General features: G+C 39.1%; 1 protein-coding gene across 1 annotated transcript; it reads right to left on the bottom strand.

The window, feature by feature from the left end:
* Positions 1–18,842: 18,842 nt before the first annotated feature.
* Positions 18,843–54,910, bottom strand: antxr1c (ANTXR cell adhesion molecule 1c). The gene is made up of 18 exons (XM_062442848.1): positions 54,727–54,910; positions 43,173–43,244; positions 41,078–41,149; positions 40,486–40,567; positions 40,312–40,342; positions 40,155–40,228; positions 39,973–40,041; positions 39,127–39,207; positions 37,776–37,836; positions 36,398–36,496; positions 35,939–36,008; positions 29,832–29,910; positions 28,047–28,142; positions 27,784–27,822; positions 27,313–27,411; positions 27,018–27,185; positions 25,724–25,804; positions 18,843–19,229 (listed from the first exon to the last, which is right to left on the bottom strand). The coding sequence occupies exons 1-18, from the start codon at positions 54,882–54,884 to the stop codon at positions 18,963–18,965; spliced, it is 1,698 nt and encodes a 565-aa protein (XP_062298832.1). The 5' UTR covers positions 54,885–54,910; the 3' UTR covers positions 18,843–18,962.
* Positions 54,911–56,875: the final 1,965 nt, after the last annotated feature.

Below are 56,875 nucleotides of genomic sequence, written 5' to 3'. Positions count from 1 at the left end.
AAATGTGTTTTCCCATTTACCTTTCCCCTTCCAGCTTCTGGAATAGTAACGTGATGGCCTGCTATGGAACACAACTCAGCATTATTTCTGATGCTGATCCCTTTCAGTGTAACTTGTACTTGATGTTAGTGAACCTACAGTAATCTGCTGCGCTGATTTACAGAAACTGGAGGTCATACATGAGTCATCGGGGATGTTTATGAGAGGAGTGTGTGTGTGCTCTCTGTGGGATAAATGCAGGGGATTGTTATGCAAAGCAGACTTTTGTCCAGAATAACAGAGGAGTCTAACCAGAATAGATGAAGAAGTAAAATCCTCTCAGCCTAGAGCTGGGTGGCTGGTGTGTGTGTGTGTGTGTGTGTGTGTGTGTGTGTGTGTGTGTGTGTGTGTGTGTGTGTGTGTGTGTGTGTGTGTGTGTGTGTGTGTGTGTGTGTGTACACAGGTCTAGTTATTAGTGGCTTTAAAGCTTATCCCTGGACTCCTGCTCTCACCGGACTCTCATCCACTTACCTAACGCTCACCTGGCACACACTTAAAGCTCACCTAATACTATGGTGTGTGTGTGTGAGTCACCTAATACCGTCTACTGTAAACTACGATTGTGAACCTGGTCACACCATGGCCTGACTGGCAACGTCACAGTGCCCAGTGGGAGCAGAGCCAATGGTGTTATAAGACAAGGCAGGTCTCTAAGGCTTAGCACTGTGGACAGGTGTTTGTTGAGGCTGTATGAAAGGTTAAAGGTCTGAGGGTTTACAAGTTGTTGACAAGGAACAAGCTTGGAACAAAAACAACAAATGGTTAATTAAATCAGTTATGGATCCTGAAAAGAGACTCCACCTCTCAGGAAGCTGTAGAATCAATTTACAATACAAAATAAAGTCCCCTTAAACAAAGGCTGAATCACATACTAGCACAGCGACAGCTATTTTTTCCAGTTTTGACACATAAATTCAATCCTGTTTTAGTCTGATTTCAGGATTGACACACCGCAACCTTTTAAAACCTGAGTATGTTGTGCCAGTTCAACAAGGTCAATCTCATCTCATAAACTAATCTAAAAGCCCTTTTGCAGGTTTAGTCTCCTATTCTTCCAGCAGCAGCTGGTTGCACTAGCTCTTAGTTAACACTTATGTCATAACCAGGCTTGAATTTACAAAGGCCAGAGACATATTTGCTTTTAACTATGAGTTCACATGCGTATGATGGCTGCCTTGTATATCCTGCGTCTGTTTGGAGCGTTGGTTGTGCATTTCCTTAGAAGTTAAACGCAACATGACTGCAAGATGCAGTGTGCACATGAACATTATGGGCAGTGTAGGGGCAGGAGGGGGATGTGACAGGGTCAGAGGTCAGTAGCAGCGACAACAATTGCAGAAAGTTTTGAGGACAAGTTAGTAGACCAAATCCACAATTACCCACATCTGTACGATGTGTCATTGCTGCTACACAATGACAAATATGCTTAAATTAACATAGAAGTAACCTCTTTGAGTGTGGCCATGTTTTTTTTTTTTTACATCATGCTTCTTCCTGATCTTCTTATCCTACTTCTTTGTGTTTTTTTGGTGGATTTTACTCCAATCCATATGTTCTATTTACATCCTTAGTTCTCTAGTGTGCCCTCTAGCGGAATCCTCCAGTAACACGTAGAGTAGGCAAGCACTGGAACAATTATGTTAACTCAGCCAGCTGTCTATGCGAACGCCAAGTATATCTCCAGCCTAAGTGCAGATGAATGCATCACTTAACTATAACTGACCACTCACCACACAAATGAGTTTTCACTAAGAGAGGTTGTTTTACGATTCTTACGCCATCAAACTTTTCTGTAGCTAATTTAACTATTATAGTTAAAGTCAGATTATAGTCAGATTACTAATGGTTATGCTGGTGAGGTAAAACTGGACCAAATAAATTTGGTTAGGTTGAGTAGTCCCATATTTACCAATCACTATAAACTGCACCCACTACTAAATTTAAAACTTTCATTTCTCTATTTAAATGAAACAAAGTCATATCTACATTTAGGCTGCCCTCTGAAAACTGTTATTTTGTCACAGACTGAGACGCTACATCGACTTCCAGTTTACATAATTGGTCGCTTTTGATTGAATGGCACTAAAGATGTGTCCTGGTAACTAATTTACATATTAAACTCTTAATTAAAAATACAAACTTAATGAAAATAGCTGATGTAACCCAGTCCAGTTCTCCACAGGACCACAGCCTTCAAAAGTGGTGGTCTCTGCAATGGAGATCATTCCTGTTTCACCTTTACAGTTCAGAGTTTATCTCCAAGAAACAGAAGCTCATGAGAAAGTAAATAAAAGTTCAGTGACACAAATCAAGTGCTGCCAAACAGGTTGTGTGTTACAGAACAGTGGGACAGTGGCAGATGGAGCTGGTGCTGGATGTACTTCTTACAGTTACACGAGCGCACATTACATGGACAACTAGGTTAGGCATGTTTATTGACATTAAGACAAAAACCCAATTAACAGTGGGATCAACACACTGGCCAGACAGAGTCTTCACCTGCCAGAAGCAAGACATCAGCTCGACATCCGAGATTTACGTTGTCCCCTGAACCCCCTGCAAAGCTGGCCAAGTGTGCCAGCCAAACAAAAAACACACACACACAGACACACACAGATTCAATCCCCCACAGCCAAAGTAACATCTCCTCATTTCCAATCCAGCCAATCAGGAGGCTTCCTGGCAGCTCCATTCTAATCAGTAGGGCTTTTACTGTACCAGACTGTAGCTTAGGTGAATCTCCTGGTGGCCTACAGGGTATTAGATGCTGATATGAGCTCTATCAAAGGCAGATTTTCCCACAGCGGAGGGAAAAGGTGCATGCGGTCGCTTGGAGGTCAGAGAAATAAGCATCTGACCTGAAGGGGTGCAGGTTTAAAAGAAGGAAAGGACCACAGTGGCATGTTTGCATGTTTTGGATGATTTATGACAAACCAGATATACTTAACATTACTACCTACCATTTTCTAAAGTATGCCTTTAAGTTTTATATATTTCAATGCCCTTTTTCATCATTTCCAGGAAGCTTTCGGTGTGGTTTTAAACACAATTTGCAGAGAATTGAAACACACTCAAGAGGAGCCATCCATCATAGTAAACATGTCATGTCTGGTTTTCTCTTTGAAAAGGTTACACCATTATTGGTGGTATACAAAGCAAGCATAGAAAGAATTCCAGTATGGTGCACTTAGCGTGCAGCTGGAAAACAACAACTGTCAATGTACAAAGTTACGAAATTCAAATGATCACTCTCACAGCATCCATGATTGCTTAGTGTTTGTCTTTCTGGTTTGATTTTTTCCAAGTGTAGCTCTTGTCTAAGATGCTAGAGCTTTGAGTCACCTTTTGAACTCATTGTGTTGTTTATTTCAAATTAGTATGTACTTCCAGCTGCATAATCATGAAAAAGTAACAAAAGTTTGACTAAATAACACCACAGAGTTGCACTAAAAGGTTGTCGTTTTAACTCTGTACTTTTCTGAATTTTTAGACACGAAAAGGGCGTAAACATCAAGTCTAATATACTGATTAGTGGGAATTACAATAAGCAATGTAAAATGTGACTCCCAGTCAAATAAGTCATAAACAGGCCACCAAGAAGTTAAGAGTTAAGAAGTTTAATTTATCGCTTAACTTTTTCTTAATTTTTTTCCTGTTGCATGCTCTCTTATTACATTATGTAGCACAATTTATGTTGTTATTTCCTAATTGCTTATGCTTTTGTGACCTGGACAATGATATTTTGAAAATTTACCTGTTTTCAATGGAAAGACTGGTGAATTTGCACATTTTCATTCATATAAAATCAAAAAAGCAACATCAAAATTCACATGTATTTATACTAAAGTTAAACAAAAGTGACCAAAAATGATTTAGAAATCAAATTTTTTTAGATTGAAATTTATATTGTAAATCACTTTCACAAATCATTCCCTATATATAGTCTCCCATCATTGTATCTGGTGATTCATATGTTGTTTTTTCTTATTTTGTGTGAATGAAAATGTACATTTCTAAATATCACTGTATCACAAAAGCAACATTTAAAGGGAATAATCTCCATTATTGTTATTATACTTTTTAGGCACAGGCAATTAGGAAATAACACTTATCCAGATACAAAAAACAAGCAATTTGTTACCATTGTTAGGCAGTTTGTAACTCTGTTTTATATAAGTGCTATGAAGTTTATTATTGTGGTCTCATAACAAGTGTTAATCAAATCATCCTGACATCCCCTTCAATGAACCAGTGATGACAGCAGTTATTCTCTTCATGACACTCCATATAAATCACTCGGTTGTGGCAAAAAAGGGGGTAGTTACATTCTTGATTGAAAAATACACCCACACACACGCACACACACACACACACACACACACACACACTCATATTAATGTAATATAATTACAGCTGGCCTACATATTGCTCTGTCCAAACCGCATGACATGGCAGGATAGTGGAAAATAACAATTTAAGGTACTAGAGTACTAGATTTTGTCCTATCAGGTTGCACTGCTGTTTATTTTTTTCTTTTTGTGGTTGGTGATGGCATGTGACATGTAGAATCCATGCAGTTTGTGTTTGCTTGCATTTCTTGGCCACACACAGCGGTGACATCTTAGTAAAATCTGTAAAATGAAAGAAGTTGTCATGAAAAGTCTTGAATCACTTCCTGAATCATTTGCACTTGTGTCCCCTACAAGAAACCTCAAAATCTTGAGTGCTTTCCACAGTCATTTTACTGCATTTGTCCATACATCAGATTTCTGTACATTTGTACTGGTGTGTTTTAACAGAGCCAGTCCTGGTTCCTGTTCTGATATGACCCTGACACAGCAAATTTAGGAATGTGGCAAAAGTTAAAATCGAATAGAGCATCTTTTCACTAGTTGACAGAGAGGCCAGAACATAAATTAAGTATAGCAAGGAAAACAGAAGCGGTATTTATTTCTTATAAACAGTATTTTAGATAATTAGCCTTGTATATGCATGGATGTATTTTCCATGCCGTCATACTACACCTACACATTTCCTCCCCCTTTTGTGGTCATTTTCTTAAATTTAAATTGTTTCTGTCTTTCTCTCTGGACATTAAGGCCACAGTCACTAATAGATTATACACTATAGATATATAAAGAGTACTAATTACTCTTGTTTCAGCAATATTTGAATGATGACTTTCCGCTCAGCCATACAATAGACAGTTATTTAAACACAGTTGAAACAGTCATATAACCCAGAGACTCCTCATTACATCCACAAATCCACGACTGTTAAATGCCAGATGAAATTTCATGAGGCAAAGAGTTCTCCTCAATTTATTGCCTATGAGAGATGAATAAGAATGGTAACAGGATAGGGGGATTAATTCAAACCAGACCTGCAAAACACCTACAAAACTTGGAAAAGTGTGCTTGCACGTGAGCACAAAACTGGAGACTGTGGGTGTCCTGGCTGCTCGGATGGGTGAGGTACCCACCATGTAAATGTGAGATTTGCATCCGGTCCCAGAGTCTGGTCACGTCATGCCCTGCCTGTCTCTGCTTGTGTCTCCTGTGTCCTCAGGCGCCACAAGCTGCTTCCAAAACTCAAAAAAGCTGGAGACTGTTGGTCTTCTTTGGGTATTTCTACTGTAGAAGTCTGAAAACTGTTTAGGGACTGTATAAAAAGTATTAGGTGGGTGAATTGTGGTCAGAAAAGGGGGGGAAGAGTTATACTTTTTTTTCTTCTTTTGGCTTATTTATTATTTGGAGTTCATGAAAAGATGACAAAGATTGTTTGGCATAAGCTTATCAGCCTCTTCAGAGTTGGAATGTTTGCCATAATTATTCATGCCCACTGCTAATGTGCGATTTGGTGGCTGTGTTAAAAAAATATTGATCCATTAAAATATTAAAATGTAAACATTATTAATGCTAATATGAACTGTATAAACCCAGGTAGGGCCTTGTAAGACCTTTGTAAGGTAAAACATATGGTTCACCCCCCTCCTTACCCCTATAATTTCCATACAACCCCTAAAAGACTGCAGTTACATCAGATTGTTGGATTAGCAGTCCTGAATCACATATAATAGCCTCAGTGAAGCAACATTTTAGATGATACTCTCGATATAATGACATATTTATGATTTCAGACTGCGTGTGACTCAAACAAACAAATGGAAAACCTCAAATCCAAAGCAGGCCATCGCACACAAAGAGACATCTTCTAATGGAACAGCATTTATTTTTCTATGTTTTAATGCACTTTGGCTTTATCTTCTGTGTACTTTCTTCTGTCTTTCTGAAACCTCCTCTCTCTTTAAACCAGACCACCCTTATTTCTCTTGTTTTTCTGCTCTGTGTGTGTATGTGTTAGTGTGGGAGTCTTTGGAACACGCTGTGATCTTCTGTTTATCTTTTATGTTCTTCCCACTTCCTGGTTAGGGGGTTGCACAGTACTAAAAGTTTTAAGGTACATCCATGTTTACTAGAGACAGTCTGGGTTGAACTGAACTCAACCTGGAAAACTGTCAGTGTAACTCATCATTTGGCAGTACAGCAGAGAACAATGTTGTCTTCCAAGTGTGGAGAGACCGAATTTCGAAAGTTCAAATAGTTCTCAACAGATTTGTTATGGTACTATGAAGAAGTCATGACATGAGCTGGACCGGCATTGAAGATAGTAAACATTTGTCACTGTATGGACATTATGGAGCTGAATATGTAATACAGAGTGGATGTCAGTGAAGGAAAGGATGAAGAGGAGGTAGAGGTTGGGGAGGGGATTCTGTGCCACACAAGTTGCCCCTGGGGCCTGCATGGTCATGTTGGCTTTGGCAGGAAAAGGGAGGAAGCAGGGAGAAGGGGTGTGTGTATCTGTGTGTGTGTGTGTGTGTGTGTGTGTGTGTGTGTGTGTGTGTGTGTGTGTGTGTGTGTGTGTGTGTGTGTGTGTGTTCATGTGTGTTTGGAGAGGGGGGTAGAGGGGCTGTTGAGCTCCTGGTGCCACGTTTGCATCACAGAACTGTAATTCCTTTCACCGCTGAGCAAAGCAGAGCTGGCACCGTGGCTGCTCTACTTGATTTTTTTTAACCCTTTTTGAACGGTTTCTGTTAGACTGACGCCAACAGAGTGACACGAGTTAATAGTATTTGCTTGTTTTGCTTTGCTTGTCCGACTTTCTTGCACAACACATATAGTTTCCAGAGAACTGAGCTAAACAACGGAAATTCTTTCTCATTTTGGGAAGAATCTGATTTTCAACAGAAATTAACCAACACAGGCTTCTCGTTCTCGTTGATAATTATTACTAACACGTTGAATCATCTGCGTATGTGGTGAGTTTGGGTGGGGTTGTTGAAGTTTAAACTATTCAAAAAATCCAAAAGAACAAGACAGAGTTGCTAATGTTACTCTAAACTCTTCTATAGGTAGCTGCTATGTAGTTAATGAGTCTGTCCAGACAGAAGTGTTTTCTAATGTAACCTGTTACCCCATATAATATTACATAAAGATAAGCTGCATGGTTTATGATGTAACGCTTGGTCACTCATGTAGGTAGTGAGCTAGTTAGCCAAACATGCTATCGTTTGTAGCTTATGCTAGAGCAGACCACCATAGTGTTTCATCTGTTCCTTCAACTTCTGCTGTTGTGTTTTTGGTTTTGAAAAGGTGATTAAAACAAAAAACAAAAAACCCACAACCATTCAGAGTCAGAGCCACACCATGTACACCACTTCAACATGTGGAAAAATGAATGGCGAACAAGGTGGGAAATTAGCAGCAGTCACCAGCCAAATGCTAGTAAAATATGAAAGTGGTTGATAGATTTCAGACACAAAATAATGACATTAATTTACTACTGAGCGGCTGATGAATATGAACACTCTATTAGTGGCTGGTAGATGTAATAATAATAATAGTAATTTTTTTTAATAAAGCACTTTACATTTGAAAAACAAAACTTGAAAGTGCTAAACAAAACTCAAAGTGAAATGTACCTATTTCCAGTGTGACTGGAAACTGGAACTGGCAAATGTGTACATTTTTATTCACATGAAATCAGAAAAAACAACATATGAATCACCATATCGAGACTATATATAGGGGCTGATTTGATGTTTACATCTTAACAAGTTAATTTCCCACCCTGATCATGCCACATGAAAAATGTTCTTCACCTTCTGTCCGAACACACCATTATGGTTTGGTTAGTTTAGTTTAGTTAGCTATTAAATGGTAAAAAATCTATTCTTCCTGGGGTCCATACAATATACACAGAACATATACAACAATATAGGTTACTAGCTCTAAGTGGTGGATGAATCGACATCTGATATATATCATTTAAAAAGTTGTGGCTGTGCCAAAAGAGTGTTGGAAATAGTATTGAGTTACGAGGCTTAACAAATCCTTTCAATGCCTTGTCACACCACCAATTTTCCTTTCAATAAAACACAAAAACCACAGATTTTAGCACACATAGAGAAAGAAACACACAAACAACATGCTTACACCAACTGGCACGAGGACACACACACACGCACATACACACTAAAAATAAACTAAAAAAAGCCCCAACTGTTGTCTACATCTCTGCCTGGTCATGTCCTCCTGACACTGTTCGTGCATCCTAAGATTCACGAGTTGAGGAAATTGCCTGAGATCTAGATTAATTGAACCCATTCAGACACGTCGCACAACATGTATCACATAATTGTCACATCTGTTGCTAGTAGGAATGTTTCTCTCTTTTTTTATCCTTGTTTTCGACTGCCTAATTCGTATATTGTGTTGTAAGATACCAAAGGATCATCTGTGGGATCTTTGCATGCAAGTAGAGTATGATTACAATGGAAATAAAACTAAAATTAAGCATGAAATACCTTTTAAATAAACAGGAATTAAGAAAAAATATTTAAGAAATAGAATTGTTCTAGTCTTTTGCTAATGTGAGTCATTGGGCTCATCTATCCACATATTATCATTATTATATATCAATACAGTGACGCCTACTGCACGGTGAAATAATTGCTACTACATACAGAAAACACCCTCTCCAATAAACCATCCATAAATTAAAATGTGATATAAAAAAAAGAAATTAAAACAAAAACTGAAAAAGTTGATGGGGACTGTAAAATCGTGATAATCCTGGCATACACCCACCACACACACACACACACACACACACACACACACACACACACACACACACACACACACACACACACACACACACACACACACACACACAGTTTACAGCACTGTGAGTCAGCATTATGGACGATTTGGTTGGCTTCTGTGCCACACGGGGGTTTCCAAAGTCCACAACATCATCTGTGTTGGAAAATTACTGAAGAGCAGCAGCAAATATTTAGTTCAGGGTTGACAGCCAGGTGAAATAACTTCTATAACTTCAGTGGAAAGGCCTGTTTTCAAGATTCTACTGAGAAGTGTTGCAACCCGTCCTCTCACACCAGAAACACACAGCATGTGAAATAAATGGGGTGCATTTTCAATAACTCAGAGATTTAGTAGTGTTTCCAGCGTGATTCATGTTTATTTTTTTCTCTCCCTGTTTCTGACACAAACTTAGTCCACATTTGCAATGCTAAAAAGGGAAGGGAGCAATGTTGGAAAGAACAGAAATCAACCAAAAAAACTGCAAAAGAATCATCCTGTGTGAATCTTTTAGGTGAATTGATTTGCCATCAGTAGGGTCACAAGCCTAAAATGGATTTAAAAAAGAATCCAGAGCCAGATGAATGTGCAAGGTTTTCCCATGTAGCAGTATATAGAGGGTTCAGAAACAGTGAGTATGGTCGTATAAACTCAGCTTTAACTATGAAACAAACCACCACCGTGCTTACAGGACAGCTTTCCATCTTTCCAGCCGGCTGTTTGCACTCCAGCTAGTTACTGTGGATACCAGGGGCATCAAAATACAGGCACAATGACAAATACCAGCATCTGTGTGTGCGTGTGTGTGTGTGTTGGGTCAGTGAGGTTCAGTCTGGGCGGTAATGTGAGACCAAGATGAAACACTCAGCCATCAGCACATTCCTATGGGCCTCGGTTTTCTTCAGTCCGGGAGAGAGAGAGAGGCAGAGATAGAAAAGAAAGAAAGAAAGACAAAGTAAAGAACCAAAAGTGATGGAAGAGGAAAAGATAGAAACAAAGAAGAAAAATAGGGAATATTACAGAAAGAGAAAACCAAGCAGCAGTAAACATGTCACCCACTCTAAATGACACAGATGCTTCATGGGCCATTCAGTAACAATTATAATCACACAGCAATAACTTCTCTACCTCTCATTAGAGCAGCATGTGTAAGTGTGTATATTGTTGTAGACTTTATATAATGATATGTTCTGTGGAGGTTTTGCACAAATCTCCCTGCAGCCTCGCCTGCTTCATGATGGCGGTTGAAGCTGGAATTCACTACCCACAAATATTGTCTGAATATCTGTGAACCAGACTAAAAGACAGAGAGCTGAAAATGGCCGCTATGATGTGGCTGCAGAACCATTTAATAACCACTTATAATCACGCGTTGCCAGACCTTTGTTTGTTAAAATAAATTAAGATCCATACAACTTTAAAAAACCACAGCCTGACATTCAAGCCAGCTGTACGATGCTGGAAACAACAAATGTGATTCTTGAGTTGAGTGCTTTTTTTGGACAGTAAAATGGTGAGACACACTAACGAACATTGTGAGAAGACATCTCCACCCACTGCAAATCTTCTGCTCACCACGACCCCCAGATTCTATCAAAATGAATGTGGTTAGTTAGTTAAATTATTTATCATGCATATACAAGTGCCCATATGGACTTGACACCAAAAGTACCGTCGCATTGGGGAAACATTTGTCTGACAAGAATAGCTTAAGTTTTACAAGCAATCGAAAGGAACTCATTAGTATAAAAATACCAAAAAACCATAGTCCTTAAATTATATAACAGACAACAAAACATGACATGGAATTCATATTCAGTTTGACCTGATTCACACAACTAATTAAGTCTTTTCTTTTCAGGGACCCCAGTAAACCTGCGTGTTTCTACAGCTAATGGTAATATAATTATACTTGACATAAGGTTTGTATTCAGACAACATGTTTGTAATTTAACTTTGTACCAAACACATCAATTTTCCTTATAAATATGTACAATTTGCACTGAGCATCAAAACATCATAACAAATATCATGCAAAAGGCCCCAGCTAAAGATCTTTCTACTCGCTGTTCTGGCAAATGCTCAAGTGTGTTCCAAAGTTGTATGATTACATTTATTTTTTAAATTAAAGGCTCAAATGAATGTGATGAATTACTGTAAATGTAGAAATTTTGCACAGAGAACTGAATGACACTCATTTCTATTCTCCCACTGACTCAGATTCTTTGGAAAACCTGTAATGTCAACTGATGGAAATGCTGACTATGGCAAGAGCACTGGATCAAAGAGAAAGAGTACGCCTTCTTACAAAAAAAATTCTAGACTGCCTTGTTTCTACATCGCTAAAGATTCATAAAAGTCTATCAAATCTGCTTGGCAAACCTATCATCAGTGGAAATGTTTCAATTCTTAACCAATTTCAAAATTCATTGACCATTATATCAACGTTTTTGTTCCAAACTGACAGTTTTACTTATGAGAGAAGAGCCAGTACTCCCAACAGATTTTATCGTTGAACTTACAAGATGGACATTGGACAATAATGTACTCCAAGGATGGGCACAGCGATTGGCGTGACCTATGTACTCTATAACGCCAATAAGAGCCTAAAATTATCTTTGGAATACAGCAAAAAGGACATCAATTTCTTGGATGTGATACTACTTTCCATTGAAAAGCCACTGATCGAAAAACAATCTTAAGAGCTGATACACCCAACGACACTTATTGACCACATTTTATTCGGACAGTTACAATGACCAAGATGATTTGTAATACAGAGGAAAAGTTTGATGACAAGGCTAGACTTATGACGAAGTGCTGCACTGAACAAGGATACATAACAAAATACAGTGGATAAATCACTTCAAAGAGCCAAGTCCCTGAATAGAAAACAGTTATTCAAAACCAAAAAGAAACCACACCAGTCTTCAAAAACATATTTTGTGATGTAATATAGTAAACAAGTATCTCAAATAGGAAACATCATAAAACGCAACAAGGGCATTCTTCAGAAAGACACATCTGTCCAACCATTGTGTTCTCGTGCAGATGTGCAACGACCCTAAGAGACAAAGTTGTACAGAGCTCCCTCTCCAAACAACCTGGCTACAAAAGCCCCATTGGAATTGCAATCATGCCATCAATGTTGTGAAAAGCAATCATTTTCAGTATGTGAGTACATCTTGCATATATTAAATGAGACACTTTGCCAGTTGCAACACCACAAATGTTGTGGTGCCCCTGTGGTTGTTTCTATGTAGGACAAACGAAAAGAAGACTAAAATACTGAGTTGTAGAACATATAAATGCAATTTGCCCAAGGAATACTGATAATGCTATGGCATCAAGTTCTGTGTAAACGTGAAAACCCTAATACACTAAAAGTCATTGTGTTAGACGTTATTGAAAAGAACATTAGAGAAGGCGACCATATAAAAAGATGATTCCAAGGTCAGACCTTTTGGATTGTACAAGTAAAAGCAACAAAATATCCCAGTCTCAAAGATGAGATAGAGATGAGACTCTACTTTTCTGTAAAAGTTTACTTATATTTACTTTTACTCTCATTTTACATTTTACTACTTGTAGTCATGAACAGAAAATGTGACATTTCATTCCACTCTGGGTCAGGCAGTCATTGTTCCCTGATCCAATGACCCCGACTTGGCCTAGCACACAGGTGAATATCCCCTGCTCATTACAGACTGTGATATATTATTAATGAATACTTTAGCATCTTATTACTGACCAATATCACAATTACTAAAGCCAGGTACACACTGTGTAATTTTGGACTGTCTCAGACGAAAGATGACCAACATGGTCATGGCTCCAAAACATCAGCCCTACATCACATTGTGAGAGAAAGTCAAAGATAGCTGTCTGACAATGTCAGAAACTTAGGATAACCATCTCACAATGTGACTACTGCTACTAACCAACAGAAATACAGCATGAAATGATGCACTAATCAGTGCAACGCTGAAACACTGACACTGCAAAACCCAATGATGGAGGTATAACAAGCAAAACAAAATGTCTTGGATTCCAACAAAGAAGAAAACCTTGTTGAGTTTTGACAGCAGAAGCCTTGTTTGTATGATGTATCCTCCAGCTGTTATTATGACTGCGCCAAGAGGGACGAAGCATTGAGCAACGATTCTTGCTTAGCTTCATTGATTATCACAGATGGATGATGCATGCCGATGACGCTTTCTTGTATATTTTATTGCCCTGTAGTGTATGATTCAGTGGATGTGATCATTGTACAGTCTACATACTTTAAACTTGATGTCTTACCCAGGTTTATTAGATCCATGTTGCACCTTGTAGCTTGCAATAAACTTAAAATCTCACATATGTCTCCAAATAGATCTTTTTATGCAATGTTACCTGTATTGCTAAAGGCCTTGATAACTTGTGAACATATTTATCACTAACAAAGTAAAGATATAACCTTCATACAAAAAGGTTAATAAAATAAACCAAAATTCTGGCAAAACTGAAGCAGAATGAAAACAGAGGAGGAGCTGGGTTTGGTAAAGGTGATGGAACCGCGACGGAGAGTCACAGCTGCTGTTATTCTTGCTTTTTGCTTTGTTCAGCTCTCTCCCTCGTCCAGCGTGTCTGTTTGAAGGACTGACTTCTCGTCTGTCTCATTTTCTCCATTCTCTTCTCCATTTTTATTCATTCAGCCCACCCCTTTCAACATCCCACATCCTTCTCTCCTCTGCATGCGGAGGGGAAAAACGCAGACTCCACAGTAATTATCCAGCTGGAACTGCTCAGGAGGGGCGATTCTGGCTGTATTAAATTCATTACCAACCAGAGAAACAGATTTTGAATAATCCCTGAGCACATACACATGTTTTTATATGCATTAGGTTGGACACATTGCAGCAAATGGACCTAAATTTAAAGCCCAAGAGTTACATCATTTCCTACCTACTTGCTGCCTCTTGGCAATTTGGGAGGTAGAGGTCGAAAGGTTAGCTTTAAGCTTGTGACCGGAAGATAGCCTGTGGTGAACCCAGCCCAGCCGTGGCGAGAAGTATTTGGGGAAATTCACTGGACAGAGCTCTTCCCTCCATCAGCAAAGAAGAGGAGGAGGATAAAAGGATTTAGAAAATCCCCCAAAGCGACACTGCTTTTCTGGTTCTGTCCTCTGTAAGTGGAAGCTAGTGAATGGAACTCATTACAGCGCAGTGCAGGATACTGTCTTTGTGTCCCTGGCTAACTTCAGATGCTTTCACAGTTTATGTAGTTTTGGGCTGCTGCTCATACAAGGAATCACTCAGATGCAGTAACCTAGTTAACTAGAATGTGTCATATTGAGAACTTTGTAAGTATGTGAACTTGACCATGACATCTAAGAGCAAACTTCTTACTGCATTCAGATTGTTTTCTACCCTCTGTAAACTCAAATTCAGACACAGTTTTTAAAGTTTCGAATATACAGCAATAATCTTTTAGCCTCTTTCAATAAAACGTAATACTTTTTTTTAGCCATGCTAGCAACATGGTTCCCCTCAGGATGAATTGTGATCACTTAAATGATCCTCAAGGTCAACATTTGTACAAAACTTAGATTCACGGAAAAATATCTGGACTTTCCACTCAGTTGTACTTTCTGCTAATTAGCAGATGGTGAGCCAGTCCCAGTGCTCTGGTATTTTGCATGCTCACTCATAGCTTGCTGAGACAGTTCATGGAATGGATCCATTGTTAATATTATTATTTACACCTGTTATTCTCCTGCTTTGAAAAGGGTCTTTACTCCAACCATAGTCATGAGTGGTGCATACACTTTTCAATTGCTCCCTTCAAACAGCTGATTGTGAGTAGTCAGACACAGGTGTAACTAATTAAAATCAATTTGTCTATATCCCATGGAGGTCTTCTTGTTCCAGGTTATACGAGCTGGCTGAACACCAACACAGGTGTTTTCAGTTATTCTTAAGTCTACCTCTGCTTAAATTGAAGTTAGGTGGAGCTATGGTGGAAATTGCGTGAGGTCACCGAACCCAACGTACCAATAAGAATTATACACAGTCCTGAGAGGAGTTTAATCAGGCAACATAAGTAAAAACACCTGTGTGTGTGTGGACTGTGGTTGTGTAAGACCTTTTAGCTGGAGCATGGCCAGGTCATCCGCCTATGAGGATAGCTAAAATGTGTGTGTGTGGGTGGTATACAAGGGATGACCATGAATGGTACAGTTATCTGCTGTCCAAACCTGCAGGGCTGGAGCTCTAAAAAGGAAATCAGACACTCAATCCTATCTTGCACACAGCTCAAAGCAGAAATCCCACAAACAAATTTTCTGGTAGAAGCTTGGAAGTCAACCTTTATTGATATTGTTTTTAAAAAAAGTCATGTCAACTAACAAAGAAAATCAGATACGTCTTTCATATTTGCTTCAGTACTGCTGTTTACACATGTAAAAACATTGATTAACATAAAGCATGTTTGGTAGGCACTGTAAAAGTTTCCCTTCAAGCACTGATCTTGAATCTATGCAGAATTTAAACATGGATGATCAGAAATAGCTCTGACAATTCTTTGAAGCCTTAAGGGTTCAGAAGTTTTGTGCTGTACTAATGCTCCCTTTTCACCACACGGTATGGCTCAACTCAACTTGACTCCAATCGCTTGGAACCATTACTTTTGTGGATAGTATCTGGTACTAGTACTTTTTTGGTATCATCTCCAGGTTCCAAGCGAGGTTCCAAGTAAGCTGAGCCAATACTAAAAGGTAATGTGAAAACACTGCAGACCACTGATTGGTCAGAGACAATCGTCATTAGAACCATCACTTGACATAGGACACCTGCCATTTTTAAATAGCCAAGCTACTATAGCGCCACAATATTTTTGGAACTTGGAACGTTTTTTTCAACATTCTTTTGTCTTGCTGCTTTCAGCCTCTTCTGAAACAGAATTTGTCTCCTTGCTTTGACAAACAACCACATACTGAGAATCAAGAACACCATTGCCTTGATAACCTCCAATGTTCCTGTGTGTGTCACATTGAAGATGACATCACAGCAGTTTCACGTGGCAGTGCTATAACAGCAAGATACAATGACAGGGTACTATCTGCAGTGGAAAATGAAATCAAGAAAATTACAACCAAAAGCAAGTTAGAGTTGAGCTGAGCCAGTACCATGTAGTGAAAACATGGCGTAAATGGAACATCTATACCTAATTGGACTGGGTAATCCAATCCAGGGTAACAATCATTTTGCATCTCTAGCCAAGCTCTCAATTGAATAAGTGTTGATGTGTATTTTACAAATGAAATACATCCACTCCCCCTTTCTCACTTCCACGGTGTCACCAATAAATCTCAACTGAGTTGATGAGTTCTGCTTTGGTTTTGATTCTCAGAGAACTCCTCAGCAACTTCAGAAGAGCAAACTGAAAAAGTCAAACTAAGATGCAGTTTGATATTGCAACAAATTTCAACCCAACACAATAAAACTTGGTTTGGAAATCTGTCTGACTTTTCTAAGACACAAACTCATCTTAGTACTGATTGATAATTAGATATGAATATCAAGATTATAAAAATTCTGCGTAAAGGTTGTGACATGTAACTTCATGAAATTATGCCTAATACATGAGATCTATCACAGTAGTATAATTAACATGAACATAAGACAGACCACTGAAAATCAAACGACAAGCAAAGTATGTGACTGTCTTGCCCCAAATGTCTAATTTTGTTCATGCTAATTACACTAATGCATCATAATTATTTAATGACTTCTACATGTTGCTCCTTGTTGTTTCAGCTTGGATATATGACATTAAAAGGCATTTTGAGTGAAATGAAACTTTGTGATGGTTGTACTTTCCTTTAGCTAGCTCAGCAGTGAAACAGCTTTAAGGCACTGTGTCCGAATGCATGTTATAACACAACGGTACAGGACATAACTGAATGACGTACATTAAAATGAAAGGATAAAAAACAAACACAAAGAAAATACCAGAAGGCGCTGGATATAAGAAAAACCAGCATATTTCAACCCCTTTTCTGCATATGACGTCAGAAATGTTGTGTTTTTATTTTCCCCAATTTAGCATGTTGTCACTGCTAACATTGTAATTGTTAGCAGTTGTTGTTCTTGTTAGCTGTGTCTTGTTAGCTAGCAAGGAGCTTTGGAATGTAAGATGCACAATGAGATTCACACAATTCTTAGTGCTTTTTCGCAACGTAAAAATGTAACTGGATCACTTTCAATTTGAACAAAGGTTTTTTATGTACAGCTGAGGGGATGAAAAAAGCTGGTAGGCCTTATTTGACTTTTAGCTGGCTAGTTGTTGTGTTTCTAACTTCTGCGCACAGTGTCCGTCTTGGTGGTTGGACACCTTGTCGATATTCAAGTACTCTCCTATGTTTCTCTCGGGGAGTAAAATAAATTAGATGCTCTTAGAACTGCCCTGCAGTTGCAATGTGACCGGTGATGATAAAACTGAAGACATAAAACACACATAACGGTATCAAAGTACAGTATCAGGATTGTGGATAAAACATAAGGAGAGACCTTAACCTGATTTATGGTTGCTTAATTTCATGAGTTTCAATGTCCATATGTTAATAAAAACAAATACATATTGTAGTTGCCCAGCAGTCTATGTGCGCAGATACCAAAAAACAAAAAATATATATTGCTGTATTCTAAATTTAGCTACATGAAAGGGTTGTTAAGGACAAAATCCGAAGCCTCAAATATATCAACCAACGTAGCATTCAAAAACGCATCTTGAACATATATTGTAAAAACATCCTTCCATAAAACATCTGTACACTTCCCTGTCACTGAATAGTACAAAAACTGAACCACAAATTGCGTAACTTTATAATTTTGCTAATTTCTGTATCGAAGGATTGGAATTTGATGGCTTAGTATGTTGGATACAAGAAACATTGCAAAAGGTACAAAAACATAAGTAACAAGCTCAAAAATGCAATTTCCAAAATGCCAAATTTCAGCAAATCAGACGTACTTCATCTTAGTTACTCAATCCAATCCATTCTACAAAACGTTTTTCATCTCAGATTTTCCATGTATCACCTACTTTTCACCTTAACCCTCGATCACAATGGCATAACTCAGTAGTTGATAAAGACAACAAAGAAATTTCATCCATTGCAGTATTCTTCTGTGGACTTTTGTCCCTACATGCTTTGCTGTCCAGCAACAATCCTCCCCGATCTCACAAATGCCAACACTGAGTAAAATATTTCTCCAAATCACCCTGTTCACTCTGTATGAGACAGATCATCAAGTCAAACAGCTTGTCATAATCATAAAGTGGTGAGCACTGAGGTCAGCAAAAATACAGTTTTCGTAAGACGTTTCTCTGCTATTCCAACATTTTTTTCTCTCTAGAATTTACCATGTTAAGTGGCACAAGTACTGGTCAGTGGATTATATGTACTAACTCTTGAAAGGTCACAAACAGCAAAAATTGTTCTTGAAAAAAGTCTCGAATCATATCATGAGTGACCTTTCTTTCCTAATATGCAAAGGGCAGATTTCAGTTTGAAGTTTGACTTGACAGTCTCTCACATACAAGAAGAGAAATGGAGAACGACACAAGCCAGGGATTCAAAATACTGCTGATCTTTGGCTTATAGCAGGAGAATCTTTGGCAGCGAGGACCACAGCCTGGTCAACAGAGCAGTAAGTCTGTGATATATCGAAGCGGGTCCGTGGGGGAATGGGAGGGGTTTGTCTGTGTAATTCATGGTCGGAGGCTGGGTGGAGGACGCGATGGCGGTGGACAGGGAAGCCCAGGGGGTGTGCGGGCTGGTGGTGGTCCTGGGGGTAGCTGGCCGGATGGGGGTGATCTGGGTGGAGGACTGGAGGTGGTGGGAGATGGGGTGGGGGTCACAGGCTGGTAGTCTGGTGGCGGTGGTGGTGGCATGGGCGTGTGGATCGGGGTGCGAGGAGTGGCCTTGTATGCCGCTGCTGACTCCTCTTTCACTCTTGTGAAGTTGATGCATCGACCCTAAAGGAAAGAAAAGAGACATGTAAGACTAAAAACAGTTCAGGTTCCAATCTGCAATTGATGTGATGGAGGTTTTAGCCACACTAGCTGTGTGCATTGCAGTGAACCATTTATAGTGATTTCTGAGACAGTCCTTGTCTTGTTAACTTGTAGGTGAGTTTCTAAGTTTCCAAAAGGTTGAGACAGCTTGGTCTGAGAGATTTATGAAGAATATGAAAAAAAGAACATGAAACAACAAAATCTGAATGTAGGATTTTAGGTCTAGAAAAATAAGTCAAATCTAGAGCAAAAATGTACACAGGTACACACTCATTTGGGTACAACCACACACACACACACACACACACACACACACACACACACACACACACACACACACACACACACACACACACACACACACACACACACACACACACAGGTGTCTAATTCAAAGTATATCTGGGCTAAGAAAGCCTCAGTCAAACTCAGGTCATGTTAGGTACAGTCACTACTCTTTGTATGTTTGTGTGTGTGTGTGTGTGTCTGGCAGCTGGTGTTCCAGATTACATTTAAATCCCTGCTTTGACGCCCCCACTCCAAATTATCCCGGTTAGTCCAATATTCTGTACTGTTCTGTACGGACACTGTGACTCACTTTCAAAAGTTCCCCAAGTCATGCTGACAACATATGGAGAAATAAGGTATAGGGAAGGATTGGGGGGGGGGGGGGGGGGGGGGGTGGACGATGAGTCTGCTGTACAGGCATGCATGTGTGTGTCTGTGTTACTTGTGATGGGGGTAGAATGGGATAAAATGTTATCTACACCAGTGTAAGTCTGATTTATCATAATGTTAAACAACTGAATTGGTTTTGGAATAAATCACATTTCACTCATAAGCTTCTTGTAAAATATCACATTAACCAAGGTTGCTGTTGCCCACTCCTTTTGCATGCGGTTGGCTGCCACTGGAGTGAAGTAATGCTAATCTACTAATAACCAGTATCAGTGATTGGAGCCACAGACTATGGTTTTAAAGAGTGGAAAAATAAGTGAACAGAAATTGATGTCACTCGTGAAGCTGTGAGGAAAGTAGTTCATTCCATCTTAAAAATAACCTTACGCACAAAGTTAAAGAGGGGAGCTGGAGAAGAGAAAACAATACCAGAAAGAAAAGTTATTGAGGCAGTTCTCTACTATCCCACTCTAAACTTTTGCCCTCTATTTCAACTGACCGATCCTGTCCTCTTTCATTTAGCTGAACATCTCTACATCTACCGCAAACCCGTCTCCAGCACTGACGCTGAACTTCAACTCACTTCTCATCCGGTCAAATGCAGATTACAGCTACTGATGGAACAAGAAGCTGGACAATAAAAATGTAAGACCAAAGTGGATCGACTATGCAGAATGGGCTGGAGCATGCATTAATATCTTTCTTTCTTTCTCTCTCTCTCTCTCTCTCTCTCTCTCTCTCTCTCTCTCTCTCTCTCTCTCTCTCTCTCTCTCTCTCTCTCTCTCTCTCTCTCTCTCTCTCTCTCTCTCTCTCTCTCTCTCTCTCTCTCTCTCTCTCTCTCTCTCTCTCTCTCTCCCTCCCTCACATGTACACACACTCTTACACACAGTATAGCAAAAGCAACACTGGCATTTAACCATTACAAACTGTCACAAAGGACACATTCCATTCATCCCAGTTGGTAAATTAGCTGCTGAATGCTAAACAACAACAACAACAACAACAAAAATGAACAGAGGAGAAATAGGACAAGTATTTAGCAACAACCACCAGTTTCTGGTCTGTTACCACTAATCCAGTCTGGCATTCCTAGACATGTGAGCAAAAAGCATGTGTGCAAATCTCCTCAAATTCTTTAAAACTATTTTCTTGGCTCATAGATATCCATGGAGAGGAGATGGCTTTCTTTTTGCTACAGTATATATTTATATATATACATATATTTATATATATATATAGGTATTCTCTTAACTACTGCTGCACTTTGAAGAGCAAATTAAATTTTTTGGCTTTTTTTGTTTCCAGCTGTTAAAGATTACATCTGCTCTGGAAAACTAGTTGACCCAGAGTTTTGTGTCATTTAGCATCACAGAACAAGTTGCAGTGCTGTTTTCCTCCTTCGAATATTATGAAGCTCTGTTGTTTGTATTAAAGCAATCATTTCACATTTTTGTGAAATGTGATCATTCCCTTTCTTGTCTATTTGTCTGTTAAATATGAAGCTAGCTTAGCTGAGTTTAGCATAAAGACTGATAATGTGTATATGTTGTTTGTTTAATCTGTGCAAAAGCAGTGTAAGTAAGGTAAAGTGTAAAAGTAACAATTTGGTGTTTTATTGGGGGTTATGGGGAAAAGTAGAGATGCTAGTAGGAAGAAATGTGACCTCCTTACAGAGCTAGCTTTTTCCAGTCTTTCTATATTTAACTGTATCATCTAACTCTCCTCCTGAAAGCTAATAAATGGATTTCACTCGACAATAATGACAAGACAGTACATATTTTTAAGTAACTAAAGATTTAATACTGCATATCTATAAAGAATATAGAAATGTTGGAGTGTGCTTTTGTTTTTTAAACTCAGCTTCGCCTCATGTATACATCGTTCTGTTAGCGCCTGGCTGCGGTGTGAGTCTCTAAACATTTTCCAGGATTAAAGAAAGCCACACTCGCCCCGTTCTTTCTTGCTGACCTCCTCCACTGTCTACAGTCTCACCAAGGTCATAAAATTGTCTCAGCCTGGGCAAAACGTGTGTGTGTGTGTGTGTGTGTGTGTGTGTGTGTGTGTGTGTGTGTGTGTGTGTGTGTGTGTGTGTGTGTGTGTGTGTGTGTGTGTGTGTGTGTGTGTGTGTGTGTGTGTGTGTGTGTGTGTGTGTGTGTGTGTGTGTGTGTGTGTGTGTGTGTGTGTGAGAAGTGGTCAGTCGGTTGGTGGAGACAGTTCTGGCAATCATCTGCCTTAGGTATTACCTCATTTCTTTAAGCCAGCTAACTGCCTCCCGGGGGAGGCACGTGTTTATGTGAATGAGAAACAGAGAGAGAGAAAGAAAGAAAGAGAGAGACCAGTGTACATAAGAACCTCAGCAACTGTGTGTGTGTGTGTTTTTTGTGTGTGTGTGTTGTAATACGTCATTGTAATGGATGTGGTTGGGTGACACACATGCAGAGGGGGTCACTGGGTTTATTGCTGGGAGAGAGAAAATGATTGTGCGTGTGTGTATGAACACTAAAAGAAAGGAGCTCAGGAATCATTGATAAGAATTATCTACATGACTACAGCAGCAGAGATCACAGACAGACTGTTTGCTCAATGAACCATAGTTAGGTTTTGCTTGTGATTTTGTGATTTTACTTTAATGACTTTGTGTATACAAATTGTTAAAATAACACAGCAGTAAGCATGCCCACACATGAACCACCATTGTGCAGGATTGTAGCCCGGCTGGTCCCAGGGGTGACATTCAACTGATGCTGTGGCATGGCGATGAAAAGCGCGCCATGGCAACAGAACAACCAATTAAAAATCCAGGCTGAACTCTGCCAACTTGGCCTTGAGTGTGCGCTCCTATTACTGTTTTTCTCGATGGCTTACACACTAAAATTGTGCCTATTAACTAAACATCCCAAACCATGACGCCATCTACCAAAGACAGACCCATTTCCCAAAACTATAAACACCATTCCCCTTTTTTCACTCATGTGCTCATTTAGAAGGCACTGGCATTCAATATTACTAACTCAAGTCATCACAGCTGGAACCCAATTAACACACATTCCTAAGTTGGAAACAATAAGAATTAAAACTCCTTACACACCAATCAGAACCTCAGGATAGATAGATAACAGAGCCATAGGTCAGTCCATGCTGTTTTGCAGTGTATATGTGGGTTTGATGGCTTTTGTGTGATGTCAGAAGGCAACGTTCCGTTTAGATGTAAGATTGTATGGTTTTGAGTGGAGAGTTTGGTTTTTACATGGAAGTTTGTGAAGATTAGTGTGCAGTTAAACATTTGTGTTTAGAGTTTTGGGCAATGGAGCAATCAAGAAAAACTCTAAATGGAAAGCCTGCCAGGTTTGGAGTGTGAGACTTTGCTCTAAAAGGCCTGTTCGCAGTAGGACTGAGGAACTGGCAGGAAATTTAAAATGAAATATATTTCAGGTAACACTTAAAGCAAGGAAAGAGGTGCCCAACGCTTGTTTCCACTCTTTCCTCTGCGAAATAAAACATCACACTACCTGGAAATGAGCCGGCCTGCTGGCACATGGGAAAAGTTTCTGTCTTCTGCTTCATGCTTTTTAACAAACTGACAATGACTTGAGTGGAAAGAGACATGATTTCTTCAAGGAAATGAGCATTTCCTCATGTAGAGGTTACAGCAATTGCTAAAAGCTTCCCTGGGTAAGAGATTTGTTGATGAAGGATGTGAAATTTTATCTATCTGGCTGGTGGTTTGCTTTGGTAAAGATGTACTTTTTTTTGTCTCAAAGTGCTGAAAGCTTATCTTGTGGTAATTCCTGTCTCTGTACCTGTTTGTGGTGCCAAGAAGCCACTCTTAAATGTGGAATTCACGTTAAAAAAGGATTATTGGAACACTTTCTGCTAATAAGGCATAATTTTAACTAGCGCTTGGGACGAGGCCTGATTAGCAGCATTAGCGGTCTGGAAGAAAGTGAAAAATAGACGTTGATGAATGATGATTGAGATTATCATATTGTTTCATCTGACCTGCATTAAAAGCCAAGCCACCTAAAATAAATCACCACTGACAGGATCACAAGAACATATTTAAACATCAAATTGTCAGAGGGATTTATAAATCCGCTTTCTAAACCCAGTAAATTCCCATCTTCTCCCTCACATTCAAACGAAACTATCTAGGGCTTTTTGATACAAAGTCTCAGGGGCATTAAAACTAAACCATGTGGCTCATCTGAGAAGAGGAGAGAATTTTTACCAGTTTACACACACGGACGGCAGAAAACACCCCTATCGAGCTACAAGGATGTGTGTGAGCGTGAGCTGCGGTTCTGCTTTCTATCTGATTTATGGCGACTAATATAAAGCAGGTGTGAGAGCGAGACCGGCTCAACAGGATGGATCTGGGCCAGCTGAGGTGTTAGCCAGCACAGAAACACTAGGAGAGAATGAGACAGAGAGACAGATAGAGGACAGGATGACTAATCTCCACATTAGTTTTTGTCCTTCAGAAATGAATTTTCTCCCCTTAGTGTGGATTATCACCCATTTGACTATATATCTGATACTTCATTTATCATAAATGAAGCAGCCTCAGAATGTACACGGTCTAGCATGTATATTGTTATGGACATTGTTAAATTGATGAGTACAGTACGTAAGAAATTGACCGTTTGTTAAACCCCTTCCCTGAACAGTTATTTTCCAATAAGAGGACTGTCTGTCAAGATAGAGATTTTGTCACATGTTGAAGAGGTTTGGATGTAATAAGAGTGATTTTCTGCAATAAGAGAGCAAACATGTAGAGAAAGGAAACAGTGTGTTTGTCTGCTCTCATTTAAGCTAACGTTGACAGCTAACTAGCTTTCTACTGTACTGTATAAACCCAACCCAGCATTACATTTAAGACTAAGAAACATTTCATGCTAATAATTTTGTGTGTGTAATATTAAAATAAAATAAAAGTTAACAGCACCTCCACTGTGTAGAAGCTAATCCTGGATGCTACTTTATCTGAGCATAAACTAACGTTAGCTGGTCTGTCCTAATCTATTGGATTTGCGGACATTTACACTAACAATAGCTTTACTTTTACCAATCATATTGGTTAATCCTCATTCTAAAAGCCTTTTCTTTTGTAACATTAAAAGTGAAAATATGAACAATAAAACTTAAATCTTAAGTCTGTTAGCTTGTTAAAGTATGCGAGTTAAATAGCCAAACACTGAAATACTACACTGCAAGCCAAGAGCAATACTGTTTTGTTATTTCAGGCTTTGGGTTTTTTTGGGCATTAATCGCTTATTAAATGCAATTTTACAGGATTCCCGTTTCAACGAGAAACAGTTTTAAACCTTAAAAAGTCACTTCGAGATGTTTTCAACCAACTCATGGCTACAGCTGATAACATCTGTTAGCAACAGTTATCATCTTAGCCGTCAAAATCAATGGTTGACTAAAAATGTTTAGTGGAAAGCTTGACAGGCAAAGCAACAGTAACGTTCAATTGTTCAATTGAGATGTAAGATCAAATACATCATCTTCCTTATGGTTGGCCAGAAAATAAAACAACTTTTAATATTAGTTACACAGTGAACTCAACAAAATGAGAACAAAAGGCAAAAAAATGATATATGAGATAGAGGAGGTTGACAAAGAGGGTGTTACAGCTGTGGGTCACCACAGGTATAAAACACTGTAGGAGGGAGGAAACACAGGCCAGAAGTGTGGAAGTGAATGTGAGTGGGTGTGGGGGGAAGCATTTGAGGAAATGAAATATTTCCATGGTGCACTGCTGAGGTACTCACATGATCCCCGGGCTGGGGTCTCATCAGAGAGACCTGGTCATACCCACGGCGAAACAGAGCCCAGATAGCATCCAGTTTACCCTGAACAGAAGACAGAAAAGAAGGAAAGATTTAACAGCTGGACACATCTGGATACCAAACCTTTTCATATTGTTTCTACTGTATCAGCAAACTTTTGGTCTGTGGCCTCAACTGTGTACCATCAAAGACGAGACTTGGCAGGTTTTAGTACCCTCCAAACTCTGCAGCAGCAGATTTTACTGATTAGTTCCTTCCGCTTTGGTTGAAATTGTGCTGATTATTTACTACAATTATATTAAGTTATGAACCTTTAATTCTTCTTAAATAAGTTTCTCCGTTGCTACAAATGAAGTAGTTCCCCTTCCAGGGAGGAAAAAAATGATAAAAAGGTTTGGCAACTTAGTGGAAGCTTACTTTTAATACACAGGAAAGAAACATTAATCCCAACAATAACAATTAAAAGAACCCTGGATAAACATTATCGTGAGACCTCTAAAAATACTTAAATTGATATAACTTTTAACTGAGCTGCATGGTCATGTCACGTTTTGAGCCAAACTTTGGTGGTAGCTGGATTAAGAGGGGAATTCTGCTCCTTACATAAGGTGTGTACAGTAAGTAATGACTGGTCTGTGTGTATTTTTCCTGCTCTGACTGTGAACAGGGTAGCAGTGTGTACAGATAACAGTAAGTACAGCTACTATATGAAAGGCCAGCGTTGTTACACAGAGGTGAATTGTATAGTGATAAAAGCACAAATAGTACTGACGCCAAGTGTAATAATGACTCACTGTGTGGAGTAGATGTTATAGTAGTAGATGTATATTTCTTTGGTTACATGTTCACCTGGATAGTTGGTGAATTTTGTGTTTATGCAGCTAATTATTCTACATAAACATGATTAGAACAGACTTTATTCGTCCCTGCTGTCTTGTGAAACTCCAGTCTTGGTACTTTTCAGTTTTTAAAGTCAGTGGAAGGATTTCAAGATTCTCTCTCTGTGGGTTGAGAGATTTTCTGCCACCCTCAGTTATTTGAAACTTACTGGGCTCAAGCTCAAAAATGCACAGTGGTTAAACTGTAAACAAAGCAGATTTTCAAGTTCCTGAAAAGCTGACAGGACGGTAATAATGCAGTCACACACATGAACATACTCCAAGATGCGTTCATAGATTCACTAAATAAGTCAAATAAATGCAGCTATATTAAAAGAGTTGTGGCTACAGTGCCCCATTGTCTGTTGGGTCCTGAGGGAAACTGAGGTTGTGTTTACCCGGATGGGCGTGTACCACTTCCGGTTCTGAGGAGCCTTCTTGTTGGAGGACTTCTTAGGTTTGGGCTCGAAGGGTTCGTACTCCTGCTCCGGCATTTTCACCACAGCGTTCTTCGGCTTCTCCAGCTTTGCCCCCTCCTCGGTCGAGCCCTTCCCTCCCCAACGCACCTACAAAATCAACAAAGAAGCAATGAATGTAAACCAATCTGGTCTGATTTCCATCTGTTGTTTGGAATTAAAGATTTAGTGATAATTGTCTGTAAGTAATAGGCATGAGCATTTATCATCTTGTCACCTCCATCCTCTTGATCCCTCCGATTCCTCTTCCTCCATAATATGAGGCATCCACAGTGGGCCACTTCTTCTTGGGCAGCCCGTCTTCATCATCTGACTCCTAAAACACAAATAATTACACAAAACCTGACTTATCGACTTTTTCCCTCTTTTGTACACTTGTTGTCGTAAACATAAGTCAATACTGATGTCAAGCCACTTAAAAATGTTTGTTAAATGATACTTGCTGAGCACAGATCTGTGTATAAACTGGAATGATCCATTTCTAGCTTATATAAACTGTATAATGTGCTACAGATAGTTACAAAAACACAGAGATGTAGTTTCACCCGTTTATTTCAGTCCTATTCAGGCTTTTTGGTGGGTACTTAGGTGTGTGTTTGTGTGTGTGTCTGTGTGTGTGTGTGTGTGTGTGTGTGTGTGTGTCTGTGTGTGTGTGTGTGTGTGTGTGTGTGTGTGTGCCTTGACTCACAGGCTCAGGAGGAGGTGGAGGAGGTGGTTCTTTGATCACCTGTGAAAGCATATGAGACATGACACGTTCAGGAGAGGTGGAAACAACAGGTATCGTTTAGCTTTTCACAAACACATTCATCACCTCAGCTCTCAAAGGAACTCTTAAGAGTTTTCATGATTTTTTGTTTTTGTGGGGAGACCTTTGGAGGCTCTGGATAATTCTAATTTTAAGTGTTGCTGTTAAAAATCGACCACTTCCTTAATGTAGTTTGTGTTTCTTACCACAGTGCAGCAGAGAGGCCAGAACCACCACATGAAGAGTAGGGCCAACAGGAGGAACAACACCAGCAGGGTGATGAGGAGGATGGTGCCATCAAACTAGGAAACACACACACGCAGTAGTACATTACTACACCACCACATGCACTGAACCCAGACAATATGTATCCAGAGGTGGCTGATGGCTGTCACTTTTCATATTCATGTTTTTTTGTTTTTATTGATGATGAGAAAAACAAAAAAAAACATACAAGTTGTGTGATCCCCAAATGAATCCATCAGCTACATTGCTTATTTTCAACGAGGCAGGCGTCCATGAGCCAAACATGGTTCTCATTACAGACCACAGATGAGGATCACATGTGGTTAGACTTTCCCCTATCTATCTTGTGGCAAAGACACGGGTGCATTTATCTGAACTCAGCAGTGGGGTCCATTGCAGAAAACCAAACACTAGAATCAAGTTACTATTTGTTAGAAACTCCAAATCAGCAAGTTTGTGATTATCATAAACTTTAGTGGTTGACGAGTTAGCAGACTTTGTTAAACAATGGTTTAGCAAACAATGCAGGAAATTTAAACAAATGGCCTCATCTCTTGCACATATGATGTGTGTATGTGCTTTCCAATGCTATAGAGGCATATTTTGTGGACTTTGGTGAATGTTTTTGGCAGGGGTCACATGCGTTTGTTGAGTTTGTTTTCAACCTCAACTTTTTTAATAGACTAACAAGGCCTACCCATCTCAAGTTAGCAACTGCTTATGTCTGACTTCAGACTATATGATTTAGTTTAGTGGCGAGAGGCAGCTAATTACAATGGTATGTCTAATTGAGCTCAGTAGTATATCATGAACCACAACAAAGCAGTTGTATTCAGTATTTTCATGGATATGATGGCACATGGACTGAGGGTTGGGTGGGAATGTACTGTGGCTCCAGCCCATATGTCTCAACATATGTGTTTTATTTGGGAAGTTGCTTTAAAGTGTCTTAAATTGCATCTTGTTTAATTTTGTTTTTTAGGAAATGAAGCTCTACCCGGCTTCACATTGACACAATTGCCTACATTCATACACCTGGGAGCTACAAGAGTCTTTCCACTCAGCTCGATTTGAGTGCCTTGCTCAAAGTATTGCAGATGTGCCTGCATGCTTTTACTTTTAGTTCAGTGAGCTGGTAGCTTTGTGGTCATGAACTTGCTTCTTTAACCTCTTGTCTCCTGCCACCCCGGGGGAGTTTGGAGGGCCTTTTTTGGGTGTATTGCTACTACAACCCCTGTGGTTTGGCTCCAGAAAAAAGGAGAAAATACAAAATTGAAAAAGGGAAGATGAAAGAGATTAAGGGGGTAAAGAAACTCACTGCAGAGAACAAAACAACAAACTTCTAGGAAAGAAATATGGTTGGAGAGGACACAAGAAGAACAAATAAACAACAAAAAAATTGAAAAACTTGATAGAATCTATACTTTTATCTTTGGAGAAACTGTCATCTCCAAGCAAAAGTTCAATGCCAAACAGTGTTTAATGTCACTGATATAAAGACATATGGGTGCAACGAAGACACTTTTAGAAAAAAAATTTGCTACCTCTCAAAGAGGAACTGCACAGAAGAAAAAAGTTTGGTTCTTTTTAGCCAAAACAAAAAAAACACAGATGTTTTATTTTAAGATAATCTAATATGATTTTACTGAACCACACATTGAATAATCTGCAATACTGGCCAATGTTAAGCACACGAATAGAGAACTTTCCCCATAGCCACGGCTGTATGAGAAGCGGTCACTTACACACTCTGTGGTGGTGATGTGCACATTGCTGCTGATGAAAGACAGACCATCATTCATGCTCACTTGAAGATAAATCACCCTGAAAGACAACAACAGACACAAACATTGACAAGTGAATATCTTCATTTTGGGATGGGAGCATTGCAGTCCATGCTAGATATGTTTAGGGAGGTTTATTTGGTCTGAAATATTTCCTCCTTCAGCTCCATTTGTTTGACCAGGATGATGTCATTTGAACTTGGGTTCACACCAAATGATGTCACCAAACCGCCCAATCTCAATCTTCAAGAAAACAAACAAGAGAACGAAAGAAAAGAAAGACCACAAAATAACAAAGATTATGAAGTTCTTCAGAAAGTCAGCTAGACCAGAGATAACGTCTGCATGTTATGCTTTTTCTTTTAAGTTGACAGAAAATGGAACCAAATTAGTTTAGAGTCTTTGCAGCTGCCAACCTGGCAGGCGGACATATTTCCAAAACTCTGTCCAATAAAGGCGTTACTTGTATGTCGTGTGACTTTTGTTTACGACCCCTGTTTCACTTGTAAATGAGCAATTTCGACCTAAACGAACCAAACGAAAAAGTACAACAAACTTTTCCACTGTGGTTGAAAACCAGAGGAAACAAACTGTAGGTGTGATTGTGTGACCCACTGAGCCACACAGCGGGCCCCGAGGCCGAGGTAAGGATGGATGAAGTTAAACAAAATGGAAAAAAAGACAACCTGCCAATTCAGATTGTGTTTTTATAGTTGTGGGCAGGTTGAGTATTTTTCCAAGACGTAGCAGCAAACTAATTGCAGTCTCAGGAATGAGAGCAATCTGTAACACCTCCTCTTTACAGTCTATGAGCTGCAAAATGATTTGTGCAAAGTGGGAAAATATGAAAAACAGTTTAACAACACCTAATGTGAGGACATCTTGCCAATATTATAGATAGTATTCATTGGTTTAAAGTCCTTATCAAGGGACAGGTAAGGTGCAGTTCTTTTAAAGGTCAAAAACACTTTAAACCTCCAATCAAAACAAAAATAATGGATAAACATGCTTCTGCTCATTCCAGTCCAATCTCAACCTTGCCCATATCATAACTTCTTTCAGGATCTACCGGTCTCTAAGGGCTTTTTTGGAACCACAAGAGTCTTTCTTGATGATTTGAATCCATTCCTCCTCCAAGTGGGAAAAACAATTCTGAGAATTTCAGGGGGCCTCTGGTTGACCCTCTTTGGAGCCTGTTCTTGTTCAGTTCTTAAAAACATGTGGATGAAAGGCATGCTTTTTAAACAACCCCCCCTCTACCACCCCAACTCTATTCCCTCAGTTCTCCTTTGGTAGAGAACCAGGTGGACGTGAATGAAGTCTGGCAGATGGAAAGCAGGCTGTATGACCGATAAACCTGTCTTTAGTCAGACTCGGAGGGCTGTCTGAGTTGTGAGACAGAGGGTGGAAAGAGAGAAGAGAATAGATGGGTTAGTGGGTGAATTTCATGATCAACAGCATACTGTGAATGCCTCACTGACAATAAACAGCTGAGCACTAAAAGTCTGAAACCTCAGGACAGTCTCAAAAACAAAGGTAGTTTATGTGCGTGAGTTTGATGTGTCTATGTTTGTGGGACTGAAATTGATTGAATATGTATTGATGTACAGTGCAGATTCACTGTTACCACATGTGTCCCAGAATGCACTGAAGTTCTGATACACATATAGTGACAGAATTAGGTTAGGGTTTAAATTTAGGCAAATTCAATTTTGCCGTTAAGATTAGACATCTAGGATTGGCATAATTAGCAATTAGCAATAATCCACACACACATCCGTCCCAGTCTCAATGGTACAGACTGCTGGTTGTAGTTAAATAACATTTCTTAGTGAATTTCCGATTTCTTTAGTATTCATTTATTGTCTGCCAATTGGCTCTGTTAACACGACATTGACATATTATCTCTTAATAAAATGAATGCCCTAATGTCTTTTTACCTTTTAGGTACCCTATACCTCTACTCTATACCACCTACTGAGGGAAATATCAGGCTCTTATGTTGATGGCTAATATTAGTGGTAAGAGCTAAAATACTAAGACCAAAACAATGAGTTAAAGATACTCAATTGCTGAATGAAGCTGAGAGAAACTGCAGCGTTAGGTGAAAATTCTTTGTTGATTCATCACTACAAGCAACTCCTACCACACTGCACTTAGTCATTTGACCCATTCTTATCTTTAAACAAACGCTGATTAGTGCAGCTTTAACATCAGTTCAGCATTAATCAAACTGAATATTATTGCAAAATACTGTTCACTGTAAGCTGATTAAAGGTTACTAGATGTTTTTGACCTGTAGTAGTCATATGGAGCAGTTTCTTTAGGAGTGAGTCCCATTTTTGGTTGTCTCATTATCACATGCTTATACATGTCAACAAGTGTGATACGATAAACATTCCTGCCAGTGCTTTCACATGATCCTACTGATTCACAGGTGGTGATAAGATATGTCAAGGCAGTAAAGAAGCAACTAAACATGGATGCAAACCATGCAGGATGTAAAATATCACAAAAAAAACTCCACAGGACACATGTAATTTGATTTGTCCCAGTGTCTGGCTACTGACAATTAAAGGAAGAGAAAGGTTGATACTAGAAGGAAAAAAAACGATGAGAAAAGGAAACAGTCTATTTGAAGATGTGAGGGGATCAAAGCTGTAGGGCAGAAATGTCGGTTGTCCAGCACATAGTCAGACAACTGTTAAGCAAGGAAATGAAAGAGACAAAGCATGAACACACACACATGCACACACACTTGAATTAGACTGGCCAGACACACACAGTTTGTTTGCAATCCATTAGATAGAGTGGATCACCCTGCCTCAAAGGAAAAAGAATCTACATTAAAACACTTTAACAGGTAGCGTGACATTGGCTGCTTTGCTATTTACTCTTCTTCTTCCTGTGTATAACTGGCCAAACATAGCTAGCATGATGTAATGTCCAGGATATTTCCAGCTGGATATATTTAAGCGATCTAAAACATCAGTGGTACAGTAAATGCCTGGTTTTGGCATCAGTAGGTCGGAATAAAAGAGCGAAGGCCTTTTTCTAGAATTGACAATTTGCACTGACATTTAACAGAAAAAAATGCTTGTAGAATATGCCAAGACACCACTTTCTGCCCACGAAATATCATAAAATAGACCAAAATTAAATTTAGTAAAAAGATTGCTGGCTGGGTTTTGAGCAAAGTGACAACAAAACAGTCAAAATCACAGTTTCATGACATTAAGAACTGCTAATCAGTCACAAACCAACCCATTAGTCTGGGTTTCAGTGCAGTCTCAAAAGCTCTCCCCAAGGAGTTTCCACCCTGCTGAGAATCAAGCTGCATACAAACACACATGGCCACACACTTGAAAGACCAGGCTAGCTGCTACATGGCTTTGATCAGCCAAACTGGACAAGCAGACGGTTGAAAGAGTGGAAGACTGACAGGGGATGAAAGAAGGAGTTTGTGTGTGACAGACACAAATAAAAGACGGAGAAAGAAAAATGAGCAGACAGGCAGGCATAGAAGGTTCGGGGGCTTGAAAAACAACCGGCGAGCTGGGTGAAAAGAACCACCGTGGCGCCAAAAATAAAGGCAGAGGTGGAGAAAGAGAGGAAGGGGAAAAAAGATAAGTGTGTGATCGGAAAGATGTGAGGTTGAGTGTTAAGGCATAAAGGGATGGAAAGTTTGAGAGACCTAAGGCAAGAGCAGCTTGCTTTGAATGTAAATCAGGAAATCACGTGACATACCCTCAGTTTTACGACCCTTCTGCCAAGGTATCGATTAAAGCTTTAGAGTCCGACTCATGAGTCCAGGTTGTTTAAATCTTTCCCTCTCTTTCCGCACCAATGCCAGTGCAAATATGAACTGCAAATTGGATTTATAACTGCTATGGGAGAATAAAAAGAAGGAATTTGTATCATAATTACATGAGTACGCTATCCCTGAAGGTCAAGAATGTGAGCAGGGTGGCTGGTATTGGTTGACAGGCCATCTCCTCCCACCTCTTTGTCTCTGTGTAGATCATGTCTTTAACCGCCGTCCACTGAACCTTTTATTCTGTGGCCTACTGTACTTTTCTTACCATAAAGAGTTAGGTTAGAGAGGTTTGCGGATTGTTAATGTTGGAACATGGTAAGACTCTAAAAGGAGAAAACGACCAGCTGACGAAGAGGTTATACCAGAAAAATTGTGTGACCGTCGTGTGGTGAATGTTCGAGTAAGCTAACCTCAGTTGTCTTAGTTTTCACATCCCGCCACCCCCCCGAAGTACACTGAAGTAACTGAAGCTGTCTTAGGCCTATGTCAATAGACGTGATCCTGACCTGACAAATACCGTACACTATAATCAAATTTGCTACCACAGACCTCAGTCTGAATATAAGAATCTCAAACTACACAAGCACAAATGTTAATAAATGTAAATGTAATGCATAGAGGTGCAGCCAGCATTGTGTCCTGGCTGTACTGTCATCACAACTGAGGTCAAAATTGGTTTGTCCAGTTGTTGACAATACAGGGACCCAATATTATACTTTTGAGGTATTAGATCCACGAGGGTTCTCCAGAATAAAGCAAGGTACAGGTACCAAGATGTCAGTAAAGTATGGGTATTTAGGTACAGGGACTGTTTACGTGTACAGGGTACATTTGGACACATTTTTGGCCACTTGGGGGCAGCACAATGAGCTCTAAACACAACATTAACATATAATGTTATCAAAAGGTTTAGTTATACATTCTTCATATACAGATTTACATATTCACAAAGCAACATTGTCACTCATTTGGAGTTGTGTTGACAATAGCCTCAATTAGCTATTGATCATGCCAGACCAAGTAAAAAAAACATGATCAAAACCTGTCAGTGCACTGAATTGAGTTAGGGTGTGCTTTATTGCTTTTAAGAATCATAATGTGTTCTTTCTTATGTAAAAAAGTTACATAACCTCACTTTAAAGCAGCATTATCTGTACAGTAAATGCAACACTGACATATTATCACTTTGTAAAGTAGATACGGCTAAGGTGTTAAAAGTTGTTTATTTACACATCCAGCTGGCACAGAGCAACATTAACAATCATTTGCAGCATTTTTCCTGACCACAGCACAAATGCAAGTTAAGCATTTACTCTCCTTTTAGCTCTGCTTTGGTCTCCACTAACTCCTGAGGGAAACATCTGGTTTGTTAGATGTTAAATGCCCCACAATGATCATGGGCAGTTAGCAGTTATAGTGAGCTTTTTTTTTTAAATCAGAAAACTGTTACAAGTGCTGATTTGAGCAGTGACAGTGGATCAAAACATTAAGGCTAATTAATTAATGTAAAACCAAAAGAAAAAGCTGGGAAACACTAAAATGCTCTTTAACTGAGGGGAACTGCAGAGTGGGGTGATAACTATCAGCAGGTTTTGTATGAGTGACCCCTTTCATATAAGACATCATCAACCTATCCATTGTCGATACAAATAAAATGAACAGTGTAGCTTTAAGAACATGTCTTTAAAGATGCTGATCTGTTTGCTCCACTGCTCCAAAATGAGGTCAATGAAAAAAACGTGTCAACATCAACTGCTTTCTTTTTTTAGTCATCAGTTCAAAACCAATGACAAAGCAATTTATAGGCTGCGTCACATGACATTTATAAGATTCTAGTCTTGACTCACTATAGTTTCTATGTTATTCAAAAAAGAATTGTCTGCAGCTGTTTTTATGGCTCTGTCCTAATTCAGGACAGAAGCAGGACAAATGCATGAAGGGTTTACCACTGTATGTGCTGGCACAGCTACAGAGCTCCTTATATTTTGCTAAGCTGTACTGGGATCTAGAAAAGAGGAATGTGGCCTCGGATAGGGATCGTAAAAAGAGCTAATGTATGGCAGGCTTCTTATGGTCTGTGCTCACATGGGTATGCATACACGTGTTTCTTTGTGTTTGAGGGAAATAACGTGATCTAAGATGCACATGGATGCCACTTTATGTGAAATATAAGAAGTTTCCCTTTAGACAGAGTTGAAAGAAGGTCTCTCAGAACAAATGAAATCCCAAAGTCATAAAAAAAGGCACTTACTTCCCAATCTCATCGACGACTGGGGCTGGACACAGTAAGAATGTGTTTTCTACACCGGCCGGCTTTTCATCTAGAAGGCAAATTAAAAAATTGATACATGTACATTCTTCCTAATGTACTCTCTTTGGGTATCTACTTTGCTGTATATAATTATAGATAGTATACAGAAAGATACTCGTGAAAGGGTGAAACAGCTGAAGTTTGATCAATATGGGCATTAGAAGGTTGACATTTCTGGACAAAAGCAGATTTTTTTTGCGCCAGTATTGTACACATTTAAATTTGACCATGTCGCTGCCATAAAATTACAAGTATCATGACATTCCTTCCAGTAAGGATCCGCCTTTTTTCATTTCAGGAAGTGTATATTTTGCATAGGGGGAAAAAACTGGTTCAAACACTGACAAAAAAGACTGAAAATGACCCTTGACATTAAAAGGAAAGTGTAGGTCTACTTACTGACTGTAAGGGTGTCGTTGATCTTAAAGCTGCAGAGCACCTGGTTGATGTTCCTGGCATGGAGAAAACCATTCCCCCTCACCACCACTTGGAAAGACTCTGGTTACACAAAACATTTATACATTCAAGACTTTGCCAAGTAAAATGACATTTGATACTACATTGTACATGAAGCTCATTTTCATGTCATACTACACAATTGCTGTATGTGTATTTGAACTCTTAAGTGTGAACTTTGAAGTGTTTCCACAAGCAGTTTGGTTTATTTGTTCAGATGAGAATGGGCTTCTTTTTTTTTTTTAAACTCTGGTGTCGCCAAATACAATGGATACGAGCTGTCTGAAAATATGAGCCTCTACATGAGTCCTCTAATCAAATAACTGCGGTGTAGTTCATTTGAAGTGAGAACATGATTGTGCTAGTTCTAAAAATACAGAGACGATAAAAGATAAAAGAAACTTTCATGACAAGCAGAAACAAAGAGATAAAAATCGTGCTGAGTTTTTGTTAGAGGGGCTTAAATCGGCTTAAATCTCTAATCTGGCTGTCAGAACTGGCTACTTGTGAGTCATGTGACCTTTATTTATGAGCCACAACTTGCTTATGTAGTAATTGAGCAGTGAGAATCTAAATGAACCACATACAAAAATACAATAAAGTTAGCTTTTCAATCCTCTAGCTGAGCGGCTCTGCAGTCGAGTTGTAATATCAGGTCATTTACTTCAATAGTTGCTATGTCACCTACAATACAGGAAAATACTCTTAAGGATGAGACTGAAACTGCAGGACTGTAATAAACGGCCTGCAGTTACAGTGAGTGCTATTCAGTTTCAAGTCAAATACTTTTCTTCTTGAAGGGAGAAAGAAAAATTCATTGCTTAATAAAAACCAAAAGCAGATGTTAAAAACAGTAAAAGTCGTTCTGCTTTTGCCAAAAGTGTTTAATCAACTCATGTTTTTATCTATTCATATTTGCTTTTTAATGTCCATTTAATGTTACTTTAACTGTCACAATCTTTCTCTTGGCAGGACACTAAAGGACATTGTCTACTACTAAGTTTTAGCCGCAGCCAATCTCACCACTGCCCCTCTCTCACCGTCAATCCTTTTAATGAGACCATGTAATATTATTCCCACTGAGTATTCTGGCCCTATAGATTTCCTGTAAGTGACCTGGATGCCCATGTAAAGTCATTTTTCAGCCTGGGTTTGTCGTTACTGAAGTGAGAGAAGGAGAGATGGAGGATCCAGTAATTAAATTAACACAGCTCAAGGAATGACGGGACACTGGCATCAGTGTGGCTTTGACTCAGAAGGGATCCTGACCAGTTTGTGTGTGTGTGTGTGTGTATGAGTGTGTATGTTGCCAGCGCCCCACCTCCGGCACAAACACTGGAGGGCTCAGCTGCCAAAATCTCAATGCAAGATTTCTTGATGATCTAGAGGGGAAAAGGGGAGAAAATACAGCAGTTGTTATATACACTCATACCCTGCTGGTATCATATGACAAGCAGGTATTTCAAAGTCTAGTCCTATAAAATAATAATGGTACAGAGCTCTATAAAAATGTTCCAAGGCTGTCTATGAATGAAGTCATATCCTTATTCATAATGTATCACTGAGTGTCTCACTCTTAAATAGTTTCCTCCTCTTGCTGTGCTCATTTTTAACACTATGTTCACATCAGTTATTCAAACCCAACTGACCGTTTACATGTTACTTCCAAGGCCAAGGCCCCTATCATTATCATAAGTTAGATTAGTTAGCGGAGTAACAGGTTATGTTAAAAGAAAAAAGACAACTAATGTAGTATTTCACTTTTGTGTTGCTGGCTGCTATCCGTGTTTATGGTAACATTAGCGGCTCCATCCTGTTTTAATGTGGGGATGTTGACACTGCAGCCAGCAACCCAAACCAATCTGACCCGAGATAAGGTAACATTTTTGGTATTTTTTCTGAAAAAAGTGAACCCACGCTGTTTATACAAACAAGTATGTAAGATAAGTCCAAGATTTCAACTGGCTAATGGAGCTAACTTTAGCTTACTTAGCTAAGTAGCTACAGCTGCTAAAGTCTGCCAACAACATTCATTTCAGCTGGCAAAATCAACGGCCTTCAGATAGAAATGACAAGCCTGCTTTTGTCTACATCTCCCTAAAATCAGTGACCTATTTTTCAAAGAATTACCGGGAATTTTGAGTGGTAACTCTGCCACTGTTTTTATTGTAAACTGCCCTGTGAGAATGGAAAGCTTGGCTGTAGCATCAGTAAGAGGGGCAGGACTTAGAGGATTATAAGACAGAAAAAGAATGAACCATTTAACATTAAGAAACTGGTGAAAATATGACCTCTTTTCACCTTTTTTGGCTGTCAAAGGACTGAATCCTGCCTCTACCGTGTCTCTCAGTATGTCAGTGTGTTTCATAAACCCTGTATGCACAAAGAGTTACAGTTCTGCCTGCTGCATGGTGAAAATAGAGAGCAGGATCTGTTCAAGTTGAAACTTCAACTAAAACAGTGGCAGAGAGCAATAAGTAAGAGTTTGAGCTCCTCCATTGCGAAACATATAACAGCTTGAAAACAAAGCCACTGTGCCAAATAAATGACACTGAAGGGGTTACAGGAAATGTATTAACAGACAGATAAATATACAAATGTGGACATCTGCTGCCCTGATTGTGAGATTCAGCCATAGGAAAGCTTCCCTGCACAGACAAGAGTTCATTTACCGAATCGATGACTCCTCGGAGGGCATGGAAGCCTCCCAGGACAGGAAACACATGCTCGATAGTGTCTGCAATGGTGGCCAGCTATATACGAAAAGAGGAGGAGGAGAAACAGAGGTGTGAACGCAACAAAAAAGGGAGGAATGATTAACCAAATTACACAAGAATCAATTCCCGAAGCCATTAGTATGATTACATGACTGTTGTCCAGACATTTATTTTGTAACTGTGTTTAGGGAGGAACCCTCAACAGTGAGAGGTGAATGACAGTGTTTGATATTTCGTAAAAAGCCAAAATTGGCCTCTAATGTCCTGGTGTGACACAATTTCAGACATTGCAAATGGAAAGTATGAACTCCACAAACATCTATAAACACACTTCAAACCAGGGAATGGATATATTTACAACCAGTCAAATGGGGCTTGAATGAAACTGGAGTGAGACCATGTCTTGTTACTGATGTTCAACAAGCCCTTATGAGGAAACAATCCTTCAGCTCTCAAATGTCTGTCATATTAAATGCAGGAACCTGAATCATCCTCATCCTCATGTTGAAGATAATTGAGGATTATTCAAGTTACAGATAGGTATTCAAGAGGCAACTCAGGGTTATAACTCACTGGATTGGTTTTCAGGAAATTTTAAATTATGGGTTTGCCAAATTGCAAAGGGACCACTGAATACACGCTATAAAATGAAGTTAACAGCATTTTGGATGCTGCAACTCTACATTCCTTGGCACGTGTGGTACATTACACTCTATACTGGGAATTATTTTTTATTTCAAACCATACATGTACAGAATATAAGTGTAAACATGTTAAATACAACATATTTATTGGCATTACCTGTGTCTCATTGAAGTCTTTAACACCAACACAGTATACAATAGCTCCAAGAGATCTGGCTCTCTCTGCCTGTTGGAAGACAAAGGTAATAAATTGATTACTTCCAGAAAACTAGCAGTCAAGCAGTCTGAGTATTACAGCCTCTAGAGCTGCTCTGTTACTTGAGCTGCGAGTGTTGCTACCTCTTGCTGTGCAGTGATAAGCTGATGTTCCTGCAGCTCTCCATCTGTCAGTGCAATAATCACGCTGGCCGTGCCTGGAAAATATAAACAGCCATTTTAGATCTCAGCTGTAAGTGAGTGCTCATAAGAATGAGTTACTTAACAATGAGCTGCTTACCAAAGTTCTCCTGGTAGATCTGCTCATTTGCCTTCATAAAAAGAAAACAATTACCACCAGAGTTACCAGAGTTTCTGATTTAAACAGCTAATTCAACAGTCTTTGATTTGCTCTTTGCTCAACACTTTAATTCACATGTATAGACAAACAGAAGCTTTTATATCACAGGCTTACCCTTTGCAATCCAAGGTGCATGAATGTGTCCCCACCTGGAATCTCTCTTTTCAGAGCATTCAGCCCCTTCCTAATTTCCACTCTGTAAACAGGAAACATAGCAAAGTATGTTTTGGTCAAGACATGTAAATGTGTCAGTATGGAAACTGATCCATCTCCTTATTTTTACAAGGATCTCTCTGTGGAATTGGGAAGTGTTTTGATTCAATTTTGTGATGCCTCATTATAATTTTATCTGATATGATGATCCCAGTGCAGATAGATGATTAAAAACAAGACTATCTAGACATGTTATCATTTTTATCATTTCTACAAAGGCCAAAAAAAGCATAGAGTTTTATGCAGCAACAGTTTGATGGTGATATGGGCCAATTTTCAGCTGAATGTCAGTGTAGAGTACATCTGCTTTTACTCTGGTGTGATGTTTTTGCGTGAGAGCATTCAGTGCTAGAATGACATCTGTTGTATGCAGTTTGGTCAATGCAGTCAATGACTTTGCTGAACTTTAATCAAACTGTTTTATTTCCTTTGAAGTCAAATCAATCAATTGCATTAATCAGCAGATGTCAGCATCCACCCTCTCTTAACTTACCTGTTCTCGGTCAGTTTCATGATGGTGGATGCTCTGGAGGAGAATGTTATAAAGGACATCCTCAGCATGGGACTGGAACAAAAAAGAATAAGAAAAAAAACCCCCATCATCATACAGATTACTATAATTAATCTGTCTACACAGCTAACCAGTTTGGATTGTGGAGTATGCAATGCTGAAATCACCACACAGTAACCAGTGACTAATGATACTGAACATGCCAAAGATTGATGGTAACCACCAAAAGACAAAATTAAACAGAATCTGGATGATAGTTGTTGATTTGCCACCTTGCACAACAAGCAATAGGAATAGTTACAACCACAGATTAATCAAGTTGTATGACTTGAACGTAGTTAGAGTAATTTCATAATGCAATGCAGCATGATTTTATTCTTCAGAAACTGAGGGTAATCTTTCATTCGCTTTCTGTTTGACCCAGCATTCAGTTAATCAAAGTGAGGACATTTTATTTTAACAATGAATATCCCATTAAGAACAAACTACTTCATTTCCTTTGAGGTCCCTCCAACAGTCTGTGTAGGGATTGTTTCTTTAATGCAGCCCATCAAAAAACACTCTTAGACACATGTGACTATTGCAGCATTGTGCAGGATTTGAACCCTCTGTGCATGACAATGATTTTGATGTAAATGTTCAAAAAACGTCACTGATCCTCAGATGTGGAAAGGTTTATTTGTGCTAATTGGTTTAAAATATATATATATTTAGAAAGGGATAATGTGCATATAAACTACACACATGCACCACAATTTGAAGTACAAGTGTTGCTTGTGAGAGAAAGTAAGTTCATACAGGTTTGCTTTGCTTGGAACTTTCTTCTGTTTGTTTAAAAAAGCGACTTTGAGGAGGGTTGGTTCTTAGCAGTGGCTGAACAACAAAGGTGTTGTTGTGGCTTTCAAGCAGTACCAACAACACAGTACCACCCATGAGACGGACAGATGTGGACATTGGTTGAAATATTGCATTTTACAACACACTTGTTTTAGAGCTACTTTGTGTCTAAGAAGAGGGAAGTGTTTAGAAAGTCAATATTCAATAAATATAGTTAATACTTTAGTCATGAATTTCATATAATAAATACAATTTCAGATAATATTGTAATGGACATGGGTGACATGTCCATCACTTTTTTTAACCTCCTGAGACCCGAGCTTTTGTTTGGTATGCATTTTTAATTTCTTGTAGATATAAAAACTAAGCATAGTCTTTGAACAGGAAGTAGATTTTGATAAAATAATGGCTTCATATGGGGGAAATACTGTATAACACAATTAATTCACGAGTGTATAAAACTACTTATTTCCTTACATGTACAACTTCCCTTTGCATGAACAATAATAAAGTTCCAATGTCCTCAAACAAGTACTTCCTGATTAGCTGTGTCATAGCTTCTTGCTATTGCTAAAATTTGTCAAATGTGTATAGAATATCAAACTACAAATGTTATTAAGCATAAATAAACAAGTTTCAACCATAAAATTTGATATGGTTTTGTACCTGGTCCTGTTTTATCTGAGGATCAGCTGTTGATTGACTTGGCCAAGATGCCTGCAACTGATTGACGTATTGTGCTTTTGCTACCACTAGGTGTCACAAAAAAGTGTATTAACGAGGACAACAGGTCAAAGTTAAGCAGAATGAAGTGTAAGGTCAAGCAAACCCAACATGTAATGTCCCCATATAAATCAGTCAGAAAAGCTGACAATAAAAAGGATTTAAAATCCCCTTCCACTCAAAACTGTTTTTCTTCTTGTTCCTAATGTTGGATAGTGGGTGGGCCTAAGAGTATGATTTGTGAACCGGACTCTGATCTAGGGGAAACACTGTTGCTGCTAGCCTTACTGCCACCAGGCATCAGCTCAGCAACTGCTCAGACTGATTGAAACATCAGCCTGGATGTTGAGTGACTTAACACATGGGCAGTTGTAGCGGAAGGAACATATTTTATTTTACTTCACCGTGGTGACTGCTGTATGTATTTCTCTTTAGAGATCTTCATCTCGGGTCTCCAGGAAGTCAAGTACAAAAGGCGACAAAGCTGTTTAGTAACTACAGACTTATTGTCTCTTACCTTTTAAATTTCTCAGCTAAATTCTCCACAAAGTAGTAGATTTCCTCCCAATGATTCTTCACACTGCCAGACCTAAGAGACAGAAAAAGCAAACACCACTGAAATAATCGAAACAAAACAACATTTATGACTTAAAATGACTTATTCAGCATGACTGAGGATACACCAACTTCCCTGTAACATGTTGAGTAGTGTTACAAGCTTTAAATAATCGTTATGAATCCACACAAAGTGACTAAAATACTGTCTTCAAAGTACACAATAAAAACAGGAGGAAGTGCTTCAGTTAGCATAAAAGCAGTGTAGCACATGTTCGTTATTACCATGGCTGGAGGACAACGATAGCTTGAATGACTGTAGCAGTTGTGAAATATATTTTTTGTATGTGTCTGTGAGTTAAGAATGATTTGTTTCAGCAGGAACTTAAAGAAATGCTTAAGCTATCTATCAGACACACATTAACCTCCATATGGTAAAGCATTCAAACAAGACAAATGCAGCTGAGCTAGCTATGATTGTTAGCGCTGTGACCTGAAAAACAAGCCGTATGTTTGGCAAAACACAACTCTTGTTACAGCAACTTTACTATCAAAAGTGTCCGTAAAGAATCGACTTTTTTCCCTTCAAAATTAGTAAAATTACCTTACTTGCATAGTTGTCTATAGCAAGTAATTCTTAATAACAACAGATAGATAGCTGAACATCCTATCTGTTGCCAAACCTTGGAGGAAAGGATTTAAAGTGTACATTTAATAAGAAACATGAAATTCTCGTTTATGACACATGAACACTGTTAGAGGAATAACTTAAAACAATTAGCCAGCTCAATTCATTAGGGGCCAGTGAGTGTACTGTAGAGATTAAAGGAGCTGCTGTTGTGGTCTGGTGTGTAATTTAGCACCGTCTTGTATCCTGAATGAGTGCCTGAAGGCTGAGGAAATGGGTTCTGGTCTCCCCAGGGGGACTGTCATAAATCTGGACTGTTATTAAAAAAAACTCCCCATGGAGATGCCTTCATTTCCTCTGGGCAGACTGTGTGTATATATGTCAGTGTAGTGTCTATGTGAATTTGTGGCAGTTTAATTAAATGTGGGCATTAAGGAAGAAGGCAAGATGTGACCAGTCACCGGTTCATCTGTTAGCTAATGAGTGAGCCAGAGAGATGACACATGGGAAATGAGCTAATTGACTGTGGAAAAGCTAGAGGCCTGTTTAGAGCTTACTTAGACTGAAGTGTCCAGCAGACTGAGTGTTATTCTAGGTGCTGACCAACTGATGTAACAGTATTAGACCCACGGGAACTGGCCAAGATTGATTATGTTGCATTCTCTTTGTATGGGAGAGAATTTCAACACTGTGTATTTTCCCACACGGACCAGCGGGTTCGTTATCAAACTGCTTTCATTTAGTAACAAATCTATTCCACTGAGAAGGTTTTGCTTTTTTAAAAATTTGAACTTAAAAAAAAAAAGTCTATTGCTTTATTGTTGACCACATGAAACCCCTATAACAAATGACATCACACAGAATATATCATTTTATACAAAGTCGACAAGATAAAACAGTGTAGCAGTGCTACAATGGGAACAGCAAAGGGAACCAGACTAAACAGTGACTGTTATCCTAGTTTACATTTGGTTGTATTAGTTCCCAGCACACAGAAGCTTCAAAAGCCTGTTTGAGAATCATGCCCAGACATAATAAACAGAATTAACGTTTTCTTGCACATGGGCCTTTCATACCTTTAGCTACGTTTTTTTAAATAACTGAAAATTATTTACAGAGACATTGAGGGGGGATGAGAAAACATTTGTTCAATAAATAAGATTACTATGACCATGATTTGTTTTTGTAGAATGATTCTGGTTATTTGAGGTTCTTAAATATACAATGCCTGAGCTTTATTCGCTTCTACACTTATTGCAAATTATTTTGGATAGCAGCACAAGCAACATGGCAAAAACTTTTAACTTTTAAATGCATTACAACTAATGTTATTTGTCTGTCATTTAGTGTCATTTGTCTGTCATTTAGTGTCACTAAGGTTATACCCCACTATGTTTTTGTTTTACATTTTGGCAGCGGAGGGTTAATTATTTGGCCAGACTGGGGGAGAGAGACAGCCATAGAATACCAGGGACTTTCCCATTATGCCTCACTCATTGATGGCTTTCTGTCCTGCCAAACCGGACTCTGATCTTCATTAAATGCTTTTTGGTAGGTCGAACAATGAGCAGACATGCGTTTCCGTACCCCAAATGCTTCTATAAAATCTGCAAGAGATTAATAGAGTTGTTGATCAGCCATTACTTTTGCAGATGCAGATATTTCTGGCTTTCAAAACTCATAACAAACAACTTCAGTAAACCCCTGCAGCCTTTTCAAGGAGAATCAGCATGAGCAACAGTAGCAGGCATTGCTACAAAGAGAGCCAGCTCATACTCAAACTTCATTAAGGGAAAATCCAAAGTAAAACAAACAGTGATTGCTTAGAAGAAGGCGAGCTGTTAAAGGTAATGCAAGATGGAGAACTGCGCTAGTACTATAGGATCAGGTTTGGGTTCCCTCTCAGGCCACCCATGGTGGAAATGTCTACTGCAAATATAATAAAAGTATCCACAATAACATTTAGGCATTATGTAAGTTTCAGTGTTTTCACTCAATTAGTCTGAATGGGGATACAAATACTGGTCAACAAAATGTTCAACCCAAGCGTTTTCTCTGTGCTGTTATTGTTCTGATGACATGACTTGCTCCCCCACATCAAGGCTTCACATTCCCGTGAGGCTGACTGAGCAAAGAAAGAGGACAAGACCTTACAAGCTAAACGAAATCCTCCCGAAATCAAAAAAGCTTGAGGTGGAGGAGGTGTTTAGCTTGGATGTTCAACAAAATGTGCAGCGCAAACAGAAATAGTCACCCAGAGAGAGAAAGCCTATGACCTGAATGAACGGCAGCAGCCAATTCCTTGTGCAGATTTTTCCATTACAGCAACAGAGGAAGGGGAAAAAAAGGGTATGAAGTCTGGTGAAACTTTCCCATTTTCCTGCAGCAAATAGACATGTAGAGGTGTAGGGATCATTTTTGAGTATTTATTTAACATCAGGTTGAATCTGAGAACTCCCACCCTTGGTTTTCAACTGCTTATCTTTATTTCTGAACCACAATTGCTCTTGTTTGCTTTGGAACAGTTCTATTGTCTGAGGTGGCTGCAGTCGTGGGACCGAGGACTAGCTTGCAGTTTCACTCACCTGTCCAAACAGTGTTGGGAAAGGAAGTGGGCCATTTTATTCTATGACTCTTGATGAAACAATTTTATTCAGAGCGTTTTCCCCCCTCAATCCTTTGATCTAATTTTAATGGTCTGAGTTAAGAGTTCGAGTCCAGCAGTTTGAGGTTTGGAAACAGAAAACAAAGGTTTTGAGAGGTGATGGGCGTTAGAATTAGCCGACAAAGTGATTGAGCCCAACAGCAGATTAAAATTATGTCATAGCAAATCGTCAAATCCGGGTGACATTGTTTTCTCTATTGAACAGATTATGTGAGCAGGATGAGGAGCATGTGTCTGGCCATTTGCCACCTGAGAGCTGAGTGGGAAAAAAAGAAATAAAAGAAAGTAAGAGGAAGGAAAAGATGAAGACCCTTATCTGTGAAGCTACATTCAATTCAGCTGACAGAGTGAGATAATGTGAACAATGTGTTGGCTCTGTCTCAAGGTGTGTCTGCCACAAGAAATATGGCAATGATTCGACCAAAACTTCAACAGCAATGCCAAGTTATTCTCTAACCTGCTTCAGTCTGCTTCAGCCAACACAGCTGGCGAACAAGTAAAAACAGCCTAGAGCAGCAGACAGCCAAAGCAAGGGTCTGCAATCCATCGATGTGTGTGGTTTACTTATTGTACAGGCGTACTGTATATTGATAACATTCAAAACACCACATAAAAGGCAAGCAGAGGGTTGAAAGCTAAAACAAGAATCATTCAGGCAGTGAGCATGACATGGAAAACAGTGCTGTAGGCAGTTGATACAACAACACATTAGCTGACGCAACCATGAGATGATGGGGAAAACATCCATTGAGTCAGTGATGTCAAAAGGACATAAAGGATATAATCTGACAAAAAAAGATCTGCCGGGCAAATGAGGACAGACAAAACCAGCATGCTGAGATTTATGCACGATGGAAGGTATGGCTGCTTTTGTAACAGGCATGTATTCAGAGGGACTGAAAACTGTGAAAACTGAAAATGTTCCAAGTCTAGGAAGCTATGACTTTACAGGCTGACTTGCCAAAAGAGATTTTCCTACCCTTGCCATCAATCTGGTTAATTTATCTTTAGCATTCTTTTAACTTATTAAATTCTGACAGCGGAGAAGTTAAGGTATATCATGAAGGAGTATGGATATTAATCAAATATCATGGGGGCTAAAAATGTTATGTCTCTATGTCTCCAGAGTATGTCAGAATAATGGTAGATAGGTTTATTGCCCAGGATAAGGTTTGTCAGTTTTATGGCATGAAAAATAAACCTAGAAAACTACGCACACTGCATTTTATATCAAAAAAAACTTTGAGTTGAGGTTATATTTCCACTACTTGAACCACTGCTGCAGCTACAAAAAGGTCAAGCTTTAGTTCCCGAGTCTAATCTGGAGTATTTATGCTTTCTCAGACTGGTCCTCTTCTAAGTCGCCAACTTTGTATTAATGCCAATTGCTGATTTTTTGGATTTTTATAATACAGTAAAGATAACTTACAGATAGATCTACATATCACTGTATCTTCCAAAGAACCTGTGAGCATTATTGTCGAATTCTGGCTCTGTGTACATTTATCTTAGTCATCCAAGTAGTAATTCCTTACAACAGTTAGACCGATCCACACTAGAAAATGCAAAAGGCCTGTCATCCCATTATCTGTCAATGAGCTCATCCTAAAAGAAATGATACACAGTAACCTGTTGGAAAGGTTTATTATACCTCCAGATATTAGATGATACTTTGAAATCCAAGAAAGTTTGAGATGATTCACAATGTGCACCAATGCACAATGCAATGTCTTCCAACAACCCTAAATACTCAACATTTTGAAGTACTCTGATTGCTCAATCAGTACATCCTTAAGGGAGGTGCACTAAGGAGCACAGAGCACTAAAAGAGGTAAAATGCATCATTACTGTTCAGCGATACTAAGCAGACCCTGTCATAGGAGACATCAAAGAGGAATTTGCTTGATGTCTCCCAAAGGTCCAAGAAGACCTGAATAATAAAAACATTGTCAATCATCTTTAATAATGTCTTTTTCTGCTGGATGGATTACATTTCTATGGCAGTGTGTTTGGTGAGGAAAGCACAAAGTTCAGCTAGAGGTGGGAAAGGGGTGCTGAAGACAAAATAACAGACAGAGGCAAAAAACAGACTAGAAAAATAGCAAGAATGGCAAGAAGAAGAAAAACAAGCCGAGACATTGAGGGTATGCCACAGTACATACATCAAGAAGCAAAACAGTCATTAAAGGACCATACAGTGCCAGTGTGTTTCCAAATGTTACGTTAGGTCAATTAATGTGTACTTTACATTTATGTTGACCATTTACAAATACAGGCTATAGAGTTATTGTGTTGGAAATGTTCTTCTTCTTGTTCATAAGATATCCATTGGATTCTGTTTATTTCCACACAGTATGTAAATCATTAAGCAGCTAGTAGCTTAAGACTAGCTTGAACTGTGCATCAAATCTAAATTAATGTTTGCAAATGTTACTGCGGAATGATTGTCATACAAAACAAGACAAAGTGCCTATAACCATGCTAGGGCATTACAAAAGTGTGCTTTTAACTTATCTGTGCTGTTAACATGCTAAGATTTAGCAGGCCATATTTACAATGTCCAACATCTTAGTTTAGTGTGTTAGACTTCTAATATTTGATAATTATAGCACTAAACACAAAGTATAGCTCATGTGTTGCGATATTGTTGATATTTGAACAAAACTGGTCAACCAACTGACCAACACTGTCATTCCTAGCGCCATGCTGCTAGCACGGCTAATAGAGAATGAAGCCAATTCCGGTCTGGAATCGTAGAAAGTATGCATCCACATTTAAAAACTCATCAGCAAGGTTTGTCTAGCTGTGATGTCAGCAAATAAGCGAGTGATTTGCAGTAAACTGGCTAAAACATACAAAACCACAGGTATGGTTCTTTTCCAGCTCACTTATCATTGGATCTGTGACAAAAGAGTGGATGTTAAAAACAGCTGCCACTTTAAACAGATTTAGTATCACAAGTATCTTTCCTTCTTTATGAATGAGTTCCTTAAGATCTTTAATGTGCTGTAGATGAGATTCCTTTAGAGTAGAACCTTAAGGTATCTATCAGATGTTTCAAATAAGGCTGATTAGGGGTCCTGCAGAGGCCATTTTGGATCTCTGGGAATTGTTGATTATGCCTGCAATCCTGTAACTCCAGCAAAGGAAATTAGAGCTGAAACGTTTGTTTGGTTGATATTAAGGCTTTGACAATTTGCTTTTTTTTCTTTCCTTAGTCCAGTCTCAGCTACCCAAGAAGCACTTCTCTCCCATAGGACAATCGGATGACGGCATGTGGGAAAAAGCTGCATCGGTCTGAGGGCTTAGCGATTCTCAGCTTTGTTCTCACAGTTCAAAGTGTTGGAGAAGGGAAAATAAAATAAAAAAAAACCCTAACTGCACTAAGGAGGCTGTCTACCATCCCAGCTGGGCCTACCCACACCACCCCTACCCTGCAGCCAATGATGGTGCTCCGATTTAACTGACTGGGCACAAGTTTTTGTTTGTTTAAAACCACTAACCTACTTTTACAGCCATTGCTGAAGTAGAAATCTTTACTGCGTGATTGCTGAGCTAATGCTGCAAGTCTTTTCCAAAACCGAGAGGAATTGTTTGGAAAAAACTTTTGGATAACTAGCTGGTGGAGAGGCATTTGAGATGTGTTTCCAAAAGATACAGATTTTTCTAATTCTGTCTCTATCTGACCATGTAAGAATGTGCTTTGTAATGCACTTTTTTTTGGTAAACAGAGCCATGGTCATGCATCAAATATTACCAGCAGGTTTGGATTAGTTTGAGTGGCATTTATCCACTTCCTCTTGTCTTGTTTTTATCCCTTAGTGCTTGAGGGACTTCAGACAGCATGATAACACTTATCCTGTTAAAAACACCAAAGCAACACGCTACAGGAGACAAAATGACAAAACACTGTCATTCCACAGCTAGAACGTATTCCAAAGCTAGACGTTTAGAAAATATTTATGGACTGCAGCTGCAGTTTGGGTTTTCCACTGAGCTGCCTAGTTTCAAGGCAGCATGTTCCAACACCCAACTGGAGCACAAAATTGAGATCATCAACAATAAATACAGCATTTGGCCTGTAGGTAAATTCCTTTATCTGCCATATGAGCACACCCAAAACCATTTCTGTGCTGTGCTCCATATAAAAACAGCAGGCTGTGGCCGGCCTGCTCTAAATCAGAAAATATATATATATCCTAGTATGCACACATGCAGCAATATAGGGGTTAGGCTATACACTAAATTCTCACAGAAGTCATTTTCAGGCTTTAGGTTTCATAAATTGACAGCCAAAGCAAGGAAAGCTCCTAAAAACGTGATTATGCAGACTTCATGTCCTGGGAGTCTGGGTGTAATACTAAAACCAGTGACTGGCTGATATTTGTGGCATGATTTTTAAAGCAAAGGTCAGTTTCCCAGTCAATTGGTTGGTCTGTCTGTTGGTCCATCACTTTGCTCCAAACTGGAATATTTAAACAACTATTTTCTTGTCCAGTACTGTGCAAAAGTAAAGACATACCCATCACCTGCTAAATGTCAAAATTGTCACTGTGAGCATGTTAGTAATTAGCTCACATTAGCCTTTAGCTCAAGTTCAGAGCCGTTCTTTTGGCTGTAGACATAGTCTTATTTCTGTGTGATTTAATGAAGGTTTCAGTGGTGGAGAAATCATTTAATTACTGTGTCAAATTAAGAAGCATATACCATACACCACAACACAGTAATATGACGTCACTGTTAACAGAGGGTGGGGTGTGGCCCATATGTTCCCACATTTAACTTAATTAAAACATTGTTTCCTTTAACATTTATTTGCCAAGGGATTGGAACGGTTCATGCTTTTTCAATCAACACTTTGTTACATTACATTTTGATTTGGAGAGTTTTATGTGCACATTGTGTCTTTTTAACACAGTTTTTGTTCCATATATATCCATCAGATGTGCCAACAGTCTGTTGTTTATGCCAACAGCTGCATCTTATTAGTTGGTTAATGCACCAACATTTTAATGAGTGTATTAAAACTAGATTGACACCTGTGTGCCAATGAAAATTGAAGCCCCCCCCCCAAAAAAAACCCCAAACACCACCTTTATTTGGTTGCAACTTTTTTGTTCTGTCACATCAGAAATCGTTTCACGCACCACTTCACACTTAAAACTCAGATTTTCCCAGCCAGTCCCAGATGTCCCAGATTCAGACTTACAGTCATTAGTCATTTTGTCTACCCTTCAAACTGCAGTCACCAATTTTTCTTAAAGAGCACTGTCCTACATGTTCCAGCCATGATGTGACATCATCTTCCCAAATGTGCAATAAATGCCTTTGGAGTCGACTTTACGAGCCATCACAGCAGTATCTTTTCTCATTACTGTGAAACTCATGACCCTCTTCTCCACATACACTCTTTTTAAAAAAAGCATGTTTCATGTCTTTAGAGGGTTTTTTCCCAGCTAAACACTCCACACTTTATCTGAAGATACAGTGTTGATGTAGGATAGGATTCAGCAATGTCCAAGGTTATGTTTAATGATGATGTTTTTGAATGTTTTCATTCGTTATCACTACATTATCAATGCAAAACTGGTTAGGGTAGGCTTTTCGTTCCATCTAAAATAAAAGGGCAAACTGCTTCTTGCAAGGGGACTGCAGATCTCCTGCTGCAGAAATGTCCAAAATCAATGTAATTCCTACAAGAGCTCACACTACAGCAGCTGATGTCAGAAAGGAGGGGCTAATGGTGACATCATCTGTGGTAGGCAGCAGCTAGAACCTCTTGCTTTTCTATGGAGTATGGTTGACTTGCACCATAAAAACTCCCAGTCTTGTGTTCCCTCTGCTGTACCCTAAAGTCCTCAGTATACTCCAACTGAAGTGCTCGTTGAACAACAGTTTCTGAAACCCCTGTGTCATTGTTACTCAATCACTTTTTGTGCATACAACCAAGTGCAACACTATGAATGCCTTCATGAAAATCATCGTTCTCCCCATATTTAAATGATTATTCCAGCTTGCCCCTTTCTAACAAAGTGAGAGGCTTTTCACCCCACTTTCCAGTGTGGCCTTTGGGAACACTTTTTCCTTACGTTATGGTTCGACTACACATCATACAGAGTAGTTCTTTTCAAGCACCCACCCACTTTAACTCTGTTTTGCTACTGACTGTAAATGTGCTTCCTTCCTGTCTTGTTTTATGTGACTTAAAGGAATACTTTTTTATTGCTTTTAAATACAATATGTTTACCACCTTATGAAAGAATTAAAACAACCTTGCAGGTAACTTTGGACTTGAGCTCATATGCCCAAAAATGACTTCTGTGTATTCATGAAGGCCTGACAAAAGCCTTTCAGCATTTTCATGACCTGCATTCTCTGCTTCTCTGCCTGCTGCAACTTTCCATATGTATGGACTGGGGCACTGAGTGCACACAGTGTCTCATAAAACCAGCTCAGGCCTGGGGGATGGGGTTTGGGGGTCACTGTAGGAGGGCTGAGACAGGTCGCTAATGAGCTTCCTCTTGTTTGAAGTCAACAAATGAAGTCTAAACATTGTTAGTCACCCCCAGAGTGGGCACCAGAGTGCACAGGAGTGCTAACAATAGCATCTAACATTCCTTATTTGCAGCATGTGACCGTGTTTACCGAACAGCGTATGCCAAATGAGGCCATCCACATCTGGGGAGCAGTCCCATGTGTCAGCTCTATTTCAGCTTGTGACTCAAACACCAAAAAACAATGTCAAAGGTTTAGTGAAGTTCAGTTGTGTACAGCACAGAACTTAAAATGTCAAAACAGAAATATGGATTCCCAAGAGTAAAATGTGTTTGGATAAAGCCATCCATCCAGATGCATATGAGATGTTGATGTTAAGCTGCCTGAGCCGACTCATGTTTCTCTCTCACCATCTCACACAACACATTAAAAAACAGGCCTTTAAAAGGTGCTGCATGCAACATTTTGTTCTCCAAATTAAGACCACATTTTCCATAAATGCTGTTGCTTCCTGTCCTTGCTTGTTCCCCCTCCCTATCCCTGGCACTGCTCTATCAGCAAAAGAGGAAGGATAAGAGCTGATACAGCAATATGCTTTGAATCCAGGTAAACTAATCCCAAAACAGAAAGGCAAACAGATTGGTGAAGCTGGAAATAAGTTTTTTTTACTAATCGCAATAATTGTTGCTGATGATTTGCTTGTTTACAGTAATCATGATAAACATATTTACACATTAAACGATGAATGCAGCACAGATTTAAATGTCTGATTATTCAACAAAATGCACTTCTTAACTGGTAATTCTTGTGGATAGTGAGTCAAAATAGAGTTTTATAATGTCAGATTATAGAAGTGACTGCATTTGAATGCGTGTAAACCTCTCTCGTGAACAGCAAAAAAGGAATAACAGGCCCTCCAGAAGTTTCTCTTGCTTTTTCTCTGACATTTTATTTTCTCCCTAGCAGTCTGAGCCCAGCTGCTGAAGTCCAGCACTGAGATGTCACATAACCACAACATTTTTCCTATGTGGGCGTGCAGAGAGTGCAAATGAAAGAGCCAAGGGTGAGCAGTCACTGAGCTCAAATGTCTTTGTTCCACAGTTTTACCTAATGAAGATCTAAGGACAGGAACGTATCTTTAATAAGGTTTATTGCAAATAAAAGGGACAGTGTGCAAGAATTCTCTCTTTTCTTGTTATGAGCAGTCACTTAGTAAAGAGAAAAGAATAAAAAAAATCCCTTATAGGCTTATATAGGTTGAAAAGCCTCATTTCCCCTTGATAATCTAAAGTTTCTTTGTTTTTCTCTTTCAGGGGAGCAAAAAGAGACATATAGTTTATACTTGGAGTGCCAAAGTGATAAATCATTTTTGTAGCATCCAAGTCGTCACTCCTCTTTCTGCTTATTCAGCAAACTGTAAATCAGCCTCCCTCCAGCGTCATCACACAGATGCAGCGGTGCTAATGAGCAAATCTAAACGTGGTAAACAATTTAAGTCCCCAACATATAACATTCACTTGTATCATTCACCTAATCTTTGGAAAATAAGCTGTCCAGCATGACACAAACCAGACTAATAAAACCCCTTAACAGCAACTCAAAAAGTGAATGCAGATGTTTTGATGTTGTGCCAACTTTTTCCAGTGGGGAAACTGCAACAGTAACCCAATGTTATTCCTAATATGTCTTTAAGAATAAGAAAAATAGTGCCAAGCTGCTTCCACTTACTTATCAAGCACAAAATACAGGTCAAAAGCGCCCTGACAGGAACTCTCCTCCTCCTCCTCGTCCTGCACCTCCGGCTCGGCTTTGGCTGATGGAGAAGAGAGCACAAATAATCCGAACAAAAGCAGGAGAAGAGGCATGTTGAGCAAAAATCTCGCCATAGTTTGTCCTTGGATGGGTGGGAAAAAGTTAGTTCCTTCTGTGGATAAAAAGAAAAAACCAACGGAAAGTGGCTTCTTACATCCCAGAGACAGTTAAGTAAAGAGGAGGAGGGGGGGAGAGATGCAACAAAGACAAAAGAAAGGATGCAGGCGATGCTTCCACGTCTCTTTTATTTGGTGCTCAGATAAGGAGTCACACTGCCAGCCGGGTGGATGCTTTCTCTCATTGAGAATGATTACAATATAAAAGTTTTGGGTAGTTCGGGATCCACTTGCAGTTTGCAGGAAAAATGCGTTTAAAAAACAAGCACTGAAGAAATCCAAACCCGAGTCAGTGGGAGAAATGGATAAAATGATGAATATGGGTGGTTCGGAAGGGAAAAAATGGAGAAAAGTTTCCTGTCAAAGTGTCAAAACTGTTTTTAAGACAGAAGAAGAAGCCAAATGAAGCTGGGTAATGCAGAGCAGTGTTGGCGCTGGAAGAACTGGGAGCCCGGGGGACAGACTTGGCTGAAGTGGACCAGGTTTCATATTTCATCCCGAGGAGGAGAGAGAAAGAGGGAAAATGGGTCAAGATCCCATTTTGCGCCTCCCTCACGTGGCACACAGCGCAGATTGGGTGCAGGGCAGGATATGATTATCATTAGGAGCTGTAGTGTCACCGCTGAAATCTGCAACCTGGTCACTGTAGTCTTTTCACGCTAAATAATCCTGTGCATTTATCTAGTTTCAAAGCATTTGTCCTCATTAATCACTACAAGTTTGTTTACTCTCTCTGAGCTGCGGCTACCAGTTAATTACAGAAGTAGGAACATCCTCTCTAATTACACCTTCATAAACAGGAGACTGTGTGGTAAAATATGTTGCTTAGCACATTTACAGGGTAAAATACATTTACAGCCTACACAGTGTGTTTTTGTTGTCTATCAAACACGGAGCTGATAAATGGATGAAGCCGGGGAGGGATAGACTGATTATACAATTGTTTTTTAGAACTGAAGTATTAGGGATGGACCGATATATCGGCCAAATATACCGGTATCATTCCACTTGTTTACTAACATCAGCGTATGGGTAAATAAGATGAGTGCTGATGTCAGTAGCTGATGTTCTGGTTATTGTGACAGTACAGAAAACATCTTCTTTTTAAGTAGGTAATTGTATAGCAGGCTAAAGGGATTTAGTTGTTTTTGAAGAAAGAAAGAAATCGTGAAAGTTATTAAAGATAAAGTCATTTTGTGCTCATTTGAAGGCAGTGTAATGATGGGCTGAATTACTTTAAAACAATTCCGTTATTTTTAAAAAAAAAAACCAATGATTTCTTTATTTCCCTGTGGAATAAATAACAACAAAACATAGTATGTCATCAAAAAAAAAATCGGTATTGCTATATATCAGTTATCGTCCAAATTTTAAAAAATCGGTATTGCTATATATCAGTTATCGTCCAAATTAAAATAAATCGGTATTGCTATATATCAGTTATCGTCCAAATTAAAAAAAATCAGTATTGGTATCGGACCACAATTTCACAATTTCGCATCCCTATTAAGTATTACTTATAACCTGGTTGTCATTGTTCTTAATTCTTATAAAATCTGTTCTGATACACACAGAAAATAACCTACTGTAGTATATTCACAACACACACAAAATACATTTGTAGAATGAACCTGCTAAGGGGGCCAAAAAATGAGCTATTGGCCCCCTAATGATCCCGCAGTTTCTCCCGACCATGTTGTCCATTTTGGACAGTATTTCCATTCTGAAATACTACATACACAAATTGGTACCACTTTCTCATAAGGTAACCTGTATAAAGGGTTCATAGGCATTAACTAATGGCTAATAAATACGCTACTAATGCTTTATAAATAATTTATAAACCATTAATAAGCATAATTTGTGGCTTGCCAGGTTGTGCCCCATAACATTTTCTTTATGTAATTCCACAGGAAGACACCTCTGATATACTGCTCAATTAATTAACA

This window comes from Scomber scombrus, chromosome 21, assembly GCF_963691925.1.
Source record: "Scomber scombrus chromosome 21, fScoSco1.1, whole genome shotgun sequence".
Classification (NCBI taxonomy): Eukaryota; Metazoa; Chordata; class Actinopteri; order Scombriformes; family Scombridae; genus Scomber; species Scomber scombrus.
This window is presented reverse-complemented; position numbering and strand designations above follow the sequence as displayed.

Excerpts from the sequence above, each read along its gene's own strand:
- antxr1c (XM_062442848.1), bottom strand. The coding sequence starts at position 54,884 with ATGGCGAGATTTTTGCTCAACATGCCTCTTCTCCTGCTTTTGTTCGGA. Across the intron at positions 29,911-35,938 it reads GTCGTCGATGAGATTGGGAA|GGTGATTTATCTTCAAGTGA; the intron begins GTAAGTGCCTTT and ends GTTGTCTTTCAG. Across the intron at positions 28,143-29,831 it reads ACATCACCACCACAGAGTGT|TTTGATGGCACCATCCTCCT; the intron begins GTAAGTGACCGC and ends TGTGTTTCCTAG.